The sequence below is a fragment of the Juglans microcarpa x Juglans regia genome, chromosome 7D, assembly GCF_004785595.1.
Source record: "Juglans microcarpa x Juglans regia isolate MS1-56 chromosome 7D, Jm3101_v1.0, whole genome shotgun sequence".
NCBI lineage: Eukaryota > Viridiplantae > Streptophyta > Magnoliopsida > Fagales > Juglandaceae > Juglans > Juglans microcarpa x Juglans regia.
This window is the reverse complement of record NC_054606.1, coordinates 26,578,685-26,650,773: the sequence shown is the minus strand read 5'-3', so window position 1 is coordinate 26,650,773 and position 72,089 is coordinate 26,578,685. Positions and strand designations below refer to the sequence as shown.

General features: G+C 36.1%; 3 protein-coding genes across 4 annotated transcripts; 2 read left to right on the top strand and 1 right to left on the bottom strand.

Moving 5' to 3' along the window:
* Positions 1-6,603: 6,603 nt before the first annotated feature.
* Positions 6,604-7,706, bottom strand: LOC121238485. The gene has a single exon (XM_041135367.1). The coding sequence runs from the start codon at positions 7,627-7,629 to the stop codon at positions 6,778-6,780; it is 852 nt and encodes a 283-aa protein (XP_040991301.1). The 5' UTR covers positions 7,630-7,706; the 3' UTR covers positions 6,604-6,777.
* A 9,925-nt stretch (positions 7,707-17,631) lies between these two features.
* Positions 17,632-39,086, top strand: LOC121238484. 2 transcript variants are annotated; one of them, XM_041135363.1, is made up of 9 exons: positions 17,632-17,808; positions 17,950-18,084; positions 34,614-34,716; positions 34,913-34,972; positions 36,198-36,260; positions 36,382-36,582; positions 36,673-36,784; positions 36,875-37,104; positions 38,795-39,086. In XM_041135363.1, the coding sequence occupies exons 2-9, from the start codon at positions 17,957-17,959 to the stop codon at positions 38,885-38,887; spliced, it is 990 nt and encodes a 329-aa protein (XP_040991297.1). In that variant the 5' UTR covers positions 17,632-17,808; positions 17,950-17,956; the 3' UTR covers positions 38,888-39,086. The 2 variants fall into 2 exon arrangements, with proteins under 2 accessions (XP_040991297.1, XP_040991300.1); XM_041135366.1 differs by having other exon boundaries at positions 17,635-17,808; positions 36,887-37,104.
* A 2,322-nt stretch (positions 39,087-41,408) lies between these two features.
* LOC121238486 (kinesin-like protein KIN-14T) lies at positions 41,409-53,098 on the top strand. The gene is given in 13 exon segments (XM_041135368.1): positions 41,409-41,737; positions 43,940-44,180; positions 44,291-44,374; positions 44,606-44,773; positions 44,853-44,959; positions 45,366-45,544; positions 47,589-47,750; positions 47,967-48,182; positions 48,608-48,645; positions 48,961-49,085; positions 51,056-51,575; positions 51,578-52,387; positions 52,529-53,098. Coding segments are annotated over 13 exon segments (2,769 nt in total). The 5' UTR covers positions 41,409-41,734; the 3' UTR covers positions 52,645-53,098.
* The last annotated feature ends 18,991 nt before the right edge of the window (positions 53,099-72,089 follow it).

Genomic DNA, 72,089 nt, shown 5'->3' with positions numbered 1-72,089 from the left:
AATGGAGACATTATTTTGACATGTTGCAGTCATTTTACTTAAAAATGCAAGATAAGCAAGTAATTCTGAGCACTTTTAGCTGCCTATTTCGACCTAGTGGCCGAACGAGACATTTTTCTGTGGGGGGCTAATTTTTCTAATGTGTAATGTTTATGTAAAACAAAAATAAATAACTCTTAAGTTTAATTCCATGGTAACTCATAAAATCATAACTATATATAAAAGTTATATCTTGGAAAATTATCTTTAAAGAGAGAGCTTTTACCTCGAAAATAAATTAAAATTTGCTATATACATGTAAAAATAAAATTATAAAAAACTCAACTTATCATTTGCTTTAAAAACACAAATTATCATTTTGTAATGATACTTTTATGAATTTCTTCTTAATAAAAACTAACAAGTGATTTTTCATGAACTCATATTTCATTTTAGTATGTAAGCTAGTTTATACAAGTTTCATATAAAACCTGGATATTTTGATGCCATATTATGTAATGCTACAATTGAAACCTTAAATAAGTTTTTTCTTACTTAATGAAATTTCAAGGATAAAAGTTCTCAAATATCTTTTCATACAAAATGTCAACTTTAAATAATTATTCTTGTATTTATTTCATTGGGTTCCATATTAAGAAGATTGATATTGGGATTAATTACACTTTGTTCTCTCGAACTTTCACTCAATTCACAATGTGCATTCGAAACTACTAATTGCATCAAAGTAGGCATTCAAACTTTCAAAACTTCTCAATCCCCCATTCCGTCTACCAACAATGTTGAAATTGAATGAAAATTCACTGCACGTGCTGCTCATGTGCATAACATTCATAGCAAAAATGTAATTTTCATCTAATTTATTATCATTGATCATATACAATATAAAATAATATATGTTATTAATTAATAATAAATTATAAATCATTAAATAATTTATTATTAATTGATAGCATATATTATTTTATATTTTATATGGTTAATGATAATAAATTAAATGAAAATTACTTCTTTGCAGGGAATTTATGTTAGATTTAACGTTGCTGGTAGACGGAATGGAGGATTGAAAAGTTTTGAAAGTCTGAAGGTCTACTTTGATGTAATTAGTAGTTTCAAATACATATTATGAATTGAGTGAAAGTTAGATGAAGCAAAATGTAATTAACCCTTAATATTGTATAATCAACAACTTTGGGGTCCATATTAAGAAGTTTATTATTATTATTATTATTATCATAAACTAAATTTTCGTTTTAAGCTTTTTTAGATTTTACCCATCAAGTTGAAAGAATTATTGGAGACAAAGAAATTAATATTAAAGGGAACATATCATAGTCAATACGTGATATATAAAAACTAAATAAAATTATAGGTCATATAGGAAAAAATAGGAGAGGAGTTTCTATGTATATAGATATTTTAGAAAATCTTAGAGAGCACATAAAAGATATAATTTTTTTGAAAGGAACAATTTTTATGTTCATAAAATTCTGAGAAAAAAATAAGAAAAACTTTGAATTATAAAACATTTTTGGGGGACCCTGGCGTTAACCTAGTTCCTCCAATGTTTTGACCACACCAAATAACCAAGTATGTGAATGACCAGTTTTCCTTTTTTTTTTTTTTTTTTTGTATGCTATTTTTCATTTTAATTGGGGGCTATCAACTTATCACTTTTCTCTTTATTTTCCTCTATTTTTACGTGTTTGATGGCCTACTAGGAACATGAGGTTTTACTAGTTATACCTATATACGTACGTGCAAATTCGCCATCCATGCACTATGTGGATCCATCTCTAACTAGGTGGCAACTTTTGTTGAATATTCAGATTCTAACTTATAAGAGCATTAGCATTACCTAGGCTATCCAATTAGGCAAAATTTGCCTACTATTACACTTTTTGCCTTTTGTTTATATCAATTAGAACCTAATCCCGTATTGGATTATCCATCTTAACTCTTTAGAGTAATAAAATTGTTGCGAACGTGTTTCGTATCATTGACAACCGCTTCTGGTAATATGCAATTAGAAGGTAAAAAGGGGGGTTGGATGTGTCTGGGGACAACTCTGATACCTAAGTCAGTGTATAGCCTGGAGATTATTTCAAAATGAATAGCGTTTCCTTTGACCTATATTTATGTGGGTTAGTTGCATGAGGATGGGGGCTTGCTTGATGGCGCAATTTCCTCTGATCTTCGTAGGATTGCAAATCTTTAGGATTCTCTGTCATTAATTAGTGATGGATGACATGCGGATTCAAATTCTATTTTGGCGAGTGATGGCCATTGACCCTTGATTCACGTTTGTGGGCTTTTGTCCTCTAATCTACAGGCTCCAGTGGTTGTGGGCTCGGCCCACTCTTTTCGGGGGTCTATTCGGCTCTCGAGTTATCCCGTGGCGGGAATTTCCAATTTTGGCCTTTATTCATTATTCTTTTCGGTCTCGAGTTGTTGCTTTGTCGATGCGCCTTCCCACGTTTGGGGTGGTGTGTGGCGGTTTGTTCCCCACATCCCTTTATGTAGTGCAAATCACGAGATTTGACCGTTCAGTATCTACGTTAGGGACATTTATTGTGTTCTTGTTGGGGTTGTCTAAGCGTCGCAGCCCTTATTTAAGCCCATCTTTTCATATTTTTGTATTTATTGTAGTTGTATTCCCTTTTCGAACCCTAGTTGATCTTTGCAGTCATACTCTCCACCAAATCCTAAATTTCCTTATTTTTTCAACTTGTATTCTTTGTCTACTTTTGATGGCTCCATGCAATGCTGCACATTTTGGTTCTCATGGTTCGCATTCTTCTCACCCTCAAGCTTATCCTCAAAAGGTTGGGGTGGTAGTTCTTACCATCTTAACAACTTTAAGGGCAGCTGTTGGTCTACCGTGACTTCTTAGACCGATCTCGATTTTGTGTGGCATCAAGTTTTCGAACCCACTAGTGAGGAATATCCCAACCTTCTTGCCCAGGAATTCCTCTATAGCCATGATATTCGATGCACTAGTGGGAATCTGTGTAGTTTTTGCTCACGTCTCACATGTAGGGTGGCACATATTGAACCTTGCTACTATCATGTCAAAGATTGGCACAAGATGTTCTTTTTTTTTGTCAGGCTCGGGCTAAGAATTCCTAGAGGGAGAAGCAATCTGTTAGGAGTTCCCAGTCTGGACGGTGTGGAGAATAGTTCTTGAAGATCGTGAGTTATACATGCTTTTTGTTTGAGAGGAAGGTTGTCCTCGACATATTTATTCTTAGGTCGAGCAAAATCCTAAGGCGATTTACACTGATGTTCTCCTCACTCGAGTGAACATCAATCGATATTTGGCGATGCCCACTCATTCTCATGTCGTTGGATGCCACGTTTTGAGGGGGCCACCCATTTTTCATAGGCAAAAAAGGGGGCCTTCAATCCCACCAGAGTAGAAGGGAAAGAAACCCCATCTAGATGATGACTCAATCCATGGCGAGGATGAGTCCTGCAATGAGTCAAGTTTTGGGATGCCTCCATTCCTTTTTATTGGCAGTCCTCGTCGCTTCATGGGGGCATCAGTTCGACTCTACCAATCGATCGTCAACGGTAGGCTCCACTACCTTCGAAAGACAGTAAGCCTACTCGCCAAGCTTCGCAAACCGTCGTGATCCACAAACCATGGAGCCAACCATGGAGCTAGCCATTGCACCCTCGACACCCTTTCTCCCTTGCTTACCGACGTGACTCTCTAAAGTGGTTAGACCCATGCTTGGCACCCACACTCGTGACCCTCTCGCCTTGACGAGGATACTTTTTTTGCTGACAAATGAAAGTGGGTGTGGAAGACCTATCTGTCTATTTCCAAGATCTTGCCATTGGAACCTTTTATTTTTTACTCCTCTTCTTTCTTTAGTTTTTCTTTAGTTTTCGATTAGTTAATCTGGCTTTTGTTGGTCATTTCCTAGATCTAGATTGGTATCCAGTAGATATGAAAGTTTTATCTAACAATTATGCCACCCCAAAATGTTCTTCTCTGAGATGGAGTTTTGTCCTTTAGTAGGGGTGCGAAGCCATATAGTGTTTCAATGTTTTCAGACAACGATGTTATTAATTTACTAAGTTGTGATGCGGTTCATAAAATTAGTGTATGCAGTGCTGAGGTGCCAAGTTTTGATTAGAGGGTGTTAAATCACTAAGAACGGCCCATCCATTCCAAAATGGAACTGTTAATTTTTTTCCATTGAATGCTGATGAGTGTACGAAAGTGTACTCTAAATACCTTATTATTGGACTAAAATGTTAAAATGTAAATAGAAATCATATGAATTAATGTGTATTTTTTAATTGAGTTTCTATTTACTTTGGGATACTCTGGAGTAGATTTTTATGTTTAATTTCAGAGTTTATAAAAGAACAAGTCCAAACCCAATCAAATTCAAAGGATTTTCAAGTGGGCAAAACGTTGGAACAACCTAAGAACTTTCAAAGAGTGTAGGACTCTTCAAATAAGGATAATGATGGCGTTTGAGAGTAATTCATATCAAGAGAAATAGTCAGTCCGAAATTTGCTAGAAGACAGTCTGTACATACTTTATTATTTAGATCATAACTTTTCACTCAAATATCGAATTGATACGATTCTTGATGCATTGGAAATATATCTTAAAGGGCTACTAAGTTGTCTCTAATAAGGATTTCTAAATTCAAACTCATGAATTATGTACATGGCTGCCAAGATGAGTTCTAAAATTTAGGCAATTTTGTATGCGGGAATATGAAAGATATTAGGGTTTCTTTCCTACCCTATATAAGCATATCATTAGTACGAAATTGGGGGCTGAAGGAGGAAGAGAGGAAATTAATTGTCATGGCCGCCGTTTCCTTTATTTTTCTCTTGAGATTTTTGTTGTCAATTATATTTATGGATAACTAAATTCTTAAGTAGAGCTAAGGATGAACTTACACATTAGATGATATTTTTAATTTATTTTTAATTTATGTATTTGGTTTTCAATTACTAAAACTCTTTTGTTTTATCTTTCTCAATTTATTTTTTATGTTTTCTTCTTCGAATAATCATAGAATTTATTCTGTTTATGGATTCAGTCATTCTTTTTCTATTGAATGGATTAGTTCTTTGATTATGTTTGGATCAATTATTTATCTATATTGATTTAATTCTTTACTGCAATATCACTCTCTGAGTATACTGTCGTCGTTGGATTTTCTCAATAGTGATAATAATTTACATATTTTAAAAATGGTGAATGTTTTTTCAAAGGGTTACATTTGGTTTAATTTTGCTTTATAAATCTATACCTTCCGATTGGGAATTTGGGAATTGAGTTCCCAATTGAGTTATTTAATGAATTAAAAATAATTAAAATACTAGATTTGTGCAAGGGATTTTCAACGCTTTACTATTCGTTGAATTTGAGTACTTTTTTCATTAGTCACTTTGCTTCAATTTAATTTGCATTTAAAATTAATCTTTATTTTCCATTAATCATTTAATATTTTTGTTTAGGTTTTTTGTTCCTTCTGCTATTCTTTTAATTTGTCTCTTTGTGAAATCGACACTCCAATGCTGTGCTACAACTACCGCGTTATTCTTTGGGCATAATCAAATGCTTACAATATTCTTTTCATTTTGTCTCATTTTCTTCCATGAGGCTGCATGTTGTCTTTCTGTTTCTGGTAACTGAGATATTGTTGAAGTTGAAATTTTCTGGCACAAAAAAGTAGGCTTTTTCACGTTTTGTTTAGGAGAATCCGCATTTTGTACTATCTAGAGATACAACACACTCTGCGTTCCTTTTGATATAATAAAATTAAATTAGATAAAAATAATAATAAAAAAATATGAAATTAATAATATTTTTTTTTATTATATAGAGTTGAGATAGATACCTCATAGTGTGAATAGATTTTGAGTAAAATAGACAAATGACAAAATGTAAAAAATATGATATTAGACAAAGTTGGAGTAATAGGATGGTAAATCCAATACTAATGTTTTAAGCCAATGCAGGCTTGTTTTAGCCATATTAGGCATTTAAGAGGCTGTCGTGGCATTTGCTCTAAGTAAGTTAACCATTTGGGTCCTCAAATTTCATAATAGATCAATCTTCTTTTTATCTCTCTCCATAAGTACCGTAGACACATTTTTTTGATGAATCTATTTCCAATTTTACAACAAAAGAGTTGTATAATATGACATATTACATCAAATCACATTAATTTATATATTTGCTATTGTAAGATTTCTTTGTAGATTAAGCAGCATTTTTCTTTTTTGTAATTTTCTAATCCGATCACTTTCTACTATAGACTCTACAACATTAGGCCTCGTTTGATTACACGGATGAGATGAGATGAAAGTTAAATAAAATATTGTTAGAATATATTTTTGTTTTGAGATTTAAAAATGTTGAATTATTTACTGTATTTTGTGTAAAAGTTTGAGAAAATTGTAACGATGATATGAGATGGTTTATGTAACCAAACGAGGCCAAAATGTAGCTAGCGAGAAATGTGGACTCTGACATTAAAAAAAAAGGTAAGAGTTTACATGATATATCTATTTCTCTTCGAATTATAAAAAATTATATAGACCAGAAATGTTAAGAAAGAGCAAGGTGAGAAAAGGGCTGCCATAATTGAAAATAAAAAGGTTATTACAATCTGTAAAACGAGATTATGACAATGTAACATTGCTTCCAAAGTCCAAACACTCAGTATGCAAAGCGATATCGTGATCAGCAACTCTTCCCAGGCATACTTAGATCGGAGATTTGACTTTGCTGTGAGAATCTAAAGAAAGCGCCGGATTGGCCAAACTGCTGGAACACTCGTTGGCTCCACTGCAACCGGCTTCATAACACAGTATCCAGTCCTTGAACAGGAAGCCATCCTCCCTCTCCTGATTCCATTGCAACAGTTAATATCCATAGCAAGTCTTCTCTCCACTTCATGCCTCTCTGCTCTCCTCCTGAGATTCTGCTTTTTTATGATAGAGCTTAACTTTTGTTTACCATCTTTGCTGCTTAAAGGCACTGGCATGGCCTCTAGACCCATCAACTTAGCCACCACTCCAGGTTGGCACCATACCACACTCTCTCCTGCTAGAGTTTGGGGCAACGTCCAATTTCTTTCTAACTTGGAATCAAAATCAGTTTCCGAGAATCTTCCTCTGAGTGCATGGTCGCCGGAGCTGATTGATTTTCTTCCCGCCTTTTCAATATTACCGCTCAAGTTTCTGAAAGAAGACCGATACATGGCATCCTTTCCATCGAGAGAAAAGCGAGGGTATTGATTCAATGCGTTCCTAGCAGACCTCAAGATGTCAGAGTTGTTGACACATGACATCCTACCCTGAATTCGGGTACGGTCATTAAGCTTCGCTTTTCTAGCAACCTCCTCTTCTAATTCCAACTGCAATATCATCTCCTCCAATGTTGGGCTTTGTCCCGAATTAGAATTGTACGAATTATAAGGGGAGGCAACGGGAAACGGGGTGACCATGCTGGTGGAGTCGCCATGGTTGGTTTTATTTTGCTGGTTGAGGGTAGAGGTTGAGCCATCATCATTGCAAAAAGTTCTGATGCCCTTCTTCATCTTGGCTCCCAGAGAGTTTTTGAGGAGAAAGAAGGACGGGTCCTTCATTGGTTGGTTGGGTGCATGTAGAAGGTTTGATGGGCAATGGGTAGGGATTCATACTTGGCGGTTGGACGTAATAATTTCCCCAAAAGAAGAGGCGTTGAACTAATTATAATGATTAAGACGTGAATGGAGTTAATGCATGGGAGCGGTGTGGTTTTTAATTTGATTTGCCTTATTAATAGCACTCACATGGACGAGACAGCCTTCACAAGTTTTTAACGGAACAGTGGAAAGCTCTTTAGATATATGCAGTGACTCGTGGTTTCATTAATTTTCATTTTCACTCAAGTTGGTTGAAAGATATGAAGATGAGTTTACTCTCAACTCTCTGACCTCTTCTATGCTGATGGACTGTTCATCCGGATAGGATTTCTTCCCGGCCAAGTCCGTCTAGGCTGGAACCCGATTTTTTTTTCCTGTTTAATTTAAGCATTCTTAATTTGATGGGACATGCCACATAACTAGTTTATCAGCTAGATTAATTAATGGGACAACGTTTGATAACATCGATCAAGCAAATTTGAACTTACATAAAACTTGCCTAAAAGGAAGACAATAAATATCTTTGCTTAAAGCCTGGCATGCATGTAGGTAGTGATGGGGGATCAGATGTACACCAATTGTGCATATGATGCTTTTAATAGCTATATATACTATCTAGAGATTTATACACATGATAATATTGACGATGATCATGTAAATGATCAATTAAAGGAATCCAATCAAATTAAAAATGTTTAATTAAGGACTGTCAAAATATCATAACATTCAAACAGAAAAATTGAAAAAAAATTTTAAAAACAAATCAGAACCCGGATTCATTTGGGTTTTGGCCCAAGTTTGAAACTCAGGTTCTGATCAGGGTATACCCAGGTTCCTGGGCCGAAAACCGGATGAACAGTCCTATAAATAAAACATCTCTTACTATACATGATATTCATCCTTCATGAATAGAAGTCTCACTTAAATTCTATTTTACTTATTTTTTACATGGTATCATAGACAGGTTCCTTGTGAACTCTTTGCATAATTTTTCTGACCTTTTTTTTCCCTAAGAGCCAATAGCCGCTCGGTACTTTCCAACTTTCATCGCAGTGTAAAATCAAATTTCATAATCAAGTTCACAAGGTATAGATCGTCTGAATCAAATTTCAAAATCAAGTTTACAAGATTTAGCCCTCACCACCATGGTCAGCCACATGTACTTCTCTTTCCATATTCTTAGCAATGTCTCCTACAGAAAATCCATCGCAGAGCTCAAAACCACCAGGATCCACCTTCGACGAGCCCGCATGTGCCACCTAGAATTCTGCCACGCCGTCCATGCACAGGCAAGCTTCTCCACGTGCAAGACCAATATTGCATGACACGTATCACCATACCAATGTGCCATGTAGCCCTCCACGTTTGCTGCATTAGTGCCAATGCCATGTCATCAATTGATCATTGACTGTTCAATTGACTGTTGACTTTGACCATTGACCAAGTGCTTTCTACTCAAGTTTTTGCACTGGTTTCATATTTTTAGTCCCTTTTTGCATTGGACTTCTCTCAATGGCTCAAAGTTCTTTAAATCTTGGCAATATTGTTTGTTCGTTTGATCTTATTTTGAATGGGTCAAACTACAATATGTGGGCTTAACATATGAATCCTTTCTTGGAGGACTTCGATTGTAGGGTTATGTATCTGGCAAAATTTCTCTACCTAAGCCTAAAGATGGTGAGATAGAAAATGATTTTGCTTCACGACTTGAGAATTGAGATAGTGTGCATTGTCTTGATTTTTCAACAATTCAATTCCTTCTATTTATAGTTTAGTTCCAAAGTTTGGGAATGCAAAAGTTGCTTGGGATTTTCTAGCACGTCGATATAACTGCATTCATGATGCTTCCTTGGAGTTCCAACTTGAGACTAAACTTTTCCAAATGTGTCAATAATCAGGTCAGCCTATATCTAATTATTATTCTCAAGTAAATAATTTTTGTGAACAATTATCTTCTGCAAATCCTCAACTGAAGTGCCTTCAAGACAGAGAATTATTTGCGGCATATCGTGATCATAAAAAATATATGCATTTCATGATGGCACTTCATGAGGATTTTGAGGCAACTCAGGCTTCCCTTTTGCATCACATACCTTTCTCAATTGTAAAGGCTATTGTTTTTGAGCTCATCTTTGATGAAAACCATCATTCCACTGTGAAAATGCAATCGCCAAAAATGGTTATGGCAAGTGATTCTCCAAGTGCTCCCAAGCCTTTGTTTAGTCGCTCACCTGGACAGTTGCCCTCCAAGTCAGTTTTATGCAAGTATTGCAAAAAAATTATCCATTCCATCAATGAATGTTGATAGCTACAATACCAAAAACAATTAGCTTCCACTTAATAGGTTGTCGTGGTTGCTCCATCTACATTTGAGTATATTCTTGAGACTCCATCTCACCGTCCTACTCTCACTATAGTTGATGTTGAGGCACTCACAAAGTTTTGTCTCGATCCTTACTGTGTTGTCTGTCACCTCAGGTAAGTTTTCCTGTTCATTGACTTTGCATTCTGTAACTATATGACTTCTGATGTTATCTTGTTTTTCCACAAAACTGTCATTTCTCCCAATCCTATCATTTGTGTTGCTAACGGTTCTCATGTTTTTTTCACTCACATTTCTGTCACTCGCATTGGATCTATCTCATCCTCCTACTTATTTGTTGATAATGTATACTTAGTTCCGAAACTATCCTTAAATCTTCTTCCCTTTGGTCAGCTTATTGAATTAGGCTTGAGATTAATATCTGTCAATGATGGTCTTGGGATAAGCTGTAAAGTTGAACGTCTTTTCGAGCTTACATCTCTACAAATTCCAACTTGCACATAGATTCTCTTGTTGCTTCTGCTACTTCCTCTAGCTTATGGCACTCCTAGTTGGGTCATGCCTCTTTACCAATTGTTCAACTTTTGCATCTCAAAGTCATTTAGGGTTTGTTGATTTCAAGTCTATTGATTATTTCTTATCATATTGAAAAAAAAAATTCCATTCAATAATAGTGTTTCATCTTCTTTTGCACCTTTTGATCTAATTTATTATGATATTTGGGGTCATGCTCCCATTCTTACTGAGGGAGTGTCTCGTTATTTCATTATTTTAATAGATGATTATTCTCATTATTTTTATTTGAACTTGCAAAAATTTATCAAACCTTTCACAATATGATCCAAACTCAATTTTCTTGTTCCATCAAAATATTCTGTTCAATTTTTTTGATAGGTAATAATAGAATTTATTGCAAGTAAATAGGCATAACCCAAGTACACATGATGTATACAAGTGAGTACACTTAGATACAAGCTATAGCAAAATAGAACTAAGGTAAAACACTACAAATATTCTCATCCCTTACAAGGTTCTTCACCCAAAAACTTATTGTGCCAAAGAAAAAACTCTTGAATTTTCCTATGGTTCGTTCGCATTCTTCAAAACAGCTCCCATTTCTCTCTAACTGTAAGCACCAAAACAAACACAAGGGTATCATCCTCAACATTGCTGCACTGACTTCGCATCCCACTGAACCCTGCCAGCTAGCCAAAAAGTCCACCACATGCAAAGGCATCACCCAAGCAATGCCTACCCTTGCAAAAATCTCATTCCATAGCTTCGACACCACCTCACAATAAAGAAAAAGATGGTTAACAGATTCGTCATCTTTTTTACATATTAAATACCAGTCAATTACAAATAATCCTATTTTTCTCAAATTATCCGTAGTTAATATTTTCTCAAGAGACACCAGCCAACAAAAGAATGCAATTTACTTGGCACTCTTGCTCTCCAGATACATTTCCAGGGATATACTTTATCACCATGACTATTTAACACCTTGTAGAAAGATCTTACTGAGAATCTGGAATTATAATCATGCACCCACATCAGCCTATCCTCCTTATTCTGATCGATCTTTGTATCATATAATTTTACAAGAAAATCAGCAACTTCACACACTTCCCAATCCTATAATTCTTTGGTAAATTCCACATTCCAATGCAACAAATTATTAGATAACTTATAAGAGTCAACCACTACAGTCCATTTGTTTCTAGCAATCCTAAAAAGATTAAGAAATACGAATTTAAGAGCTATATCCCCGCACCACTTATCATGCTAGAAATAAATATTTATCCCCTTTCTCACTTTGAAATTAATGTTTTTGATAAAATCTCCAAATCCCAACCGAATGGACTTCCACAAACCCACCCCATACACCCATTTTACTTCATTAGTACACCAATTCCCCCACACCCTCTCATATTTAACATCCACAATCTGTCTCCATAATGCATTACTCTCGTTGTTGTACATCCAAAGCTACTTCCCAAGAAGAGCTTTATTGAAAATTTTTAAATTCCGCACGCCCAATCCTGCACATGACATTGGGATACAAACCTTATTTCAACTCACCAATTGATATTTTCTTCTCTCCCCATTACCATCCCATAAGAAATTCCAAAAAATCCTCTCAATTCTTGTAACTACCCCCGCAGGTAAAGGAAAGAGGGAGATGAAATATGTGGGTAAATTAGACAATGAGCTTTTAATCAATGTGACTCTGCCCCCTTTTGAAAAATAAAACTTTTTCCAACCTGCTAATCTCATTTCAATTGTCTCAATCACTTCATCCCAAATAGACACTGAGTTATGAGGTTTCCCCAGAGGTAGCCCAAGATATTTCATAGGTAACAAAGTTACCTTACGTCCCAAAAGATTGGTCAGATCCAAAATATTTCTGACTGTACCCACTGGAACAATTTCAAACTTAGTTAAATTAATTCTAAGCCCAGAGGTAGCTTCAAAACCTAGCAATAAGGCTTTTAAAGCTCGAAGATGATCCTGGTTGGTATAACTGAAAATCAAAGTATCATCTGCGAAGAGTACATATGAAATAGTAATGCTGCCCCGTGAGACATCACCCACCATGAATCCCGATACAACAATTCCTTCCATAACTGCTTCAATCATACGACTCAAGGCATCCATAACTAAGGCAAATGGGAAAGGAGATAAATGGTCTCTTTGCCTCAAGCCATGAGAGCTGTTAAAACATCCAATCGGAGAACCATTCACCAAAATAGAAAATCTTGCTTTCGAAATGCAATACCTTATCCACGAGTACCACTTCTCCCCAAACCCAAATCTCCCAAGCAAGTAAAGTAGAAAATTCCAATTGACATGGTCAAAAGTCTTTTCCATATCCAATTTGACTAAAATCCTAGTTGTCCCATCCTTTTTCTACTTTCTAAAACACTCATGAGCAATTAAGATTGAATTAAGAATTTGTCTTTCCTTCACAAATGCATTTTGAGACTTCGTTATAATCTTATCCATAACCACACTAAGGCGGTTAGCTAACACCTTTGATATTTATCCTGACATGGGACCATTTTCCAACACTCTTGTACTTATAAATCTCAGCATAATGGACATGTCGAAAGAAAACACAAACACATCTTTGACACTATACTTACTCTTGTTGTCTCTGCCTTCATTCCTAAAAGATTTTGGATTGATGCTACTGTCATTGTTATATACACTATCAATTGGGTTTCCTCACAAACTATTCACAGCAAAACATATTTTGAGCTTCTCTATGGTGAAATCCTTGATTACTCTTTACTTAATGTTTTTAGCTGTGATTGTTTTGTCACTTTACCTCCACAGGAAAGCACCAAGCTTGAACCACATTCTCGGTTATGTTATTTTCTTGGTTATGACATTTTACGAAAAGGCTATTGTTGTTATGATCCCATCACTAGATGTCTTTGTGTTTCTCTTTATGTGACTTTCTTGGAACATAGAATATTTGCCAGTCTTTCTCATTTCTCTTCTTGACCTTCACAGTATTCCCTTGTTTTCACTAATATCTCCATCAATTCAATCACTAACTTCATTACAAAGATGCCCAGCTCCTTAGATAGTCTCTTTATGGCCACTCTTGATATGCCTAATGTGATTGATGATCCTCCAACTGTATCACATGTCTTAGAGTCCTCCCAAATATTAGTCAGGTAAGAGAACCTCCCACACATATGAGATTATCATAGTTGTTATATTTTTCTACTTTTTATGAACCTTGCACTTATCTTGAAACTAGTACTGACCTTATTTGGAAAAAAGCAATGTTTGATGAATTAAATACACTCACTAGAACTTGTACTTTGAACTTAGTTGATTTGCCTCTTGGAAAATCTGCGGTTGGATGCAAGTTGGTATACAAAATTAAGACTCATGCAGATGGATCAGGGGAGTGATATAAGGCTCACCTTATTGCCAAGGGTTTTGCCAAAGAATACTGTATTGACTATGAGGAAACTTTTGGACCTATTGCATGACTTACTTCTAATAAATCTTTGTTTGCAGTTGCTGCAATTCGTCAATGACAATTATTTCAGATGGATGTTAAAAATGCATTTTTGAATGGTGATTTTATTGAATAAGTATGTATGCAACCTCTACCTGGCTATGAACATCCTCCTCATAAAGTCTGCCGCCTTCATCATGCTATTTATGGTCTCAAGTAAGCTCCTCATGCATGGTTTGCCAAACTTAGTTCTGTGGTCACGTAGTAAGGTTTTGTTCCCAGCTCGTATGACTCTGTACTATATTTGTGAACCACTTATGTGGATATTATTATCACCCTTTTATATATTGATGACATGATTATCATCGGGAATGACATTTCTGGGATACTAAGGGCATGTTTGGAAAGTGAGATGAGAATTTTGGGAATACTAGTAAAATAGTTTGTGAATAGTAGTGAAATAGTTTGAGTTAAGATGTTTTATTATGTTTTAGGAAATAAGAGAGAAAACGTTGAATAAAAATGTTATAAAGTTAAAAAATTATTTGAATTTGATTTTTTAGTATTATTTTTGTTTTGAAATTTGAAAAGGTTGTATTATTTTTTTATATTTTGTTTTAAATTTTGAAAAAGTTATAATGACTAGGTAATGATTAGATGAAAAAGTTGAAAATTGAAATTGAAATCTATTTTATTTTTAAGTGATGTTTGGGAAGAAAATTATGGAAAGTTTTCAGATGATGAGATGTTCTCACCTCGTCTCACTTCTGAAACATGGGTAAGTCTTCAAATCTTTTTGAGTTAGAATTTTGAGATTAAAGACTTGGGTAGACTCAACTACTTTCTTGGACTTGAGGTTACTTCTGGTACAAATTATTATTACCTCTCTCAATCTAAATATGCTTTTAATTTGCTTTCTTGAGCCGATTTGATGGACAACAAGACTGTCAACAATCCTCTTGAGATAATGTCAAGCTTCTTGCCACCGATGGTGAGCATATTTCTGATGCTACTTTCTAATGGTAATTGGTTGGTAGTTTTATTTATCTTACCATCACAGGACCAGAGTTTTCCTACTCGACAATTTGCTAAGACAATTTATGAGTGCTCCTCGATCTATCCACTATGGTGTTGTTCTTCATATCTTGCATTACATCAAGGGAACTCTACTTGATAGACTTCCTTTTGTCTCACACTCATCTTTTAAGCTTCAGGGCTTATTCTAATGCTGACTAGGTTGGAGATCCCATTGATCGTCGATCTACCATTAATTATTACTTCTTACAAGGGACTTCTCTGATTTCTTGGTGTAGGAAAAAACAGTCTGTTGTTGCTCGCTCTAGTACATAATTTGAGTATCGTGCTCTTGTTGACACTACATCTAATCTTTTGTGATTACGTTGGCTTTTAGCAGAAATGGGTGCCCCTCAAACGACTTGATCTTCCATTTATTGTGACAATCGAAGTGCCATACAAATTAGTCATAATGACGTTTTCCATGAGCTTACCAAACACATCGAGATTGATTGTCATTTCATTAGGCATCATCTTCAGCAAGACACCTTGCTTCTTTACTCCATCTCCTCTAAAGACTAGCTTGTCGACATTTTTACAAAATCTCATTTACCCGATCGACTTTGTGATCTTGGTTCCAAACTCAAGTTGGATCCACCATCTAGAGTTTGAGAGGGATGCTTATATATATATATATATATATATATATATATATATATTTGATTAGAATACTAGTTTGATTAGGAGATCTTGTATTTGTTTATTTCCTTATTTCAATTGGCCTAGTTTTTTTCCTATAAATAGTCCATCTTAATGTACATGATTTTCATAATTCACAAATAGAAATCTCACTCAAATTCTATTTTACTTATTTTCCACACTTTCATTGCATAGAAAGGGTTAAAGGTATGGTCGTAAATAAATAAAATTAGTTGACAAGTTGTTCGGGATCGACTCAGTTAAATTTAAAGTCTACTTAATTCATTCATTAAATAAGTATTCATGAGCACAACATTATGATTAATTATTTAATATTAATACAACTCGTATAAAATTTGACTCAACTTATATGAACTTGTATAAACTGAAATAACTTCACACACACACACACATATTATTTTTTATCATATTTAACTCAATAACATTATATTTTTTGTAGTCAAAGTGAATAAAAGTAAATCATGTTTATAATATTATATATACTGTTGGAGTCCTTAATATATTCATTTATGTATGTATATATAAACTATATAAATGTATTTAATAAAATTCAAATATTATTTTTTCAAAATTGATATATTATAAACTTTAAGATATAATATAAATAATTTATATTGTGAAAATAAATTAACTTTGGAGCATATAATATAAATTGATAATAAGCTCAAGCGCAACCTATGTTTGAATAATGGGAGAGGCTAGGAACAAGATGTGGTATAAAGAGAAGGTTTACACCCTCTAATTACCAAACGACACGTCACCATTTCAAGAAAATTAAAATGAAATTGGCTATAGGTAATTCACATCACTCCCCCCATCTCTCTCTCTCTCAAGCCGAACGTTTCTGCACTCTCTCTCCCCTCAAGCGATACCCCGCTGAAGCCATTGCAACCCGAAACTTGTAGGGCACTTGGGCAGCAGTGGCAGATTGTCTAGTTGCAATACGGGTCAGAGATGCGTGGTTGTTCAGCGATTGTTCAAGACGAAGGAATTTTGAATTCGCATCTCCAATCCAGGTGCGACCATCTAAGGCAGTTGAATTGTGAGGAACCACAATTGAAAAGAATTTGGTCAATGGGTGTGTAAGGAGACAACGATTCAACGGAGACTGTGCAACATTGAAGTATTTTGCACAGCATAATCGAGACTTGGAAGCCAAGCAATTTGTCTTGCATCGTTGGTGGAAAGGTACCATTTGGCTTTTGTTGTGTGGTGTGGGCCATCATTTGGAGACTTATCTTCATTTGGAAACTACTTTTATTGGCATTCAAGTAGGGGTGAGCATTTCCTCCCAGAGTCTACCTACGAGTTTCAGGCTGTAATGGCTTCAAGGGAGACAGACTAGGGGGTGCGGCTTTAGGAGAGAGAGCATAAAATGTTCGGAGAGAGAGAGAGAGATTGGGGGATTGAGTGGATTACCTATGACAAGTTTCATTATAATTTTTTTGAGATGGTGATGTGTCCTCCGGTCATTGGAGGGTGGAAATTTCCTCTTCATCCCATTTGAAGTTATTCTCTTGAATAAAAGTTAAACAAACAAAAATTGATTACGTACCATTCGCTTTATATTTCAAAATATTTATTTATTCATGTAAATAGAATAATAAAGTAGCCCATTTAGTAAAAACAAAAAAAGTAAAATGTAGCCCAGTTCAATCCACTATTCGGACAAGTGGACTCAGAAGTCAGATCCAGTCCTTTGCTTAGAGAAGACAGTATAAAGATATACTGGCCCAAACCGTAACGTTAATTGGGCCTCCAGAGCCCCCAAAAGCTGAGGGAGAGGGAGAGGGGCGTCACTGTCGAATGTTGGGATCGGAATTTGGGGCCAAAAGCGTAATATTAAAAATACAGGGGTTAAAGAGTAATATACCCAAAAAGGAAGCAGCAGAAAAACAGACGGTGGGCCTGGATACAAAACTGCTCAGCACCAACCAAGGGTTACACATACGGCTTCCGGGCGAGGCATAGGTTGTATCCTTTCTTTCGTATGTTTGATCGAGACACAGATCGATCGAACTGCCGTTTTGAGTTAGCAAAGGCTGTATATAAAGCTGATCCTGACCCCAAACAAGAAAGCAATCTCAGCTCTGCGTCTTCTCTGGTAATTTCCGGAAGAACATAATAACTCTTTATATGTACTTTCCATAATTATTTTATTTCTTGAGATACTTTTGATTATAATTGTAATTTTCTGTATGCTAGTAATGTGTTTGGGTTTGAGATACTATATGATTCTGTGTAGGACGAAGATGAAGATCAAGGCAGCTTCTTCTATTGTGGTGGTGGCCTTGATTTCAGCTCTGCTTCCATGTGGGCGGGCCCTGCCTTCAACCACCGCGCCCGCCTTTCTCTGGTCACCTTACCTTCATCATGATTCGTATGTACTTGCACTCTTTTTTTTATTCCCCATATTTCTATTCTTTTTCTTATCGTAGCTGGACTCGTGGAAATGCTTTGCCTCCTGCTTTGACGGCCAAGGTTTTCCCTCGTTTAATGCAAGAGAGTACCAATATCTAACAAAAATAAAGAAAAAGGGCTTCTCCTTGGCCAGATTTCATGTTTTGGAGCTCGCACCCATATATTGTTACAAATCCAATGCGCCAATATATTGTTACAAATCCAATTTTTTTCTGATATTATTGCTGATTTTCTTGACTTAAATTGTGTGATTTCTTTTCTTAATTAGCCTTAGCTACAGATTCTCAGTTTTTCTTAGTAGGCGATGTTTCTAGGTTCTTTTCCTCTATAAATTACAACATAGATGCCGTAGGACTGTTTACCGAAAGTACAATTTCAGTCAATTGCCTTGAGCAATCGTGGAGGTTGACCCCCTCGGATCAGTCAATTCTCTTTGTTTCCCTTTTGATAAGAACCATAGTTTTTCATCATCTGGTATCAAAGCCTGGATTCCTGGGTTGGTTATCGGTGCAGAGCAGTAGACGATTGAGTGTGGTCCTCGGTTGTTCTATGGTGATCCGAGCGAGGTTGCTGAATGAAGTTGCAGTGCGGTGGAAATGGCAAAGATGTGCATTGTGCCAAGCAGAGGAGAACAGAGGTGGTGTGCAACCCACGGGCTGTGTATTTTGGGGAAGAAGATGAGTGTATTTGGCTATGTAGTTACAATAGTCCAGGTTTATTTTCCTATCTTATATTCCGGTTTCAGGCCATCCTTATTCTAGTTTAGGAATATCATTATCTTCGTTTGGTGTTAAAATTTGACGTGTTTGGTTATAAGGTTAAGGTCAACCTTATTCCAATTTTATTTTTATAAGTAACTGAAGATTTTATCAAAAAATGCAAATGGCGCCGAGTACACATGGAGGATACAAGAGGAACATCTAACAAGAAATGAGAAGCTAGACAAGAAAGCCATGTAAATTCAGCCCATTCAAAATCTATAAAAGCCGCTTAGAAGAGTCATGTATTTAGAAACAAAACTTTAAGCTTCTCTATCATTTGTTTGCAATGCTCAACATTTCTATCATTCATTTTCTTGCAAATACACCATATTAGACAAATAGGGGTCATCTTCCACATGGCGGCAATTTGTGGGCTGCTATATAATCTTCTTCAAGTAGCAAAAAAGGTTTACTAACCTCTAGTCATACCCCAAGTCAACCAACTTGAATGGGAAAGTCATTCCACTAGGCACTGACAATCTCGTAATGGAATTATAAGCCAGTCCATAGATTCCACACTCTTTCTGCACTTACAACACTAATTTATCACAATGATATGATGCTTCTTTAGGTTGTCCCTTCCCTAAGTAGGCTATCCATGTAAAAACAAAAGTTGTATTTAGAGGTTCTAAGTGTGCTAATATAGTCCTCCAAATGAAGAGGTTACTATCATGAGATATAATGTGACACCCCATATGATAAGGATAAGGGTAGGTGGTGTATGAGATCCCACATTGCTTGAGAAGGAGAAGTTCTTGCTCTTTATAAGATTTCAATGAGACTCCAATTGTATCATTGAGTAGTCCTTTTGGATTATAGACCATGTAGTTTGGGCTTTCCATTGGGGCGTTACAAATGGTATCAGAATCTATCCCAACGAGAAATGTGGGACTTGAGCCACGCTACCTACAATGAACAGGCCCGACGAGGACGTTGAGAATTTAAGGGGGGTAGATTGTGATATCCCATATGATACGGATATGGGTAGGTGGTGTATGAGATCTCACATTGCTTGGGAAGAAGAAGTTCTTGCTCTTTATAAGGTTCTAATAAAGTTCTAATTGTATCATTGACTAGTCCTTTTAGAGTATAGGCCATGTGGTTTGGGCCTTCCATTGGGGCGTTACATATAAGGACCTTATATAAAGAGCAAATAGTGAACTTCCCTTTCTTGTTAGGGGTCTAAAGGATCTTATATCTAAAGACGTAATCTAGTAGAGTACAAGAGATTGAATAACTCTTTGAAATCATCAAATTCCCTATTAGAGCTGCCATGAAAAGACTAACATTCCATTTAGGAAAGCAATTATAGAATTTCTATAGACCAGCCATTGAATCCTCTATGCACGCACAATACTATACACCTCTGCAAAAGTTTCATTTAAGGCTTTGCCACTGCACAATAAGCGCATGCTTGGTTTTGAGTTTGAGTGCTTGAAAAGTAAGGCCTTCCAATGAACAAGCTTGAGTGCCCATTGCAAATGGATATCTAGACAATAGAATTAAATCATGAGATTATTGGGTATTCTTCGCAAATTGGATATGGAGAAAGCTTATGATCACGTCAATTGGAATTTTTTGCATCACTTGCTTGGGAGGTGTTGTTTTGGGGAGAGATGGTGCTTTTGGATCATGTATTGTGTGTTTACTGTGCGGTTCTTAGTTTTGGTGAATGACACTCTAGTTGGCTTCTTTAATAGCTCCCGGGGCCTAAGACAATGGGATCCTTTGTCCCCATTATTATTTATTATGGTCATGGAAGTTTTTAGTAGAATGTTGTTAGTGATAGTTTGAATGGCTTTCTTTCAGATTCCTCAATGGTGGGGGCTAACAATGTTACTCTCAATATTTCCCATGTGTTACTTGTAGATGATTGATTGATATTTAGTGAAGTGGACTATAACAACATCCATTATTTGAGGGACTTCTTCTGTGTTTTGAGGCTATCTCTGGTTTGAAAGTAAACTTCGCAAGTCAAAGTTAGTTCTGATTGGTATGTCTTCAATAGAAGGCTCCTGACTAGTATATTGGGATGCAATGTATCTTCTCTATCTATGAAGTACCTTGGTATGCCCATGGGAGCTGATTTCAAAGCTAAGACCATATGGGGTGATGTGATTGAGAGGATTGAATGTCGATTGGCATGGTGGAAGAGGATGTACCTATCGAAAGGTGGTCAAATCACTCTAATCAAGAGCACTCTCTCCAATTTGTCTACCTATTTCCTTTCTCCTTTACCTTCACCGACAAGTGTGACGAAGCGTATTGAGAAACTTCAACGTGATTATTTGTGGATTGGACTAGGTGAGGAATTCAAATTCCACCTAGTCGATTGGGGGAGGGTATGATCTCCAATATTTGGTGGTGGCTTGGGGGTTTGGAACTTGAGGGTGTTCAACAGGGCACTTCTTGGGAAATGACTGTGGCGTTACCACCAAGAGAGGGATGCATTAGGGAGAGCATGATCGACTCCAAGTATGGTGTAGCTTTTTTTTTTTTTTTTTTGGGGGGGGGGGGGGGGGGGTGGGAGGGGGCGCTCTAATATGGTAAATGGGCCATATGGTGTGGGGTTGTGGAAGAGTATCAAAGGAGGATGGGGGGTCCGCTATCAACATATCGGATTCATGGTGGGTGACGGCGCCAAGATTTGATTTTGGCATGACATATGGTATGTAGACACCACCCTAAAAGACTCTTTTCTAGTAGTGCACAAGTTAGTGCATGAGTAGAAAGCTCAATGGCAGAGTTGTTGGGAGTTTCAGGAAGCTCGATGCAGTGTAATGTCATTTTCCACAGGGCAGCCCAAGATTGGGAAATTGGTGTATTCTTTGACTTCTTTAATTTATTATATTCTTCGGAAATTAGGGATGGAGGAAGTGATAAGATGTTTTGGATCCCTTCTGAAAAGGGATCCAACCACTCAATCTTCTCAATCACACAATTTCAAATAGACTTTTCCTTGAAAGAAGCTTTCAAATAAAGCCAAGAAACTTCATAGGCAAAAAGGATACCATGCACCCCAATATGCTAGCTCTACTATGCACATTAGAAAGATTTCCTATTGGAACCAACTTTGACTGGGTCAAATTCACTTTCAACCTAGAAGGAACTTTAGAGTATTGAACAAGTGGTCCTCAAAGAGTAGAGGTGAGCTAGGTTTGCCCTAGGAAATATCATGGTGTCATTTGCAAACAATAGATGCCAAAGATTACCACCCCACATAGAAGCTAGGGAGAAAACCTCTATCAACCGTAGTTGATAAAATTTTGCTTAGAGCCTCCATTACAATAACAAAAAGTAATAGGAATTGGAACTTGTTACAAATCGTAAGAGCTACTGAGGAAGCTAGCGGGAGTGCCATTCACCAGTACAGTAGAGTGCATTGAATAGATATATGTTTTAGTTAAGATCGTCATTTTGCTTGATGGAGAGGTTTAAGGGGTAATTTGCAAAATGACGATCTTAACTAAAACATATATCTATTCAATGCACTCTTCTGTACTAGTGATAATTGTTGCTGTTTGGAACATGATCCCTTTATGTCTTGTGTGGTGTATTTTGGATGAGAGGAATGGTCAATGCTTTGAAGATAAGGAATGCTCGGTGGATGAACTTAGATGTTTTTTCTTTAATACCTTATTGCATCAAATTTGCCTGACCTATCTAGTTTCTCTCTCTAATTTTTTCTCTTCGTACTTTTGAGAAAAAATGTTGTTTCTGCTTGCCGTTGGTAACTTACTGCTAATCGTGGAAATAATCAGTGGTGTTTAGTTCTTCCTTTGCTGTTCTTTTTGATTTGTTGTGCTGTGATGGGGTTGAGTAGGAATGTTATCATTGATTAAAAGTGCTTTGAGTTCAAGAAGGTTAATGAAAGATGGTGGAGAATCACGGAGAGTAGTTGTTGCATTGTGAAATACATTATCATTGATCAAGAGTCCTTGGGATGGTTGGCTGTCATGGTGAAGGAAGGTATAGCCTCTATGGGCTCCTCTGTCTTCCTTAGATTGAGAAGATGTGGGTCTTAGGTCTTGGTGGTGCAGAGACAGCGTAACTCGTATGGGAATTTTTTCTCCTTATCTGAGTTTAGTTAGGAGAAGAGGCGTGGTTTAGTAGTGATTCGGGAAGGGAGGATGGGGGTAGGGTGGAGGAATTTTGGTGGTATGTTGAAGGAATTTGCTGATACATCCTCCGTTTTGGGGGGGGAATAACAGAGGAAGTTATCCATGAATGCTTTCACCTTTGTTGCAGGGGCAAGGGCTGGGATAGGGGCACCTCGTTTCGTACAGGGAGGCCTTGTCTCAAGCGCCAAAAATTGCAGAGGATAGTAGTGGTGAAGGCGCAACACTGTAATGGAGATGGCAGATGCATGTTGGGGTTGGAAATGGAAACTCAACTGCACACTTTGGTTGAAATGGAGAAACAAGTGGGTACTTTGCAACTTAGCCTGGTTCATGTGAAACGGTGCATGGAGGAGGGGCTGAAGTGGGAGTTGGAGTTGGGCCAGGAAAAAGGCCAGGAGGAGGGGCTGTATGCTGCTGATGGGCTACATGGGTATAAGGGGAAGGGTTTGGTCTCAAGTGGGCCTCAACTAAAGGCCTATAAAGCGGTTCAGTGGGTCTGGTTCCAGGCCCATACGAGTGGTTGTATGAGGCAACAAGCCCAAGTGATTCCACATGCCCAGGCCCAACAGTTTCCATTGGGTCAGGCCCAAGTGATGTTTCCTGCTCGAAATCGCAGAGAGTTCAACGAGGTTAATCTGTCGTTGTCGATGGGCCCAACCCCGATGGTGTCTCAGAGGTTGACGTCGGTCGTAGTGGGTTTGCGGGCGAGGTCTAGCGTGTCAGAGATCGTGCCGGCAGAGTTGCGGGAATCAACCTTTAATGACACCGAGAGACCTATTTCTTCGTCGGAGTGTGCACAGAAGCCGGCTTGTGAGCAGGGGTCAACGTCGATGGTGGTAGGCTTGCCGGCGGGGTCTGAGGTGTTGGAGAGTGAACTGGCAGCTTCCAGAGAAACAGCTTCGAGCCGACGGATTTTTGAGAAACGGAGGTATAGTGCCGAGAATAACTTGCTGCTGTCGGAGTCTGCACAGAAGTAGTCGTGCGTGGTGGTCGGAGGTCCCACTGACCTTTTTGTGCCGTATGGTGGTCAGAGTGTGGGCTTTTGAGCCCAGCGAGGGTTTTGGGGTCTCCGAGAAGCTCTTTACCTCTGGAGATGGGGGTTTTCGATGGAAACAAGTTGGGAGATTGCGGTGGAGGTGATTTTGAAATTGGGATGTGTAACATCCAGACCCCAAAAGTGTAATTTTAATTTTAATTATTATTTTTATATTTATTACTATTACTAAATTAAAGATATGTTTTAAAATAGTGATTTTATTAGAATGGGTGAGTTTCTTCCACTATCTTCGCCCATAAGTCTCAGTGTTTATCTCCTAGTTGAACAAGTTTCCTAATGGAAAACCAAACTCCCAACTCCAAACTCTATCCAATCTCCTTATGATCCACGATACCCCTTCTCCTTGCCTATAAAACCCACCCCGTGACCTCCAGAAATTAAACACAAGAAACTTTACACACATAGCCACTGTATCAGCTTCTACAAACCGAGAACCCACCTCCCTCAACCAAGTCAGCACCTCGCCGGAAACTACCACAAAAGCCGCCTACAGTGAGCTTTTTCCCCACTTCGACGTACGTCGTCACAGTTTGAGCCCAACCCGTCGATTTCTCTCTCCCTCTTTATCGACAGTGACTCTTTGGCCATGTGCTTGTGCTGTCGTCGCCAACCACCTCAAGGGACTTCGGAGTACCACTCTTGGAGCCAGAAATCACCGACCAGCCCAAACCAGGTGAACCCACTTCCTTCCTGTAAGTCCTTGACAGGATCTCTCTCTCCTTGTGATTTTCAGTTCTCTGCTTGACAGGTTCCTCTCTCTAAAACTCTCTCTCTTTCTCTCTCTCTCTCGGTGTCGCACCACTATAGGAACCTCCCAATTGCAACGCCGTTGCGTCCAACCACCCAGAGCCACCGTCGCACTTAGCCCCTCTCTCGGTAAGCTATCGCATGACTCCCTCTGACATTCACGAGCTCTTTGCATTAGCCTTGTGCTTTCCAGAGGAAGCTTCTCCTTTTTAATCTAGAATGGGCCCTTGGGACTTAAGCCCATTCAACCGAGTGCCTCTTTAAAATTCTAAGTGGACTGTTTTTCCCAATTGGCCTTGGGCCTTCAGATATTTTAATACAATTATTAAGTTTTCTTTTTAAAGGATATGTTAGGGATTTTGAATAATATTAATATGTAATAATCTTTAATTGAATATGTATTAAATTATCTCAATGGTATGATTTAAGGTAATTAGAACTCTAAACGCGTTCACTAAGGAATTAGTAACATCTAGTACCCCGTATAGGTAGTGCATTACAAAGTGGGAATTAGGAAGCAGCGCTAAGAGGTAAATGATATGATCATATAAATGCATGCGTACTATGAATATTATTGTTATGTATGAAAATATGATGTGCTTTTGATGGTTAACTACGCTACGCTAAGAGGTAAGTCAATGTTAAATTCCTTTTACGATCTTTGATGAAATACGAGATTATGCTTGAATGAATGAATTTGTTGTTCGATTGATGGAATGTTACTAAAATCATATGAAGCCATGAGATGCTCATGTAGTAATTCAAGTCAAGTATGCCATGTAATGGATTAGCCATGTCCATGTAATACTTAGATTATGTATGCCATGTTCATGTAGTACTTAGATCATGTATGCCATGGAATGTCATAAAACGTTCAGAGCATGTTATGTCATGTTATGTTATGCTATGCCATGTATAAGAAAATGCCATGTTATGCTATACCATGTACAAGAATATGCCATGTTATGCTATGCCATGTACAAGAATATGCCATGTTAGAAATGTTCATGAAGCCTAATAAATTCTCATGCATTAAGAAAGATAAGAAATGTTATAGTGTCAAGGACTCAAGCGTGGTTAACCACAAGTTAAGTGAAACACGGACCCAAGCGTGTTTCACTCCATGTTATGCAAGTTTAGTGAAACAAGGACCCAAGTGTGTTTCACTCCATGTTATGCAAGTTTAGTGAAACAAGGACCCAAGCGTGTTTCACTCCATGTTATGCAAGTTTAGTGAAACACGGACCCAAGCGTGTTTCACTCCATGTTAAGACAAGATAAACAAGATATTATGCATTCACGTTACATGTTTGCCATAATTATATATGCTTCCGCTCATGTTAATGATGAATACGTATGCTATATGAATCTGTGACGATATATGTATGTAAAGTCTTTCAGAAAGTCATGTTATGTGTATGATTGTAAATCTATGAAGCTGTATGTACGTTATGAAGAGTCTTCAGAAATTAAGTCCATGCTAGGCCAAATTTTATTTTACGGTATGATGTGCTACTTCCTGAGTATTCGACTCATTTTTGTTTGTCTTTCTGTTTTCTTCTATGTTTAATTCTCACAGATGGTGATTATGATGACGCAAAGTTGGATGACGAGGAGGAGATTTAGTACAAAGAATTAGGAAGGAATAAATGATATTCACACAAGAATTAGATCTCTTTTATGTCATTCATAGGATTAGTTTATGTTCTTTTACTTTACCTTCAGTTTTCGAGACAATTGTGTTCAATTCAGTTTTAACATTTTAATGCTTTTCAATAAATGAGGTATTTCAGGATATGAATCTCTTTACTGGGCATTATGTTATGAAGGTTAGTAACATCTCTATCCTACGGGAACGGGGTGTTACAGGATGAGGCTTTCTGAAACTTTTGTGGCACCTAGTAGTGAATCTGGTGCAACTTGTGTTTCAAGTTTAGAGCCAAATTTGCAATTGGCACTGTTTGATAATAATAGTGCTGTTGGGGAGGGGGCTGTTGTAACCCCTCTGTGTACACTTCCTCCCAGTTCTAAATATGGGAGTAGTCCGTCAAATTGGGTTTTTAAGAAGGTAGAGGAGTTACAAGCTGTTATTGAGATCTCTTTTGGAGGTTATGAAGAACAATTCAAGGCCCTTCTTGTGGCATTTGAAGATAGCCATTCGAAGTCAGCCACTAAGAGGGATAGGGAATTTAAAAAGCTAACTTGTTCCATCAATTACGATGTAAAGGAAGGGAGTGGCGGAATAGATAGATCGAAAGGGAGGGGCAATCTACTGCTCAAATGAATCCTAAGATTTTATCTTGGAATGTACGGGGGCTCAATGATTGCAATAAACGCCTTCGTATCAAACAATTACTGCAGATGTGGAAGGGGGATGTGGTGTGTGTTCAAGAAACAAAGCTGCGATTCATTGATGGGAAAATTGTGCGAAGTTTATGGGGGTGCTCGTATATGGGTTGGACCTGTTTGGCCTCCTTGGGAGCCTTAGGTGGAGTGCTACTTATGTGGGATAAAAGAGTAATTGAAATGATTGAGTGTATTGGAGAGTTCTCGATTGTGACTCGATTTAAAAATGTGGTTGATGGATGGGAATGGGCTTTTGCAGGATCCTATGGTCCTAACGTGGATAAGGATAAGAGAAGGTTGTGGGAGGAGTTGGCAGGTCTATACTCCTTATGGGATGTGCCGTGGTGCATGGGGGGGTGATTTTAATACTATTCGCTTTCCTAGTGAGCGATCAAGGCACTGTCGACATTCTATGGCTATGGAAGAATTCAGCGAGTTCATCTTTGATCTGGACCTCATGGATCTCCCTCTGGTAGGGGACGAGTACAAGTGATCAAATGGGCTGGTTTGGTCGAGATTGGATAGATTCCTTGTATCTCTTTCGTGAGAAGCTAAATATCCAGAAGTAAGTCAGAAACGACTAGCTCGAGTCAATTCAGATCATTTTCCTATCATTTTGGATTGTGGGGGTATGCACAGGGACGCTGGTCTTTCAAGTTTGAAAACATGTGGCTTTCAGCGGATGAGTTTGTAGAGAGGGTGCGTGCTTGGTGGTCTTCATATCAGTTTATTGGTACTCCAAGTTATATTCTGGCAGGTAAGTTGAAGGCACTGAAACAATACTTGAAGAAGTGGAATTTGAAGGTTTTTGGTCACATTGACAATCAGAAGACTACATTGTTGGAGGAATTGCAAGATTTAGAGGATAAAGAGTTACTGGGAGATAATTCGGAGGAGGTGTTGTTGAGGAAGGGCACAGTTATGGCAAATTTGGAGAGGGTTTTGTTGTCAGAAGAGATTTCATGGCGTAAAAAATCTAGGGCTCTTTGGTTGAAAGAAGGTGATAGGTGTACGAAGTTCTTTCACAAAGTGGCTAACTCACATCAGAGTAACAATGCTATTGAATCACTTCAATCTGGTTCTCAGGTGATATCTTCTCCTCCCGAGCTAGAAAACCATATAGTACAGTATCATGAGACCCTTCTCACAGAATCGGTTCCTTGGAGGCTGAAGCTTGACGCTTTGCACTTTGAGGCAATTGACTCGCAGAGTGTAAGTGTTCTGGAGAGACATTTTGATGAAGAAGAGATTTACAAAGTCATATTGGGCATGGCTAAGGATAAAGCGCGAGGGCCGGATGGTTTTTCGATGGGTTTTTTTCAAACTTGCTGGGACATTGTGAAAGGGGACGTTATGCAGGTTTTCAGTGAATTTTACTCTTTTCAAGAGTTTGAAAAATCCCTTAATGCGACCTTTATTGCTCTCATTCCCAAGAAACATGGGGTTGTGACTATTGAAGACTTTCGGCCTACAAGTCTGGTGAGTAGCATATATAAGATTATCTCAAAGGTTCTTGCTAACCAGCTTAGGCCGGTGTTGAAACATATTATCTCCAAGTCTCAGAATGCTTTTATTCGTGGGAGACAAATTCTGGATTCAGTACTCATTACAAATGAGTGTTTGGATTATAGAATACGGGAGGGAGGTTCAGGTGTTTTGTGCAAGCTTGACATGAAGAAGGCATATGATCATGTGAATTGGGAATTTCTTCTAAACCTGCTTGAGAGATGTGGTTTGGGGATTGGTAGATTGCATGGATATGTCATTGTATTTCAATTGCCCGGTTCTCAGTTCTGGTTAATGGCAACTTGCTGGTTTTTTTGATAGTTTGCAGGGATTGCGGCATGGAGATCCTTTATGTCCTCTTCTATTTGTTATAGTTATAGAGGCTTTAAGTAGGATGGTGCAGGCTTCTGTTGGGGGAGGGTTCTTATCGGGTTTTCAGGTGGGCAATGTTGCTGGTGGCCCTATTATCATTTCACACCTTCTTTTCGCAGATTGTACGTTAGTTATTTTTGAAGCAAATAGGAGCTAGATTCAAACTCTACGTGCATTGTTACTCTGCTTTGAAGCAGGGTTAGGGTTAAAGGTGAATCTGGGCAAGTCTGAGATGGTTCCTGTGGGGGCGGTCTCTAATATTCTTAGTTTTGCAAGACTTTTGAATTGTAAGGTGTCCTCTTTCCCTATGAAATATCTGGGCCTTCCGCTGGGAGCAACCTTCAAGAATAGAGCTATATGGGATGGGGTAGTGGAGAAGATAGAGAAAAGGTTGGCTGGCTGGAAACGGATGTTTCTATCAAAAGGGGGCCGTCTCACTCTAATCAAGAGTACTCTCACTAACCTCCTCACTTATTTTTTATCTTTGTTTCCTATGCCTGTAGGGGTGATGAACAGAATGGAGAAACTCTTTAGAGCGTTCTTATGGGGAGGTATGGGGGAGGAGAAGAAATTTTATTTGGTTAGATGGAAGACTGTATGTGCCTCAGTTGTGAACGGGGGATTGAGAGTGTGTAACTTGAGAACTTTTAATAAAGAATTATTGGGAAAATAGCTTTGGAGATATCATTTGGAGAGGGGTTCATTGTGGAAGGATATTATTGACGCTAGATATGGTGTCGATTGGAGTGGTTGGTGCTCTAAAGAAGTGAGAGGAGGGGGGGGTATGGTGTGGTTTTATGGAAGTATATAAGGAAGGGATGGCCCTGTTTTGCAAATCAAATTCGCTTTGTAGTTGGCGAGGGCATTCGTATCAGATTTTGGAGGGACGTGTGGTGTGGAGACCACGCTTTGGAAAGGGCTTTTTCGGCCTTATGCCATATTGCAGTGAATAGGGAGGTTTCAGTGGCGGACGTGCGTTTATTTTCTCATGGTGCGCACCAGTGGAATATTCTTTTTAATAGGGATTTGCATGATTAAGAATTACCTATTGTTTCAGAATTTTACAGCGTACTAGATTCCATGGAGTTTCTTATGGCACAGGGAGATAGTTTGAAGTGAAGGTCTAATAACCAAAAGATATGTATAGTTAAGGCGTATTATGGCATCTTGACAACGCAACTTGATATTACGCTGTTCCCTTGGAAGATTATTTGGAGGTCTCGTGTGCCTTCTAAAGTAGCTTTTTTGTTTGGAGTGCTGCTCTAGGGAAGATATTGACCACAGACAACTTGAGAAAGAGAGATGTGTACTGTTGGATTGGTTCTACATGTGCAAGAAGAATGGAGAATCTGTGGACTATTTCTTATTACACTGTGAGGTAACAAGGGTGTTGTGGGATAAGATTTTTCTAAGGGTTGGGTTATGCCTATGAGGGTGGTGGATTTGTTGGGTTGTTGGTCAAAGATGCAAGGCTGCCATCAAGTGGCAGCAGTGTGGAAGATGATTCCGTTATGTATTATGTGGTGCACTTGGACGGAAAGGAATATGTGTTGCTTCGAAGATAAGGAACGTACATTGTCTGAGCTGAAGAATTTTTTTCTCCACACTCTAATGTGTTGGTTTTCCACTATTGTTTTACATGGGGATAGTGTTCAGGATTTTTTGTCTTTAATTTATTGTTCTTAGAATGTAATTAGGAGTTCTTATGTATATTTCCTGTGTACAAAGGCCATGCCTATTTCATTCATATATATAATATCTATCTTTAATTGATAAAAAAAAAAAAAAAACCTTATTTGAATGGGCTTCGGCTATTGTATTTAATGGAACTAGAGCCCATGATTTCCTTGTTTCTTTTTCTAGTTCTTGACTTGTAACTAGGTTCAGTTTTTGTATACTTCCTAGATACTTGGCTTTGCCTTGCTACTTGTCTCAATAAAACTTCTTATTCATAAAAAAAAAAAAAAAAACTAATTCTATCATGTGTATTTCCTAGCCCTCTATGAAATCCGAGTTTCATTAATTTCATATGATCTCATGGAATTTTTCTAACATAGCTATCATGGCATTTAAAGAGTGTGTTGCCTAAGGGATGAGGTTGATCCAAAGGTTGGGTTGGAGTACACGGCTTGGCTAAGTGGTTTGGATCTTGATCTTCTTGCTTAGGGTGTGGTGTGAGTGTTGTAGCAATGGTTATGGGGCTTAGGGTTTTTGGTTTTAGCGCAAAATATAAGAGAATTTCATGGCCTTGGAGGGGGCTGTACTTTAAGCTTATCTAATGGTAGGGAGGCTCTCACCAAGATATATTAAACCGTGTATGTTAAAATTTCAATTACTTGTATTATTTAGATATTCTTCTAGAAAAATGCTAATTGTACTTAAGAAAAATTTAGAACTTCTATGAACAATTACTTTCGGAACAATTATGTTGGAGACAAAGCCTGAATAGTCTTATTTTTGAGTCGATCGATCACCATGAAGCAAGTTGGCTAGAGAGACCATTTGAGGAGGCAGAGGTTTGCAAGGTAGTGCTAAGTATGGCAGGTGATAAAGCTCCAGATCCGGATGGGTTCACTATGGCTTTCTTTAAGGCATGTTGGGAAGTAGTTAAAGATGACATCATGAGCTTCTTCCATGAGTTTCATGAATGAGGTACTTTATAAAAAAGCCTTAATGCTACATTCATTGCTTTTATTCCAAAGAAGCCGGGACTGGTGGAGATTAAGGATTTTCGTGATTAGCTTGGTGAGTGGAATGTACAAAATTCTTTCGAAGGTTTTGGCTAATAGATTGAGTACGATATTGCAGAAGATCATTTCCAAGCCCCAGAATGCTTCATACGAGGTCAGCAAATCCTTGATTATGTCCTCATTGCAAATGAATGCTTGAAGAGTCACATCAAGTAGGATGTTCTAGGGTTATTATGCAAACTTGATATGGAGAAGGCATATGATCGAGTAAACTGGAATTTTTTGTTACACATGCTTGAGAGGTGTGGACTTTGAGGGAGATGATGCTCTTGGATCAAATTTTGTATATCCATTGTACGCTTCTCCATTTTGGTGAACAGTACTCCAAGGGACTTCTTTGGAAGCTCGAGTGGATTGAGACAAGGTGATCCTTTATTCCCACTATTTTTTGTTTTCATAATGGAAGCTTTTAGTAAAATAACTGCAGGTCTTGTGGAAGTTGGATTTCTATCTAGCTTCGTAGTATGGGATGCAAGAATCGACACAATTGTGATGACCCATTTCCTATTTGTGGATGATACTCTTGTATTCTGTGGTGCTAGTCACAATCACATTCAAGCTTTGTGGGCTGTTCTACCTTGTTTTGAATCGGCATCGGGATTGAAAATGAATCTCGCCAAGTCAGAATTAGTTCCAGTTGGAAATGTTCCAGGTATTTTGAGCTTCGCCAACATTCTGGGGTGCAAAGTCTTCACCTTGCCAAGGAAGTATCTTGGTCTTCCCTTGGTTGCCTCCTTCAAGTCACAGTCCATTTGGGACAGAGTGTTGGAAAAAATGGAGTAGAAACTAGTGATTTGGAAGAGGATTTATTTGTTCAAAGGTGGTAGAGTTACGTTGATAAAAAGTACTCTTTTCAATATACCTACCTAATTCTTATCTCCTTTTCCAATACCATGCAAGGTGGTTTATTGGTTAGAGAAGTTGCAACGAGATTTCCTTTTTTTTTTTTTTTTTGGGGGGGGGGGGGGGGGGGGTGGAATAGATGAAGACTTCAAGTTTCACTAGGTGAATTGGGCTACAGTTTGTACCCCAATATGTGAAGGCATGCTGGGAATTTGTAATTTGTTGGTTTTCAACAAGGCTTTATTGGGTAAGTGGCTATGGAGATACCATGAGGAGAGGGGACCTTTGTGGAGAGTTATCATAGAATTAAAATATGGTGGATTGTGGGAAGGATGGTGCTTGAACGAGGGGAGCGGACCTCATGGGGTGGGGCTTTGGAAACACATCCAAAGAAGCGGGACAAACATCCATCGATACACGTGTTTTGCAATTGGGGATGGTTCCATAATTAAATTCTGGACTGATTTATGGTGTGGAGATCGAGTCCTTAAGGAAGCTTATCCAACAATATACAACATCACACGAAGACAGGAGGCTTCAGTAGCAGAACTCATAGATAATCTATGGAAACGCCAACTCAATGTGTTGGATTGGTGTTATATGTGCAAGAACAGTGGGGAGTTGGTGGATCATTTATTACTGCATTGTGACGTAGCCATGAGTTTGTGGAATGATATATTTGCCAGGGCGGGGCTCCATTGGGTGATGCCACAAATGGTTGTGGATTTTTTGGCCAGCTAACAAGGCATCTGAGGTACCACTCAAATTGTAGTTATTTGGAAAATGATACCGATCTGTCTATGGTGGTGCATATGGATGGAGAGGAATGGTCGAAGTTTTGAGAATCATGAACGGACAATGGACGAGATTAGAACTTTATTTTTTCATACTCTACTCCATTGGTCGATGAACATACATTATTGATTTCCTTGTATCTGTAGACCAATGTTTTGAATACCGTACCGGTCAAGGCACTGGAACGAAATATTCCAAAATAATAGTCTATATATGAATAAATTATATATAAATACATATATATATAAATTATAAATAGCATAGTTTGAATTGTGGGTCAAAAAATAAGTTTGTAGTTTGAAAAAATGAAAAAAAAAAAAATTAAAGGCCGAAATACAAGCTGCTACAAGCTGAAATATAGGCCGGTATGGCCGGTATTTGAGCCGGTACGAAATATATATCATACCTGTACCAGCCCAGTGGCCGGTATGGCAAATACCGGCCGTATCGACCGTTACGGTACGAGATTAAAAACACTGCTGTAGACACTCATGCATAGTTGTTGCTCTTGTATATGTCCAGTGTACTTGATTTCGCCTATTTTAGTAAAATTCTTATTACTGATAAAAAAAACTTACAAAAAATTTACTTCTCCACGTGTCAGCTATTGATATACTGAAAGTTATGAAATTTGAAATTTAAAAAAGAAATGATAAAATGAGTCTTGTATGTAAAATTGTAAGTACATATAACACTACTCATTCTTCTATATTAATTGGGGATTTGACCATACTTATCTCAAAAAAAAAAAAAAAAAAAAAAAAAAGGGATTGGACCATTTAAAGGATGTACATCTGAAGCAAATCTTTATATGTAATGACCCAAAGAAGACTCGAGCCACATCTGGGCCCATACTCCAATAGGAGTAGCCAAGATTATAATTGGAGCCACTTGAAATTTGTTGTAAAAGGCAAGAACTTCTCATTTCCCAAGCAATGCGGGATCCCATTTACCACCTTCCTATACACAATCACACAAAATACAAGGTATTACATTATAAAGAAAAAGAATTTGAAATAGCATTATAATTGTTTTGTTTAGAATTTATAATTCTATTCTATTATTATAAAAGTTGAAATTTATTTGTTATCAAACTTCTTGAGACAGAAAAACCATGCCATTTTTTCATGTGTGACATCTGTTTTCTCAGTATGAATTTTAATTTTTATGTTATTCATGGTTGATCTTAGGTTCTCAAGTTATGTGGTTAAGGATGTTGTAAACTATCAGACCATCTATTCGAAGGATATAGCAAGGTCTATTCTGACTGAAGGTGGCTGGTCAAACATACTGGTAATTTAATCATTGGAGTAATACAGCGATTCATCTATTAGAGTTTATAATACTGTGCAATTCATCTGAGATTTAAAAGAGAAGTATGTTTTACAGTTTGGTGCTTTAGCTTTTTTTATAAGTAAAAGAACGGCACTCTATAATTTCTTTTATAGAGCAACCTATTACCATATCTTTTATTTTGCAATTACCTCAGTGCTCAGGGAATAAACTTCAGCACCCTGTGGATCTAGCACTTGTCTTTGTTGGTAGAGAGGTAAGGAATCTTTGAATTGCTTTAAATTCATCATATAAACTTATTATTTAGGTTCATGTTTCCATTTTGAAAGTCATTTCACTTTTGTAAACCACTCATTACTAGAATATTATACAACCAATTATTATTATAATAATAATAATTATTATTTTCATGACTCTTGTATAAAAGCTAAACACCATTTGTCTTAGAATAAATAGTCTAGAATATATTCTAGAGTCTAAATTGACATTTGTTTTTTCCTTGTATTCTCGTATTACTTGAAGAATATACTTTTGACATTATAAGACCATTTGTCTTATAGGACACAACTATAGCCCAAAAGTTGTATATAGTGAGTTTTTGCATTGCAATATGATGTTAACATCAGACTCCTATGATACTTATAAAAAAAAACATCAGACTCGTATGACTACTTTCAGACATGAGACCTTGATCACTTAACCAACTATATCACTCACACTTTAAGGCCATGTTTGGTTAATGAAATTTTTAAAATTTGTTTGAAAAGTCTTGAGATGTGTTTTTATTGGGTTTTGTGATGGCAGATAATTTGAAGAAAATTTTTTTAAAATATGTTTTGTACTGGGAGTTTTGAAAGTGGATAGGAACGGTTGAAAAGTTGTTTAAATATACTTTTTTTGGGATATTTTTGTTTTGGTTTTTGTAAAAGTTATTTTGGTTTTTGTGTTTTTGACTTTTCACTTAAATCTAAGCAAATGATTTGATGAAAAGTTGAAATGGTAATTTTTTTTGAGATTGAAAGATGTTTGGTTCGAAGTTGTAATTTTTTTTTGGTAAAATTTTGAAAATTGAACTTAACCAAACATGGCCTAATATTCCCCTAATATTCCAACAAATCTTCTTCTTCTCGTGAGTTTGCTACCATAGTGCATCAATCTACACGTCGCTTATTCTGCCTTATGACTGTAGCCTTTTCTCTTATAAATTTGAGGGGTGGCATATCAAGTCCAATACTCACCATTTGAGCACCTTTATCAGCAATGGAGCTAACTTGGTAGTGACCTCACATTGCAAGGGGAGTCACCATCGCACACAGTCACCTTAATTTGGGAGTGGGAAAAACTTAAAAGAACTTACTCCTTGTGTTTTTATGAACTATACAGTGTTAAGAGCCCATGTAATGCTTTATACTGACAACGCTTTGCTTTCTGAAAGAAGCAGTTATAGAGGTGATTTAACGACATTCCCTTGCTTGCTGCAGTTGCGATCTTCAGATATTTCAGCTGGCAAACATGTAGACTCAGCTATTGTTGACTTGCTCAAGGAAAGTAGAGTCTGCCCAAGTGCATTTAATCAGTATTTTACTAGAAATTTATAATTTCCATAAATTGCATAAATTCTCCAACTTTCTGATTTAATAGTTAACATTCCATGTGCTTGAACAGGTCTCTTTCACAAGATCTAAATTCTCTATTGCATTCCCATATATTGCTGCATCGGAGGAGGAGACAATGGAAAATTTGTTGGTTTCAGGGTTTATGGAAACTTGTGGGCATAATTTAGGAATCACTAATGTTACTTTCCTGGGGTCCTGTTCTGTAGAGGATGGGAAGTTTCAAAAACTTGCAGACCTGCACTCAATACATGTAATATCAACTTGGCAAATTATGACATTATGATATTTTGAGGTATATGAAAAAAGAAATGATGCTGTTTATAAACCATTGCATGAACAGGATTATCTGGTTTCAAGGAGTGGAAAGAGGCAGAAGGGGCAAGCAGATTTGGTTGTGTTCTGCCATGGAGGGTCTCATAGCTCAAAAGATCTTGACCAACCACAATCTGAGAGTATGTCTAGCTACAACTGTTTATATGGTTGTCAGGAATTGTTTGATCTACTTCACAAGTCAAGTTAGTTTGGCCATTTGAATTTGTCAGTCAAATCTGCAGGTGAGATTTTGTCTGAGCTGATCAATTTTGTGGAGCAGTCTGGAGCGAAATATGCAGCTCTCTATGTTTCTGATCCCTTAAGGTCACCTCATTATCCTTCTTCTCAGGAGCTGGGAAGGTTTCTTGCTGAAAATGCCTCAGGAAATCAATCAGCCAATTCTACAATCTGTGATGAAGTTTGCCAGATTAAATCATCACTTCTGGAGGGACTTCTAGTTGTAAGTTGTTGATTGTCCATTTCACATAAGAAATTTTCATTTGATGGTGCTTTTGTTTTGTTGTTGAATCTATACTTTGTGAACATCTTGACTTTCGGCCGTTCCATATGTCAGATTACCTGCCTGTTTGAGAGCGTTCCACTGCATGATGGTTTAGGCTACCTGTGCCTTTTTATTGTTTTACAGTGTCTATGTAAAAAGTACCAAGTTTTAATTAGATAAAATTACTTGAACATCACAATAGGCACAATGACCTCTAAAGTATATCATGTGTACAATGTAGACGTCATCCTCAATTTTCCATTGACTGTTCTTTGTCTGGAGTAGAGAGCACAAATTATATTTCGAGGATGAAAAATTCTATTTATCATCCTTTTTATTGTCATCCTTTCAATATCCATTGATGTGACATCAAATATGATTGGCACACAAGTGGAATATAACAAATAGTTTCCAATCATTTAAGACCACATCATGGGATGATGGGAGGATGATGGTTAAATGGATAGTGAGTAACATTACTCTTTCAAGATTCCAGCAATGTCAAAACTCATGTCTGTAACCAAAACATTTTGTAAAATGTCTTATTACTTTCGTTGTAGTTTTGTCTACTCGGTAACATATTTCTTATGAATGATTGATTAATCATGAAGTAGTACAACACCCTTAAATATGAGTTTTTGTCACAGGCAACTTGCCTAGATTATTTTTCATCGAGGCTTGAGAATGTTCACTTAATTTTTTCTAGTATTGTTAAAATAAATTGTTTACTTGACCCCAGATTGTGAGAGCAGCTGCAGGCACTGTTGGTAGTCAGTGAATGAGGGCCCTGTTAGTTGCTTCCTGCTGCTGCTGATGCAGTGTCTCCTTATCTCTTAACTCAATTAAACTTTAATTTCTACTAATTGGGGTTCTTCTGGCTCCCTATTATGGCTTGACATTTTCCGGGAAGATCACTTGTGGTGGTCCTTGCCCCTGGCCCAGTGGTTACAAAGGCTCAGGAGAGTTCCTCGTGATGGACCATGCTCTCAATTTACCATTAATATACGAGTGTCTCCTATTCGTGAAACATCCATTCATTACTATTCTCTTAAAGAAGTTTTCTTGCCTTTAACTCGCTAACTTGCATTTTTTATAACATCCATCCATTGGAAGCATTCTACTACTATCCTATCTTCATATTCAAGATTTTTACAAAACTCAATAGCTACTTAGGTTGGATAATAATCCATACCACAAAAAGGATTATCCTAAAATATTAAATACATCTTAGATATCAATAATAAAATCTGCTTCCTCGATTTTTGCTCAATTGTCTTTACCAAATATCAAGCTTATAAGAAATCTGGTAACTAAATTTAGTTAAATAGTCTTTATTCTAATTTTAGTTGTATGCATTTGTAAATCTTTTTATGCGTGCATAGATATACATCTTGTCCCAAGAGCACGAAGGCAGATGGATAATCATTGTACATATTTTCGTACGAAAGTATTTGTTGAAGGCTTAGCCAACAATTCCTCCCCCTCTCCTTGCTTTTCTCCATTTTTCTTTCTACTTTTAGGTTTTATTTCGTGATGGGTATGCAAACATTATTATGTGCATGTAGTAATTTGATTGCTTCTACCAATCTGTTTGGTTCTATATATCCTCACATAATGTTCTAACACAATTGCTTCTACGATGCTTCAGGCCATTGTTTTGCTCATAATCTTAATATCGGGTATTTGCTGTATGATGGGCATTGACACTCCAACAAGATTTGAGACACTCCAAGAGACTTGATTTGTTACTTTTGCAAGGTAATACCTATCTGATGTGGTCCGGGTCTTCTATTTGAGGTATTGGTGAAGTTGTTTGGAACACAGTTACAGCGGACAATGATGTTTTAGCGTGCAATTCACTTGCTCTAGGACAATATATTGTGTTGAAATAATGAAGAATCATGTAATTTTTGTCAAATTATAATGTTCATTTCAGTTTAGCTTTTTCGTACTTCAGTAACTGAATGCACGGCTATGTAGGCCACGTAATAGATTATTTATTTATTTTTGGATAAGGAGGTTTTACTAGTTAATTTGGAAATTAGCCGTGAGCCCGGGCGAATCCTCACCAATGGCTCAAGCGTGCTGTTCCATAGATCTTAAAAACCAAACCTTCTATCCAACAATGGCTCATGCGTGGAACACCACTTCAAGGCTTCCTTGTTTACTAGCTTTGTAAAAAATTCAAGGGATAAGTATAAAATCAGATTCTGTGGTTTGTTTCAAAATCAAATTCATTTCCTTTCCATTAAAAAAAAAAAAAAAAAAAAAATCATTTCCTGCATTTTCTAATTGAACTTTTTTACTATATAATTTTAAGAATATTCAAATTGTTTCTTTTGTCAGAAATTTGTTAGATGTTACATCAGTATCATTCATTATTGGACACATGTTCTTTAACAAGGCACATGTGCATCACTCGTTTTAAAAAATCTTAAAATTTCATAAAAATACAAAAATGAATATTCATGCAGATCAGACGAGGAATTGCAATGGATACCTGCCAATGTAACTTTTCTACACGAAGGACGGGAATGCCAAAAAAAAAAAAAAAAAAAAAAAAAAAAAAAAAAAAGAGTTTCCGAATTGTGTTTATTTTTGAATGACATTGAGGTTGTTTTTAGGTAGTAAGGTATTTTTAAGTGTTTTGTAAATAGTAATGAAAAAATAATGATAAAATATTAAATAATAATAAATTAGAGTGAAAAATAAATAATAAATAATAAATAATAATAAAATAATAAATAATACTGAATTATTTTAAAAATATTCTTCAATACGCCTAAATGTTCAATGCATATTATAAAATTTATTTTATGTGTTTATTTTATAATTGGATCAATAATTCTAGCAAAAAGAGCCAGGTTGATGTGAGAGCACAGCATTTTCAACTACTGCGATTTGGTAGCGGAAGCAGAGTGTCCTTACTCCTTGGGCCTCACGACTACGAGCGCTGCAGGTTGTTCAGACAACCCTCGTTATTTTTTGGATCGCTGCTAGGCCACCCAGAGTGACCCGGACGATTTTTACAAGTGCAAAATTTAACTTTTTATTTTATATTTTTTTAAAGTATGTTTTAAAACCTTTTACGCATTTAAAAAAAAATTCACAAACTTATTTAAAAATAATTTCTTAATAAATAAATAAATAAAATAAGTTTGGTAGTTTTTGTCGGGATGCATGCATCATTTTCTTTATTTATTATTCAAGGTTTTGAATAGATGGACGTCCCCGGAGGGGATGGTTTTGTTGACCGGTAATAATATCTACATAAAATATTTTATAACATATTTTAAAACGAAAGTATTTTTATGAAATGAAGTTACTTTTATAAATTATTTAAATATAGGTGTGTAAAGTGTTATAAAAAATAATATATATTTATCATTTTTCTTTGTTGACATGGAAGATAGACCTGGCTTAACCCTTCCAAGGGCTAATCCAGCAATTTGTGTCCGAGTGGATATAACTCCCTAAAAAAAAAAAAAAAACTATGATATAAAATAGAGCTTTGCTACTCATGATTATCCTCACACATCGCAGACCATACTATTTTTTTTAATTTTTTTTGTTTTATTCTTCTTAAATTAATTAAATTTTTCTATTCATTATCTATACATCACACACTTAATAAGAGAAAAAAAAAATGTGATGCATGGAGATAATGAATATAATTTTTCTATAAAATATACCGTTTCATCCATACTTCAATCAACCGTTTAAGTTGTTATTAATATTTGTCTACTTCAAACAATGATTTTACTCATAGTTTGCACAACTGCAAATGACAAACGAATTGAAGTTAGTTACCACACTGTCCCTTAAACATGAATATTGGATCGACACTCTTATCTCATTGATTCGACAATTTGTTAACTTCCAAAAAAAAAAAAAAAAAAGGACGAAAGAAAGAAAAAAGAAGTTTGGTGAACCTTTGCTTATTTTATTTTCAAGTTTTAACAATTCTCAGCCCGCAAGTATAGTAATACTCGTAGTACGAGATTATAAGCAAGTGCGCATTATTACTTCTAGAGGGAGTTGGATCATCATCATCATTATTATTATTTTGCTGTTGTTCGGGTCATTATCATAAGATGGAACCAAATTTTCTTTGGTCCATTGATGGTCTATGTTGGCGTAGTTTGCAAACATAGGCAGAGAAATGCTCGATAGGAGGTTGGATGCATGATTCCTGGTTGGTGAACTCTAAATATAAATCATTAATGGCAGTGGAGTTAAGGAGCTTCTATTCTACCCATAAGCCTCAAGAGATGAGTGAAAATGCTTCATGCTCCAATCTACATGGGGGCCTTGGCCTCTCGCCAATGTCCACACCACTCTCTCTCTCTCTCTCCTAGTCATGCAAAGAAACGGAAGGGGTATTGTCAAGAAGCAAGAACCCAACTATGATTTTCTTTGTAACCAATGAAAGAAACGTGGCTTAAGTTTGATGCTTTCACAGGGCCTCTAGAAATGTCCCTCGCAGCCGTCTTGACCTTATTATTGTCCAGGACGGGTTGTCGAGATATCCAAATTTAGGCTGTGGAGGAGCTTTGATGCGCTAAATCGTCGTTCTGATTCATGCCTCATGGTATGTACTCTCTCTTTGATTTCATTCACCTAGTATATCTACTTAAATTTGAAACCCCCAACAATCTTACTATTACGTTTTAATATTATTATTATTTAGAGATTTGAAAAAATTGAATTGTTTATAATATTTTGTATTAAAATTTGAAAAAATTGTAATGATGAGTTGAGACGAGTTGAAATAGGCTTAAGAACCATGGTACTGTTACTTCTCTTTTTCGATCGATTGCTTATTCTTGGTTTTAACAGAAAAATATGATTATCTTGATTTCAGTAGTTTGTCATATTTAAATGACTATCAGTGCCGTATTTAAATGATTTTCATACGAAGCAATAGAATAACTTTATATGAAGGATTTTACTCTACACATCATTCTCATAAATTAATTTTAAAATTTAAATTCTATAAATCTATGTGGATGATGTTTTGTGTGGTGTTAAAAAAAAAAAAAAAAAACTAACAAATTATGGCCAACCTTGCGCCCTCCGAGTCTCCCCGTCGGGTATATTTTTTTCTTTCTTTTCAAGGGAAGGTAAAAAAAACATCCATCAATCCGGCCTATGTGTAGGTAATAACTAGATTTTCTGCATCCCTGCCAATTTGCCAAGCGTTTGTCTTGCTCATCAATTGAAGATATTCGTTTCCGGTCGAATGGAATGTATCTCCAAATTCACTAATCCAGTTACCGCCCACTTTATAGTTTGTCATTGCTGAAATGCTAAAAAAATTCTACATGGATATGAGCTTTTTCCTTATTCGCACCGGGTGTTCAGTAACATCGTAACGAGTTTTCTCAACATTTTAAGACAATTCAAGAATCACTTCTTCCTTCATCCCCTACTACTTATATAGTTCATCACAAGCCTTAAATCTAATCGTCCGAACCTCATTTTTAACTTCATTGTCACTTCTATTTTATTTAATTAGCCTTCTTCTTTTAAGATTTCTGTAAACTCCTGTGGTCCACATCCTCCAGGCTTACCAAGTACCTCTTTGGCCACTAGTCAATAGAATCAGTACTATATCTTCTATTACTTAACATTCTCAATAGATTAGCCAAAGGCTAAATCCATCACATATTTAACTATCAGATCCCAAAATATCATCACAATGAATTTGCTAAAATTTAAATATTTGGACCTTAACTATAGTGAACATCAAAATTATTTCCAAATTTGCTAGTTACTGTAGATTATACACCAAATGTATATTTTATCATTTATTTCTCTTTCTTCTTTCTTCCATCAACTATTTCTTCGTTCTCTCTTAAAAAAACCAGAAACCCTTACCAACACTCCCGCACGCATATACCAACTGGCTTTTTTGTTATTTAATTATTTTCTTATTTTTTGGAATAACAATTAGCATTAAATGATAATTGAAAAAATATAATTTTTTAATCCATAATTTAATAAGAATATAATTACTAATTAACATATAATAGATAAAAATATGGCAAAATATGATAAAATAAAATAAAATAAAAATAAAATAAATAAATATTTTTTTAATTATTAATTACTCATTACTATATAATGAATAAATGGATAATTCAATGTGGGGATTTGATGTGAATAGCTAAAGTCAAATTCATCTTATATTATTTTATTGGTAAATAATGAAAAAATAGCTATTCCAATGTGGAGACTTACGTGAATGGAATAGCCAAAAGTCAAATTCTTCTCACATTCATCAAAAGTGTCATTTAACTTTGACTAATCCATTGAAGATGATTCATATGGCAATACCAGCCTAGGATGAGTGATTATGCTCTCTCTCCAGGAATCGCTTTAAAATCTTGACAACATGCACTATCAAACTTTAAACGATTTGGCTGACAACTGATTCATTTTTATATAAAGGGTGATCCCCTTTGTTAAACTAGTTCATTGCCAACGATAAACAATAAGCAAAGCTACCAATATAAATGTAACACATACCGCCGCTTCTCATGCATTTAATGCATGGAGCACGTCCTCACAGTCTTTCATATTGTTATAAATTTCTTTCCCTCTTTTCTCTGTTAACTTACATATTTGATCACTAATCTTTATCCAACTGTCCAAGCTGTCATTTTTATCTTTTTTGCATTATCATTGGTTAATTTATTTTTTGATTCATGTAATGTTGAGTTACAAGATAAAGAGAAAATAAAAGGTCAGAAGTGAAGAGGGAAGACTAACCTTTGATAATGCATTGCAGCCTAAGAGGACAAAGGCCATGGAGGCAAGAAAATCTGTTCAGAACCTTGCTGAAACAATTCATTCCCTACTAGGACTAAAAGCCCATTTCACCTCCAGCTGGGTCAAATCGGTTTGTGATATAATAAGACACTTGCCATCCGAAGGACCATCCAATGACTTGAAAGCAGAAAATTCTAAAACAAGTGTTTCTTTTGGCAACAAAGAAGATGATTTGGCCAGTGCAATCTCAAAAATCAATGGTAAATCCTTTGTTTTCAAGTACGAAAATGTATCCGTGGGTACAGGAAAATTTCACTCTCTCAATTTCCTCCTTACGCTAATGCCAAAACTTATCTTTTCCCATGAACAGATGAACTTGCTGCCTTAACTGCAAACATAAATCAATTAAATATTCAGAGAAGGCAGGTCCTCAATGATTTTTTGGACTTGAAAGGTTAGTCTTATTTGTCTAAAACTATTATTCTGCACATCTAAGTATGATATTTTGGCTAACTTTTTGTGAAAGAGTATTGCCTGCTTCAACCCATAAAATTTGAGTGGTCACCTAATTAGAAGGGTTCGATTCATTAGATAATAGGTCAACTTTAATTATATGTAACTTCTTTACTGAGACACACCAATATATGTTATAGTAATATATATGCTCATCATACTTGCACTGCAGGGAACATTCGTGTATTTTGTCGCATAAGACCCGTCGCGTTGGGGGAGAATTTTGGCAGTTTTAAACCTATTGTAGCTGTAGATTCAAGTTATGTTCTTCTAAGCCTTTCAGATAATAAGAGTAGATGTTACAGTTTTGACAAGGTTTTCCTACCAGGTTCATCACAAGGTGCGTGCTTGAAGTATATACGAAACAAGTACTCCATGAATTCTTTAGCAAATATAATAATTAGATTGACAAATTTCAGATGAAGTCTTTTCAGAAGTTAAACCAGTCATTAAATCAGCACTGGATGGCTACAATGCATGCATATTTGCTTATGGGCAAACAGGCACTGGGAAGACTTTCACAATGGTGAGAACCGTCGTAAGTCATTATGGGAATATTAGTGCACACGTTCGGGAATTATTACAAGATAACATAACGAACCCAAGCAAGAATGTCATGGTTTAGTCTTGCACCCAAATATAGCAGACTTGGTGCCATCCAACTTTATGGCATGCCATGATCTGGCTTATCTTTTTTACGTTAGAAGTCACAAGTTCTCACTTTTACCGTATTTTAAGAACTCTTTTGTCATTTCTAGCTCAACTAAACATTGATAGATAATATCCATATTATAACTCATTACCTACTTTACTGATGGGTAGCATACTATTGCCACTTTGTAGCTTTAAATTAATCAAAGTTATGCCTAAATCAAGTCTGACAATACATGTTCCTGGTTTTTTTTTTTTTTTTAAATAAAATAAAATCTTAGGAAGGCAGTCCAGATTTGCCAGGGGTGGTGCCACGAGCAATTGAGGCACTTTTTAGAGAAGCGGTGGATTGTAACCATGCATTTCTCTTCACTTTCAGTATGCTTGAGATTTACATGGGAAATCTAAAAGACTTGCTTATCACTCAGCCAAGAAAAGCAATGGATCCCATGCCACCACGGTGAGATGCATGTATATAATGCTTTGCAGTTGTAAAAGATGTACCATACAGCCTAGAACTCTAGATCGCTTAGCTACTGGCAGTCATTCATAAGCAACATTTGGATAATCATAGTGTTTTATTTCATATTATTTCATTATTACAATTTTTTTAAATTCTCAAACAAAATATAATAAACAATTTAATTTTTTCAATTTTCAAAACAATAATAAGATTAAAAAATAATATTTCAATAATATTTTATTTAATTTTTAACTTTTATCTCAATTCATCTCATCTTAACTCACTATCCCAATGGCACCTAAATCATCCCTTTTGACTTGCGCCTGTTAGAATCTATTACTTGTATAATTTCTAAGCATCTTCGTTATAATCTATTGAGTCACCTCATCATTTATTTTATTTTTCATTTTAATTTATTGACCTATTCCAACCCTCCACATGCTTAAAAAAAGACATTGTATTGTCCTTATCACTGCAATAAACCCACTTTATTTTTTGACATTAAGATAAAAAAGATTTGAAGACGAAAGGTTGAGCCCTGCTATACATCCGCCATTGTTTTATCTCGCATTCCACACTTTGTTTTTTTTCAACTTTATGTTAAACCCATCACTATCACCTTTAACCTCTGTCTCCTCTCAATCTCTCTCTCCGACCTCTCCCTCTCCCTCCTCAAGCTCTCCTCAGCCTCTCTCTCTCTTTAAGCTCTCCTCAGCCTCTCTCTCTCTTCAAGCTCTCTTTCTTCGACCCCTCTGATCTCCTCAAGCTTTCTCTCTCTTCGACCTCTCTCTCTCCTCAAGCTCTCTCTCTTCGACCCCTCTCTCTCTCCTCAAGCTCTCCTTGACCTCTCTTTCCGACCTCTCTCTCTTCAATCTCTCATCAAGTTTTATTTTATAACGTGTTAAAAGGAGAAGAAAATAAATAAATAAATAAAACCCCACACATCAAGTGTAGGGTGTGGGATCAGCATAAGTTGCTAATCCATAGAATTTTTTCAAAATGTTTTATGCTATTTATGATTACTAATTTAGTAGAGGTAAAAAAGACTTTTCATCTTATAGTGGTTAGCGATTTCCTATTAATTATCGCGGATTTTCTAATACTTAGCTCTTTTATCATTTAAAAAAAAAAGACTAGTCAGTTTATTGTAGCACTATTACTCATCATTATTTACTCATTTGACTTCTTCACTTCTTAACAATTTCACTTTATGTCTGGTTTCTTTTGACAAATTGTTTCATCTAATCATTATAATTTTTTTAAACTTCAAGTAAAATACAAAAAGCAATTCAACTTTTTTAAATTTGAAAACAAAATTTATATTAAAAAATTATATTATAATAATATTTTATTCAACTTTCATCTTATCTCATCTATATAACCAAACGAAATCTTAATGTTTACATATTTGCATTCAAGCAGCACAGTACACTTTTTAATTTGATGGTATTTGTCTTAAATTAAGAGGAGAATCAAGGGGCAGCATTGACCAATTTAACTTTCCATTTTTCCATTGAAAACAAAATCTCATTTTCACGAACTCTAGAGAAGAAATGCCATGTATTTTCGCTATATATACAGTATGATTCTCAAGTACTTAAAACTGAATTTGAGACTTAAAACTGAATTGGGCCTGATCTCATTGTCACCATGAATATGATGAATAGGTTAATGGGAAATAATACTCATGGGACCTCTAAGTTTCTAATTCTTAGATGTGTTTATAATGGATGATTCCACAAATCAAGCCAAGGATCACACAACAGAAAATTAGCCCCAAAATACAGCTTGTAACAGTCACCAAATCACAGAAATTAATCTCTGTAACAGTTACCATTTCTGCTGCAATAATTCTCTACTTTCCTAGAATAGATTCTCTATAGGTTGCATATAAATACTCTAGACATAACACTGTATTCGTTGGGTTGAGTTGTATAGCTGATTACTCTGAATATAATTCAAATTGCAAATTTTGCAAACACTCAAATCTCATCAGTGTTAAGGCAGTGCTTACGGACATAATTTCATACATTCTATGCAGCCTTTCAATCAAAACAGATCCAAAGGGTGGCATTGAAATAGACAATCTTGTGGCCTTCCAAGTGAGTGACTTCAACCAAGCATTGAGGCTGTATAGACTAGGATGCCAGTCCCGATCAACTGCTTCAACAAATTGTAACACGAGTTCCAGCAGATCACACAGGTAGGTTCTTTTTCAAGTATAATTGAAAGAACCTTCTTCATAATTTTTTTTTTTTTGAAGAGCCCCAAAATACTGAACTTAGTTCTGCAGGACCAAGAGCAAAGCTTGAAAACCATAAATCTGCTTCGAGTACTATCCAGTAATTTTAGAAACTGATCAGTGAGAATTAATAATATTCTGTTCTCAGTTTGTCATCTCTGTTACTTTCTTTTATAGCTTGATTCGCCTATCAATCACTTCTTTCGATGCTCCTGAGAGGCAAAGGGAGACGAACAAAGTTTGGTTTATTGACCTTGGTGGAAGTGAGCGTGTACTGAAGACGAAGGCATGGGGTAGAAGACTTGAAGAAGGAAAAGCCATCAACTTATCACTTTCTGCTCTTGGGGATGTCATCAATGCCCTTCAAAGAAAAAAGTTCCATGTACCTTATAGGTAATATAGGGCACTCAAGTCAACAAAGCTTTATTCCTTAACGAGTTGGGGTTGGTTACACATTTATTCATTCTCTAATTCTCTGTCATCTATCTCTAACTAGAGCCATAACATTCCCTGACATAAATGAGAAAAAAGGTTCTCATAGACCATTGGATAGCCATCAAAGTTAGCTCAAGCAATGTAGGTTTTGAGACAAGCCATGGAAGGAGTTTCAATTAAATTCCACTTTTTTTTTTTTTTTTTTTGTCGGCCCTTTCTTGGTCAGTAAGATTAACTGACTAACGACTTTCAGTTTCCGAAAGTATATAGTGATGTATCATCAGTTATGTTTTATAATTGTCAATGATGATTGGATATTTAGGGGGCTTCTCTAGCATTACAAAAATGAAAGCCTAATGAGAACTTTCTTTTATTTCTGACAGGAATAGCAAGCTGACACAAGTTCTTAAGGATTCCCTCGGTAATTACTTTTCCTCATTAACCTCTTCATTACCTGTCATAATTGTAATATATGTCTAGTATAATATCATATGATGAAGTTAAAGGTGAGAGAGACCAGCAGAGGGTCCCTAAGGAGCCTACTCCCTACCTTTACCTTATCCATGGTATGAGATGGGTAACTGATTCCATATATCTGGTGGGGGGATGAGAGCATGGATATTTCCTTGGGTTTGTTCCACTCTAATCAGTGCCTCTGGCATGCATGCGATTGTTCTTATTTATCACCTTGATAAAAAATTTCTCTTGCCTTAATTCAACATCTTCTTAACTCCAGGAGGGAGTTCAAAAACACTGATGCTTGTCCATGTTAGTCCCAAAGAAGAAGATCTGTGCGAGACAATATGTTCTTTAAATTTCGCTACAAGGGCTAGAAGCATTCATCTGGGGACTGAGGATTCAGCTGTAAGTAAATTAACATTGTGTTTCTTACATTTATATTCAAGTAACATTGTAATGCTTCTTGTCCAACTATAGAAACCGGCACACTACAGATTAAACTATTAAAGGGGATCCAAATTTAAATTATATGGACCTAGTCAACAGTTGCATAGTTTATATTTTGATTTCTCTAACATAGAGAAAAGGTAGTAATGAGTTTGTGTTTCATAAGTTTAATGATGGAGTTCTTCAAGTAGGAGTGTATGTGGTTAAGTGATCTAATCTAATTCCAAGTGGTAGTAGGGCACATGAGAAGAATTTTAATAAACAATTGAGGTCTTTCTCTTACCTGAAAAGAGATATTTATCTTCGTGGTGTCTTCTACCCAAAAGGAGCTTATTTTTACGATCATGAATTCCCGGTTCCATCAACTGGTATAGGAGCCATGTCCACATACAAGGAGATCCAAAATGCATTAATTGGGACTTTTGTAGGTGGCTTGAAGGACGAGATTGCAGAGGAGATCCAAATGTTTAAGCCAAAATCCTTGAAGGACACCATTGATTTACTGCGGATGTGATGATAAATTAAGCAAACAGAGTAATTGGGTGGTGCATTCTATTGATCAAACTACCACATTCAAGTGACTATCACTCATAGAATAAGGCTGTGCGTGTGAATCTGAGAGCTCCTTTTCATTCTGTTTCTATAAAGGGCTACTTGAGCTATTTGGAAAGAGAGACTCTAAAGCCTATTCTATTGGTAACTTTTCGGTCAAAAAACTTTCAGTTTCAGAGATCCTTTTCTCATGGGATGAGATGCAAAAGTGGCATGAAAAAGGACTATGTTTCAATTGTAATGAATGGTTCACGCCAGGGCATAAATGTAAAAAGCCTCATCCTCAGGTATTCCTTATCGAGGAAGTGAATGTGATTGGAGAAAAAATTATTGGAAAGGGGATGATAGCCATTCAGTTTCCATTTTTGAACCTTGAGGACAAGATTCTTTTGGAAGGGGAGGAATGATAAGAGTTCATGAACTAGGAGTATCATGTGGTCAAGTGGTCTAATCAAAGTGCATGTGGTAGTAGGGCACTATAATAAAAGGAGTCCAGCTTCCACCACCAATACGAGGAATGTTAGCTTTTTAGAAGTTTGTTTACTTTTAAAGTTGGTTTGCGTTTGTAGTTTACTTTATTGTTTTGTCGTCTCAGCTAGTCCTCTACCGCCTTGAAGTTTATTTTCAATAAAGAACCATAGCTCTAGTCATGTTAGGTGTCTATTTAATAATGTTTTACTTTGAATAATGAGTCCTATTGTGATTATTATTGAGTACGGGCTTTAAGCTCTATTCAAAGAGCCTTAAGTCATTAATAAAATATATGAGATGAATTTTAATAAACAATTGTGGTCTTTCTCTTACCCGAAAAGAGAGATCTATCTTTGTGGTCTCTTCTACCTGAAATGAGCTCATTTTAACATCGTGAGTTCCTGTTTCAAACATTTATGCTGTATGTATAAATTAACATACTAGAGCCTTTATGATTGAAAAAGCAACCTGAAAGATGTATATGAAATTCGGTAAATATAGAACAGCAAATATGATAAATAAAATGTAAGAAAAAAGCAAACACATTATAAAAAGTTCAGATCAGACCTTAATTATATCGATATTCTAGTTAATATATTGTTACTATCCCACAAATAACAGTTTCTATTTAAGATATCTGCTGTTGATACACGATTATTAAGTTAGACTAAGCATTTGGTGCATAAAAGTAGATCCAATACGGCTTTGAGTAATTATAGCTCAATGTTGATACTCAAGAAAAAGACAGTTCCAATGACTAACAAGTGTGGTGCATTACCTGGTTAGTTGGCAAAAATTGCTATTCCCATCAACTCAACTTATGCTTAATACTTCTCTCTCTTCTTATGCATTTTGATCTTTTGCAATTCGATATGACCTCTGAGGTGAAATTTCAAAAGCAGGAAAAGAGGGACCAGAGGGCAGTTACAATGATGAATCTGCAGCAAAAGATAAAAATCATTGAGGAAGAGCGTCGAAATATCAAGAGAAACATTGAGAAGTTAAATGAGAAATTAGACACACTAGCAAAGAGAGGAACAATTTCCAGTCAGGAGCTAAATGCTCCCCATTTAACTTCTGGACTGCCCCAACCTAATCTTGAAATTTTAAAGAACAAGACTAGTGATGTACCCATAGGTCAAATGTCTCTGTTGCCGAGGTTTATGAGGCCAACTATTTGCAGCCGAAGAAAATTTGGAATAGATAAACAGAATTCAGAAGATAAACAAGAATTTCATGCAAGAAGAAGGTCATTATCTCATCGCGCCGAGTCGGTGACTTTCCCTGTAAAGTGTAAGTCAGACCACAGCTCAGAGTTCGATACATGGAGAAGTAGCTGTTTATTGGCTTTTAACATGAAAGGTAGTGCTGATATCGAAACAGAGTATAGTCAAGACACATCTGAATGTGATATTGAAGGGTCGTCTTCCCAGAACAGGAAACATCACGAGGGACTTCTATTAATCAAAACGCTCACATTAGTCACAGTAAACAATATGGAAATAGACTGGAAAGTAAATATAGCTCCACAAGGTTTCTGGATGTTGAAAATTGGCTTCATTTACATAAAAAGGAACCTTTCATCATTACTAATTCTAGTGGAGGTAAAAGGGTTCTACCTACTCCCAGTCCAGAGAAGAAATGTAGGTCTTATGGGCAGAAGAAAGAAAGTAAGTTAAAGGATGAGACAAAGGATACTTGTAGCTTTAAAATAAATAAGATCGTTTACCATAAACTGTTGAATAAACAAGTTGATGTTGAGGGATTTAGAAGGTCTGTTTTAGAAGAGGTGATTAACAAACCTCAACCACTTTTTGAGGATTGTCTCAGTAAGGATTCAAGATCAGGTTCGGGTTGTCTATTGCATAAACCTGACGGTGACTTGACTATACAAACACAAGATTTGGTGCATGGTCCATCAATAAAAGATAATGAGTGTGACACTTCTTTCATGCTACGTGATTTAGATTTTAGTATTGGTAACCCAAAAGAAGAGCCTGGCATCTCATTCTCCCCCCTGGAACTAGAACCACACTGTCAACAAGTGCCTACAGGAACAGATGTGGAAGATGGTATGGGGGAAGACTTGGATACCTCATCTCAAAGCTGGATGACAGGAAGAGAACGTGGCCCACAAAAACTGAAATCACATATGGCCCTATTTATGGTTAATCCACATTCAGAGGAATTAACCGGGACGTATGTGAGATCACAAGAATATGCACAGAACAGAGGTAAGGAATTATGAACGTCTTAATTTTAATGGGTAGTTCTTATTTGCTGATCCAGTTCATTGTTTCTCAAGCAACACAAGCTACAAGCTGAATTTTGTGTAAAACAAATTCTGAAACATTTTCTGATTCTATTGTGGCCAGGAATTTGTCACCTTCTCAAACAGAAAATTCAGATTGTTTATGCCAGTGCACTTCTAGGATTGGGATTTCAGAAGTTGGGATTTGAACATGACTTCTTCTATGGTCTAATGCTTTAAAGGGTGTAGTGACTCCGTTGGCAATTTTAATGCGTTGAAGCAACAGCACTTGTGAGAGGAAGAATTTAATTAGACCAAGTTGGAATTCCATTCATTTAATGCTGGAGGTCTGGTTGGAACTCTTGTTAGACCAGCAATGTGATCCTTGTATCACATATACTATGAAGGAACTTCATTCTAATAAATAAATGCATCACTCATGCACATATGCAGGACCATGCGATGTACAAAGATATTTTCATGTGCCGTATTTAAATATGCCAATCTCTATAGCTGAAACTCTCCAACCGAAGGAACGGCAGAGTGCCAAATGTTTTGGATGTGATACAGTAAAAGATGCGTTGACCATGTAAATATGTATCTCTGTCGATGTTCTCAGCAGATAGACTTATAAAAACATTAGAGAAGTGATATTCATAAGCCTGTTTAATCATTATATTTTATCATTCTTTGATGTCGCACGCATCAAATTATTGAAGATTTTTTTTCCACTTATTGTAATGGACCCTTCTTACAAATGACTGTATTCGAGATAGTCTGACTCCAAGAAGATGAGAGAGAGACAGAGAGAGAGAGAGAGAGAATTAAGATAGAGAGAGAGAGAATAGAATTGTATATTCTTTGTTGTTATTCATCCTTTTCAGTTCTGCTTTTATACATTCCTCACATCCATACGACGTCGTATCATATTAAGATGCTTGCTGAAATTACATTGAACAACAGCGTATCACTTATTCTTTTTTTTTTTCCTCAGCAAATAGAAAGATTCATTAAGGAGGTGTAATAGTTCTTATAGAGTAATGCAACTACAATAGTAACGGCAATAATTACAAAGAAATAAAAGGTGGATCTTTTCCACTATGGAACTCTAAGATGCATTGAGGTACTCTGGTAAGGGAGATGCTGCCGAACAAATTGTTTGTTGCTGCCTACTGCTCAATGGAATGCGCGCATCGATTTTAAAATCGATGTATTTTAGTTGCTTCCCATTTGTCGAAATTCTGAAGCATGATTCTTGTGTCTTTGATTGTGGCTTCTATTGTCCAGTCCGAAGTTTTTTGAGGTTGTTGTATCACTTCAACGACCACTTGTGAATCACTTTCTAGAATGATGTTTATGTGCTGATATAGAAGGGCTTCCTGTACACCTAAATTTGCTGCCATTGCCTCTCCCAGGTTTGGGTTCCTTGATCTTGAGAACTTTGTGACTACAAAGATAACTAAACCATCTTGGATTCTGCCGACTGCTATTGTTGTACTCCCAGATTCCCTGACTACTGTGTTGAATGAAATTGAGAGGAAATTTGGTGGAGGAGGAGTCCAGAAAGGAGTATTGCCCAGTGATTTCCACACCCATGCATTGCAGTGTTCTTTGTAAGACTTTAGGACCTTTCAACAAACTGAACAATATTTATTGTGTGGGAATCATGAATGATTTGGTTTCGATAAAACCAAATATTGTCCATGACTAAGATTGCAAAGAGCTGGAATTTTTGGACGTCTCGGATCATTATAGAAAGACTGATGTTTGGATTTAGAATAAAAAGGATCCAGTTTGTGATGTCTTGATTAGCCATCCTATCTACGTTTAAGGGCCAATAGGATTGGCGCCACAGAATTCTTGAATAGGGACATCTTAAGAAAAGATGTGAAAGGTTTTCCTCTTCTATGTTGCAGACGGGGCACAGAATCTGATCCTTTGAAAGGGATAAGCAGTTTTTTAGGAGGCTTCTAGCATGCAAGATATTGTTAATCACTTTCCAAAGGAACATTTTGAGCTTGTATTGGATTTTGAGGGACCAGAGTTTCTTCTAGATGGGCGGGGGATGCTCTGAATTTTGCCCCTAATGTTGGGAAAAATGGTTGCATAAGCTAATTTGACTGAGAATTTTTTGGAAGAATGATGAACCCATTTGATGCTATCTTTCTTGTTGTGAAAATTAAAAAGAGCTAAAGGGATCTTTTCAATTTCACGCACAGAGCTCTCTGATAAGAGAGTTTGAAGCAGAAGACTATTCCATTGCCTGGGTTGCTCGAGGGTAAGCTCAACGACTTTCATGTGTGGGTCAGGGATGATGGATGGGTGAGAGGCATTAGGAATATATCTGTTCAGAGAAGGGATCCAAGGATCACACCACACTCGAGTGTCAGACCCATTATTAATCTGGAAGCAAAAACTGGCAGCTAGGAGATCACGTTATTTTAACAAACCTTTCCAAAACCTTGAATCCGCATCTCACATCAAGTCAGTTGGAAGAATTAAGGTATTTTTTTGTTAGGAAATTTTTTCAAACACTAGTATCATCACTAATGAGATGCCATCCAAGTTTACTCAAAAGAGCTTTGTTAAAATAAGTGGTTGTTCAGATCCCTAATTTTTGGCTCAGGCCACTAGCCCTCTGGTGCATCTCCTCCCAAGGGCGGCTCAATACAAATTGAAGTCTAAGGCGAGATGTAAGTGAGTCATTCGTAATTATAGTACAATAAAATATAAATTATTATATAGAATGTTTTCAAACTTTACAACAAAATGAGATTTTATTTAAAATCTTTAAATACAGTTTTTGTGAATTTATATTTACAACAACAACTTAAAATGAGGCCTCAATGTAGATTTTGTGCCTCAATTTAGCAAGATTTTAAAAAAATTATTTAAAATATAAATAATTCATTATATTACTTATCAAAAAATAAAATTCATTGTATTAAATATTAAATTTAGTATTATGGGGCCTTGCACACATTGAAAACTATAAAAATTATTTAAAATTTTATTTAATGAAATGGTTTTTATTCTTTTTTCAAAACAAACAAAAAACCTCATTTTTTATTTTTAGAGCCTTACATAAGTTGGATGGCCTAACGGCCTTACCATTGAGCCGGCCCTGTCACCTCCTCTCTCGGTAGTCTATCGCATGGCCCTCTACAGTGAATGTAGTTCACCGATTGTCATGGTTGGTTTCCTTTTTATTTGAGAAATGCTTTCCAAAAAATGTCTCGAATGGGATTTCTTTTTTTTTTTTTTTTACCGAATGATGAAAAAAATATTTTTTAATGATGTTGTGAATTTTTTATTTTTTTAAAAAATATTTATGATAATTTAAAAAGTATATGAAAAAAAAAAGAAAATAGAAGAAAAAAATTACACTATTCGGGACACTTTTTGGGTCCCGAATTCGAGACCCGTAGCAGTACTCTTTTTATTTTCTACCTTTCCATTTCTGCCCCTTTATAATTTATGTTAATACTAGCATGACCCTAACCCTTTTTAAATACGCTTTTGTCTAGCGGGCTTGTTCCAATTTCAACTTGAGTTTCAATGGACTTATATTGATTATTTCATAACTATTTTAGACTCACATGGGCTTGGGTTTTATGTTGGGCTTCGTTATAATTTTACTAAAAACTATTGTATTATGTGTTACATGGGCTTGGTTTTACTTGGACAAATATTAGTCCAGAAACTTTAAATTTACATTTTTTTTTTTCAAAGAGAGACCACCTATCCATGAGTGACCCCCTCCTAACTTTATTAAGGGTTTAACTTATATTGCCAAGTATTAATTTATGATTTGATCATAGTAATAAATTACAAAGATTTGGATTTCAAGTACGATCAAGTTTAATAATTGAAATGAATTTCCGTTATTAAGTTGATAGGTTTTGATAAAATTATTCTATTATAGTTATAATTAGCAAATGAAAAAATATGTTAAGAATATTTAAATGGAATTAGAGTTTATTAGATTTCTTGTGAAATTGAATAATTATGTTCATCATAAGAAGATTTAGCCTGCTTTACGAATTGAGATTTCACGACTTATGTTAACAGATTTGTATAAAATTTAAATACTTTACTAAATTATAAACTGAAATTAAAAATATGTTATTAGTATTTAATTAATTATATGAGATTAGTATTCAATGATTTTTGTATAATAGAATACTTATTAAAATTGTTATTCTCCATGGTATGTATTTAATTATGAAATAAAACATCATAATACAATTTCCTTGAATTTGTACTGATGTATAGTACTTTTGTTAGGTGTTAAGTTACAAAGAGAATATTCAGAATCATCATTTGGTGGTAAGTAGCTTGAACATAAATTAGGGTTAACGCTAATCAGTTAGTTTAGACACATTATTACTAAAGTCTGTTCTTTGATAGCCACTTTTTATGTACCAAGTATGTCATAAGTTGTGCGAGCATGTCATTCATCATAATTCATGATTATATGAATTCCACAACATGTTTAATTTAACATTTATAATTATGTACATATCGTGTATGTCATGCATCTCACGTTGCATAAGACACGTAAGATCACTTATGTTCAAGTGTAAGATAAGATCAAACCGGTTAATAAGATGCTCATTCATATGCATGGTCTACCATAGTATGCTAGAATACTATTAGCGATTTCCTTTGTGGCCACAAGATGTGGGGCCGATGCACAATTTTGTCATATTATTAAGTGTGTTAGCCAGTCAGATAATTGAAGACAAGTCAAGCATGCCATAAGCATACGTATGAATGATCATGATTTTAAGTTCTCAGCATTAAAGATTTTATGAAAACCCTTCTGATGAGTTTCTTATTCAGTCTTTGACTCATTTTAGTTTTATTTTATTAAAATATGAGATCTCTTGTCAGGTTATTTTTATGAAAATACGTGACATCCCTAGCCTAAGGGAATGGGGTATTACAGAGACTTTAATGCTGACCCTAGACCCATTACCCACCAAAAAACCCAATAAGAAACTCTCATCCACCGCCGCTTCAATCATTCTACTCAAAGCATCCATAACAATAACAAAAAGAAAAGGAGACAAAGTATCCCCTTGTCTCAATCCATGAGAACTGTTGAAGAAACCAACTAGAGAGCCATTCACCAAAATGGAGAATCTAGCAGTCAAAATACAATGTTTGATCCATAAACACCACTTCTCACTAAAACCATATCTCCCAAGTAAGTACAAGTGAAACTCCCAATTAACATGATCATATGCCTTTTCCATGTCCAATTTTACAAGAATATCGGAGTCACCCGATTTGATTCTACTTTCCAAATATTCATTGGCTATTAAAATCGAATCTAGAGGTTGTCTTCCCCTCACAAATGCATTCTGAGATTTCGAAATAATATGTTCCATCACCACACTCGTGTGGTTAGATAGCACCTTGAAAATGATCTTGTACACCCCAATTGATCAAACTAATAGACCAAAAATTCCTCATTTCCATTACCTCGCCTTTTTAGGAATTAGTGCGAAAAATGTAGTATTAAGACTTTTCTCAAATTTTATAAATGAATAAAATTCAAGAAAAACCTTCGTAACATCCACTTGCACAATATCCCAACAAGCTTGAAAAAAAAGCCATAGAAAAAATGTCCTAGTCCAAAGCTTTATCCCTCTCCATTCCTCTAACCACATCAAGTACTTCCTATTCTTCAAAAATTATCTCCAACCACTCCACGGTAGATTGGTCAATGTACTAAAAAACCAACCCATTCAACTTGGATCTCCAAGGGTACTCACGAAAAAGCTTTTCATAAAAATTCACAATGTGTTCCTTAATAACCAGATGATTTGAAAGATTACAATCACCTATTTGAAGAACCTCGATAGTATTATTTCTTCGATCAGCGTTCCCATTTGGTGAAAAAACTTATTACACTTGTCACATTTTTCAAGTAAAGAATCCAAAATTTCTACCTCCAAGAAACGTCCCTCAAAAGGATAATCCTCTCTAAATCAGCAACCACCCCTTTTGTCTCTCCTTATCCTCACTTAACATGTCCCCTAACAACTCCCTATCCTCCAAAAGCTACAGTTGTTCCAAGAGATGCTTCCTGTGATTTTCCACATTCCCAAAAACCTCCACATTCCACTTCTTCACATCTTGTTTTAAAGTTTTGAGTTTTCCAGCCAAAACAAAGTTTAGAGTACCAAAGCAATTGTACGAAGACCACCAACTCTTCACCCTATACACAAAGCCATCAACCTCCAGCCCATATTTTCAAATTTGAAGTACTTACACCTTCCATTAATGGCCCTATAGTCCAAAATAATGGGATAATGATTAGGACATAACCTCAGAAGTCTCTTCTTACATAAATCAGGAAAATGTGCTTATCAAAAGAAGACACTAAAAATCTATCCACCTTAGACAAAGCCCTCGCATTTGACCACATAAAATCCCTACTCCCCATAGGTAAATCATAAGATCTAACTCAAAAATGAAATCTAAAAAAATTCTATCAAAACTAGAGAAAATGTGAGATTCCCCCACTCAATCACTAGGAAACCAAGTAATGTTAAAATCTCCACCAAAACACAAAGAAAGATCCCACCAACAGCAAAGACCAGCCATTTTGTCCCACAAAATACTCCTACTACTATCCAAATTTGAGCCATAAAAACTAGCAAAATTCCATTCTAAATCATCATCCATATTCTTAAAATGACAACCCACCACATATTCTCCCATATAGTGTTCTAACAATTCCACAACCCTTCTATCCCTCATAACAATGATGCCTTCTGAAGCTCCATTTGAATCTAACACAACCCACCCCACATAATGATACCTCGACAAACTATTGACAATAGTTTGATTACAAAACTTGAACTTGGTTTCTTGAAAACAAAGCACATTACTCCTACGCATACAGAGACGTTTTCAAAAGTCATTTAGCCCTCGAACGTTCCAAGAAATAATTATTGATTTCATAGATAACAATTAGCAACCCTCTTCTTACCTTTACCTTTAGACGTGCTCCCTTCCCTACCATTATAATTGGTAGAACACGATAATGTCATCAATTCTCTCTCATTCTTTGAAGCAGATCTTGCCAAAGATGGTTGACCAGCCTCAATAGCTATAAGAATAGCTCTGAATTATTACTCAAAGCCAACACAGGAGATCCTCACACAATTCTTAATTTCATCCACCTTTCTCAACACCCAATCAGAGGAAAAATTAGTCCATTCAATACTTGGAGGAATGGAACAGATAGGATCAAGAAGAGAGACATTATCAAAATCAACCATTTCGCCAGATACTTCAAACTTAGATCCTTCCCCTCTACTGAGAACCATTTGTAGATCAGAGCTGCTAATCTAGGTACATAGAACCCAAGAAACCTCCTTCTCGGCAAACCCAGGAGCAGACACCCCCAACCCTTCACTACGATCACAATCTACACCTACCTTCCCCTACCAACTACCCTAGACCACCATAGCACTGTTGTGATGATGAAAAAGAAGGACCCAACCCCTATATTTTCTCCTTACCGAGAGATTAGTTATTCGTTGTCAGGGAAGTTGATAAAGATGTAGGAAGGAGAAGATCTCGATGCCAAACTATCCCTAGAAAATTTCCCTGATGCCAATTACCTTTCTGTGTCGACAACACAACCACCTGAGCTATCGCTAAATTGGGTTACCCTAATGCTAAATTGTGTGTATATATATATATACAATTTCATGGTACAAACCAGGATGCCCCTAGTGAGATCAATAATCTTAAATCTGAAAATGATGTTTTAAAACAGGAATTTTTATGTTTTAAAATAGATAAACAACTTGATCAGAATATTCTTTCTGATAATGAGCAAATGAATAATTCTGATTTTAGCCAAACAAAAAAGGCAGTTGATAATCAGATATGTTTGATTCATCATACTATTCCTCCTAAATGGTTTTCAAGAGTTACTATTATTGTTTGCCATGAATTTCAATTTTTTGTTGTTGTTATGATTGATTTCGGATTGGATATGAATTGTATCCAAAAAGGATTAATACCTAGTAAGTATTTTGAAAAATTTACTGAAAGATTATTCACGGCAAATGGATCTCAAATGAAGATCAACTATGAGCTAAATACTGCTCATGTTTGCCAAGATAATGGTTGTTTTAAAATTCCTTCTGTATTTGTTAGAAATATGTCTAATGAGGTTATTTTAGGAATCCCTTTTATTTCATCTTTATATCCGTTTCTTTCTGACAAAAATGGTATTACTATTAAAGCTTTTGGACAAAAAGTTAAGTTTAAATTTGTTTCAAGATTTGAAATTGACACAAATAAAAGTCTGAAATCTTTGCTTTCTGCAAAAACCAACAATTTGAGTTTTCTTCAACGGGAAATCAAATACAAAAAGATTTTAGAACAATTATCTGATACTTCAATAAAAAGATTGATGATTTTAACAAACGATTGATTTCACAGATTTGTTATGATCTTCTAACTTTTTCTTCAAATTGTAAATCAGGAGGAGTTGGGCTGGAGTACCAGTTTTTCGTTAGGCTCATTGGTTTGAGTCCTTTTGAAGAGAATCTAGCTATCTCTGGCTTTAGATCAAAATCTTGAAAACTTTTCTCAAGTAAATCAATATTTTTAATAGTTGAAGAATCACTGTCAAATGACTTATCAGTAGTTTCGACAAGAACAACTTCTTTTTCATTGCTGGTCAAAGCACTAGTAGAATATCGTTCTTTTTTAAGATCAGTAAGCATTTGATTGATTTTATCAATGGTTTTGGCCTGTGTATTTTGAAAATCAATTTTAGGCCGATCCTGCGGTAAAATAATCAAAGGGTTTTCAATAGGTTTTGCAACCTTCTTTGACTGATCTTTTGGTAAAACAAAAGGATTTTCAATATTTGTTGAAATAGGTACTGAAGCAAAAATAGGTTTTTCTGTCTTTTCTTCAACCCAATCTAACTGATGTTCAATAGTTTGAAGAGCAAGATTTATAAAATTATTTTGATAAATAATCTTTTTTGTTTCTTGCAAAATAGTGTTTTCTTTGAGATCTTTGGACTCAGTGATATGGATTTTGAAAGGAGATGCAGTCACTTTAGATCCTTTATGAGAAATAAGAACTATCTCTTAAGACAGATGGTTGGATTGGACCACAGCTTTGCCTTCTTCTTTAACATAATTAGTTTTAACAACATTCAAACTATTTTTAGGAATATAATAGTTTTCAACAAAATAATAATAAAAAAAAAGTATATGCCTTTGAAGGTCATTCATTTTTTCTTTCTATTTTCATTTAACACGTAATTTTTCAGAAGTAGAAAAAGTAGCATGATAAATTTTCCTTTTATCATGGTTTTCTTTTGAACTATTTTCATTAACAAGAACGATTAAATCAATTTCAAAAGGTCTATTTATCACATTAAGTTGACTGTGATGAATAGGTGTAATTGGTGCAGTCATATCATAAACTGTAGGAGATAAAAATGAAGTATCTTCTTATTTATCGGCTTCTTCTTTTACGGACTTATCTTTGGATGTTTCATCATCCTTGATAGAATAGTAAGCAAAAGTAACCTGAGAGGATGTAGAAATTCTTTTCAGTTTTAAATCAGGTTTAACAGGTTGAGCAGTTTTGACGGAATCTTCTAGAAATTGCTTGAGATTTTGGTCTCTTCTTAGTGGATTGTTCGAAATAAAATCAACAAAAGAAGATCTAGATCCAGCGAAAGAATTTCTTCTTATCGTGGGTACTAGGGGTTGATCAAAACTAATTTTAACCGTGTCGTCTAAGTATTGCTGGATGTAATCAAGATTGATTTCATCAGCACATGCTTTAACTGGCGAAACTTCATGTTCCAAAGTCTATTCATTGGGAAGAGAAATATCTTTCCAATAAACCATCTTAGGAACTTGAATTTTAGCATAAGGAGTAGAACTTTGAATCAATAAAGTTTTGTTTTTTGAAGATTTTAAAATAGCTTTTGGATTTAAATTAGTTTTTAAAAGTCGATAATAAATCCATTAGACAATAGCAAGAGGTTTACTGCCTTCTTCCATGTCATATCCAGAAGTTAAAATATTCAAAGTAAGAGCTTTTAAAATATGGTGATCATCTAAGTAAGAGTTAAATTAGGAAAACAATTAAAGTGAATTGGACCATTAAACAAAGAAAATTGAATCATTCCAAGAATACTTGTTTAAAAATTTTTAAATCTAGCATCTCGTATGCATAGTAAAATAGAAGCATTGATGCATTTCCTTGTTAGAGATTTGACAACAACCTGAACAGAACCAATATGCAGAAATTTGTATCCTTTTACCAGAAAATCTTGGATTGATTTTCTGTTAAATAGGCAACATTTTTCATGAGTTTTTGAAATAACATAGGTTTGTTCAACACTTTTAACATTGAACTCAGTTTTAAAAGCAGATTGAATCCAAGTAGTTTTGTAAATAAATTTAGTATCAATTTTTGGAATACTCCATCAATTGAAATCAACAGAATCATTTTCTTCCACAGAAATATCTTCTTCATTAATGATATCAGGGGGTACAGATCTGGAACTAACAAATGAATTAGATCTAAACATCCTATTCATTTTGTCACCAATCAAAATAGAACTTCACACTTCAATGCCTAGCTACTATCATCACTGATTATAACCTTATACCAACCTGCCCTAACGCTCTCTTGGCAAACGGGTCTTACCGAGGTTCTAGATTCCACCGAAATGAGAAGTAAACAAACAAAGTAAGAATTCAGTGTTTGGTTTGAAGGACAACAAGATGAATGAATGAAGAGAAATAAGACAATCTACTAGCAACCAAAATCAATTTGGCTATAATACCAAGCTAAGAGACAGAAGCAGGGTATATAGAACAGAGAGAAGAATAAACAGAGTATGCACAGTTAATAGCAGGCGGTAATACCGACCATATGCATGTATGCAGAATGTATAAAATAGATAAACTGAAAATATCAATTTGCATTGAAATATAAGCATATTAAAATAACAAGTAGAGTAACTCACAATATTATAAGAGAAAGTTACAGGAGTGGAAGAGAATGAAAGTGAATTCGTAGGAGGGAAGGAGAGGGAGAAGCTCGTGAGTTTTTTAAGCTTCCTTCCATCAACCAGAGGTCCCCCTTTTATAGATGAAGGGGTCCTTTTACAATAATTGAAATAGTAAATTAAGGTCCCTGAGTGAATAATGATTAGAACTGTTCATTCACATGAAAGTAGAATCATTATGTCTTCAAATAGTTTTCTCGGCGTGTCTTGTGGGAGCATCTGCTTTTGACATAAAAGTGGAAAATGGTCTTTGTCAAGGGACTAGTCAGTCTGTGAGACAACAGTATTCCTTTTGTCTTGTAGTGTCAGCGGTGCATCATTCATCTTCAAATAGTCTTGGAGTATTTTCAAAATCGTGTCCAAATATATTACTGTAAGGATCAGCAACTGAAGCCTCGGATGATGCTTCTGACTTATTATCTGATTCGTCAGAATTGTCTTTTTTTAGGGACTTCTTTAATAAGTAAATTAAATCATTTTTATTTAATCCTTCAATAACATTATCTTTCTTTTTGGATTTTGTGGATCTCTTGGTAGAAGAAGAGGCAGTTGTCTTTCCTTTTTGTGAAACATTTGGTGAAGCAGGGGTTTGGATTAAAGGGTATCCAGTTAAAGCAAGGGAACCATGGGTGATAGCAGGGAAATCTTCCATTTATATCAAACGGGTTGTGTTCAAATTAACCTAGTAAAATTTGATTATTAAATGGATTATGCAAGTCATATTGTGTCACCCATTATTTTTATGAGTTGTATTATGTAGGGGTGCTACCCGCATGGTGTGGGGCGGGGGGTGGGGTGGGGTTGAAACCGCACCTCGCCCTGCCCCCCGCTCAACGCAGTGATTCATTGGGAAAAAAAAAATTTGGATCTAAATTTTTTTTTAAACCCAAATTATAATATAATATAATTATAAATTTTATTCAAAAAAACATAAACTCATTAGAGTTGTATTATGGACTGTCTTGGCCTCCTAGGCCAACTTTTATATAGGAAGCCAAGACAATACAATAGTCATTCTTAAGCAATGTGGGACTTACTAGGCCAAGGTAATCCATTAACTTGAATTCAAGTTTTAACAAATTGTATATATTTATATACAATATATATTTATATAAATTATTCATATATAATACTATTATGATTTTAGAATCTGATTCGTTTAATTAAATGGGTCTTGTTTGGATTGACTCATCAGTCAAATACTCATAAATTGGCACGACATGAATATGACTCAAGAACACTAATTGCCACTCCCACCACTGAGATATTGCAGCTAATAGTGCAATAGCTGAGGTAGAACACGAGCCAGAAGAAGAATGAAAAATTCATACAACCTTATGGATTTTTTCCCTTAAGGTGAGATGTGTATGTGACATTAATAGTGAATATCTTTAATCAAATGGGAGAATCCATAAAAAATAAAAAGAATAAAAATTGTTTGACTTCTACAATTTTAATGGCTATGGACCCATAAAATCAACTATTTTCATGAGATAAGGAAAACATTTGCTACCATTTCTCCCTTTTTTTTTTTTTTTTTCCGTTTTAATTTGCAATTTTTTAGTATACATAATAAGATTGAGTTATGATATTTACAAATCTAGTGTATCACAAATCACATACTGCGAGACTCACCATATTGATTAAAAAAGAGTAACGTACTAATATTCTTTTATGTAAGCTGACGTGGCAAACTTCTATATCAACAGTGTGTATCAGAAAATAAAAGTAAAAATAGATATATTCAGTAGAACTTTACAGTCTTCCATTCTACAGATATATATTAAAATAATTCAACCAATGCAACTTGTAGTGATATACGAAGCCATGTGAAATGTGCAAGATCAGATTACTTTTTATTTTTGTTCCAAGATCTATCACAAGAAGGCAAAACTTGACAGTTGTTTACTTGTCTCAAAACAGACAGATTTTAAGCGGTACAATCGAGTTAATTCTTTCTTTTATAGCAATATCAAGAGTCCTTGATTCTGTTAATCCATCCATGTCGCTTTCATTATTTTTTCTTTAAGCTATGTTTGGATAGTGAAGTGATCTCAGATGATCTATTAATAGTAGTAAAAATGTAATAATAAAATATTGAATAGTAGTAAAAAATAGGTAAAAAGTAATGATAAAATATTGAATAGTAATAGAGTGATCTCAGATCACTACATCTTTAATCTTTCCATATAGCTTGGTGACTACTGTGTCAATTGACTTTCTCTGAGTTTTAATATTGATGAACAATCTTATTATTGAATGCTCGCAAAAAGAGCGGGTATATAAACTTATCCTTTAAAAATGTAGCATTTAATAGGAGTGGGGAGCTTGCTAAGAGCATGATCTCCAGCTTCAAAAGTGATGGAATGGAGGCTTCATGCAGAAGTTGGACTGCAAACCACTTAAAAGAGCTCCCATTCTACTCGCCGACAGGGGAAGCTTGGAAATATGATGAGAGTGCCTATTGGTTGGGAAAAGGAAACCTAAAAGAATACTAGAATGAGATGCAAAATGGGTCATGGGCTGTAAGGAATTGTGGGCTGAATGTAAAGGGCCTAGAGGTGTTGTTCTGATCAAGAGGCAGCTGAGTCATTCGTTGGTAGTGGGACCTCTTAAGGCCTTTTATCTTGTATTTACATTTCTTATAATTAGCTACTAGTTCCTTTTAGTACCTTTTCTATTGGCCCAATGGGCCTGTTTGTAAGGTAATACTTTGAGTCTGTGGTGGATGATTATATACGCACTAAGAGAGAAATGGGAGGATCATCCTGAATATTCCTAAATCTTGTCTTGTATGCACGTGGAGGAGCTCCCCTCAAAGAGGGCAATTTTCAATTTCAGATCAATTACAGTAGCCATTTCCTTTCCAAACCTACTTACTTTCCTATTTCATTACTAGTGTATTACGAGTGGTATCCAGAGCCACCAATCCCTATTCAACAATCCATGGCTGAAGGCACTCGTCTTGCACAACTACATGAAGGATTCAATTCCTGCAAGAAAACTACCAAATCTCATATGAAGAACACGGAATCCCAATTTAAGACTATTCAGGTGGAGATGCAAGCCTTGAGGAGACAAATGGAGATTGTTTGCATCAACTATCTTCAGTGGCATCAAATTTGTAGCGAAAGAACAACAAACAGTTAGATGGATCAAATGGTAATGAGGATGCAAGTAGAAATGATCAGATGATACCTCACACGGGATAGATCCATCCTAGAGCAGTGCATTTGGATTTTCCTACCTTTCACGGTGAGGATCCCCTTGGATGGTTGTACAAGGTGAATCAATTCTTTACTTTTCACAACACACTTCCACAACACCATATGATGCTAGTTTCATTTCACATGGAGAGCACGACCCTAATGTGGTTCCAAGATTTAGATGAGTCAGGGGCCTTAACTAATAGGCAAAAATTTGTGAAGGCATTGTTAATTAGATTCGACAACAGTTATGATGATCTAATGGAATAGTTAACTCTTTTAAGGCAAGTAGGGATAGTGGAGGAGTAAAAGGCTAATTTTGAAGCCTTGTCAAGTAAACTGAGAGGTTTATCTGAACAATACAAATTGAGTTGTTTCCTAAGTGGCTTACGGGATGAAATAAGACTTCTGGTTCGAATGATTAACCCCAATAACCTCATCACTGCTTATAGCCTTGCCAAAATCAAAGAAGAAAATGTAACCCTACACAAAAAATTATCCAACCAAGCACCAAACCCACACCACACAGAACCAACCTCACTAAAATTTAACCCCATCCGCCATAATCCTAAACCTCACAAAAACCATAGTAAAGTAGTAGTTTCGTTACACAAAATCAGCCAGAATCAAAAGATGGAGAGAAAGGAGAGGGGTTTGTGCTATAGCTGTGGTTTCAAATGGAATTCAGAACTTCGATGCTAAAGTCCTAAGTTGTATTTAATTGAGGAGGTGGAAGAGGAAACAGAGGATATTAGTGAGAATACTGATCAGTTTGAGGGCCAAAATGACTATTTGGGGCTGCTGAATTTAGGCAGACAACTATAAATATCCCTACATGCAATTATAGGCTCCTTAAATCCTAAAACTATTAGAGTCAAAGGAAAAATTGGGAGTCAGTGGGTGATAATACTTATCGACTCAGGAAGTACTCATAACTTTCTTGACCCTACAGTAGTCACTCGAGTTCCCTTGCCATTGGCGGAAAATGAAAAAGTAAGGGTGAAGGTAGCTAATGGTGATCAGGTTGGCAGTGAAGGAAAGGTGTTAGGGGTGAATGTGAACATTCAGGTGGGGATTTTTAGTGTGGATATGTATGTATTGGTGTTGGCAGGATGCGACATGGTACTAGGTGTGCTCTGGTTGCAGGGATTGGGCTCAATCTTATGGAATTCAAGTGAGCTCACTATGCAATTTGAACACAATCAAAATGTTGTCAAGTTAAAAGGGGTAAGTATAAATACTTGGATTGAAGAAGGGCTATCAACAAGCTCAAGAAAATGGAGAATAAGGGGGTGTTGCTGTAGTTTGTTGAAGAAACCACAGAAAAACCAACCAAAAAATCTCCAAAACCCATCCAACAATTACTCGACTAATACCCAGATATATTTACCTCCCTAAATGGGCTCCCCCTACCCAATCCCATGACCATGCTATTATCCTCTAGCCAGGAACTAAACCATTTTTATGAGACCCTATCGCTATCCCTATTTTCAGAAGGATGAAATTGAAAGGATCGTAAAAGAGCTACTAGATTCAGAAGTCATTCGACCTAGCCAAAGCCCCTATTCCTCATTGGCGTTGTTGGTGAGGAAGGCGTATGGTACTTGGAGATTATGTGCGAATTACCGAGCCCTTAACGGTGTTGCTATTAAGGATAAATACATTATTCCAGTAGTAGAGGAATTAATGGATGAACTACACGGAGCTAGGAAATTTTCTAAACTTGACTTAAGGTTGAAGTATCACCAAATCCATGTGATACTAGAGGACATTTCCAAGACTACGTTCAAGACACATGAGGAGCACTACGAGTTCTTAGTTATGCCATTTCGTTTAAATAACGCACTCTGACCTTTCAAAGCCTTATGGACCAGGTCTTTAAACCCTATCTTCAAAATTTTATACTTGTTTTCTTTGATGATATCTTAATATAGAACAAGGATGAAGAAGCACATTTAACTAGGGGTGGCAATATGTGACACGACTCGTTAGCCCAACACGAACATGATACGATAGGGTTTAGTCTTAACTAGTTCAGGTCAAAACGGGTTGACCCGTTAAAACACGATTGCTTAACGGGTCACTTACCTGTTAAGAAAATAAAATTTACCTTTCTACCATTAAGACCTAAAACTGAAAAATGAAAAAACCCTAACTCTAATAACCCACGCTGCCCCCCCTCCAGTTTTTGAATTTGGCTTTCTCGGATTTCTCCTTTCTTAAGTCTTGACACCGGCTCCCTCCAACCAGTTCTCTTCACAATGACGTCACGTCGCCGCCTCTTTTGGCCTTTTCAACCCAGCAACTCGTGTCGGCCGTCACCCATGCAGAGACTGCAGAGTCACGGACTCTTCACCCTAACTCCGTTGCCCATGCAGACCGCACAAACTCGGACTCGCGCCTCTCGCCGCCCATGCCCGTCACCCACTGTAAGTCAATCCAGTCAAGGTTTCTATTACCTTTACGTATTGTTTGGTTGTCGAGAAAGAAGAAAAAAAATGGGAAAACGATGTGTTTGGTTGCCCACTGTAATTACCATTTATTTCCTTGCATCTTCAAGTGCCTGGAAAATTCTTAGTGGGTCTGAAATCTGAATCATCTGATGATCTTTCCTTTCTTTGACTACTGGTTTTGTGCCTCTTTTCATCTTTAGTGCAGTTTCATGCGTGCTCTGTTTTTGTGCTCAACTTCTGGGTTTGTGACATTGTGTGCTCTGTTTTGTTCTTTAATCATCAAGACTAGTCTGTCATATCTTTTGTTCTTTCTCTCACCTGATGATCTTACTACCCATATGCAAAAAAGTCAATTGGATCTTTACTTGGATGAACCTAGGATAGATAGAAATGCAAAGATTGACATTCTTTCCCTTGGAATGGAAATGAATTTCATTATCATGATCTTGCTTGTATAGCTCGTGACATTTTGAGTGTTCTAGTTTCTACAGTTGCATCTAAATATACTTTTAGTGTTGGTGGGCGTATCATTGATCAATTTAAGAGTGCACTAAAATTAGATATTGTTGAAGTATTAGTCTACACTAGAGATTGGCTATATGGCGAGGAGCCAAGTAATATTATTTTTACCTCATTGAATAAATAATTGTAATTTTTCGATACAATAAATATTATTTGATACAAAACTTTATCTATATCTTTTTTTTAATAGAAAAATAATAAGAAGTTAAATTGGACGAGTTAACCGAAGATGTAATGGAGTTGGAGAACAACACGGGCAAGGAGGACGCTCCACTCATTCTTCAAGCTCTAAATTTGTTTAGATCTGTGTTTTTATTATATTTGGGATTGTAACATTAATATATTTACTATGTGTGTTTTGTTTATTATATTTGGGATGTAATTTTAATATATTATTACAATGTGTGTGGATCATATTTGTTTAGATTATAATTTTAGACTTGTAGTTAATTTTTTATTTTGTATAGATATTATTTTCATTAAATATTTATATAAAATCAATCAGGTCAAATGAGTCATGTCGTATCGTGTCTGTTCAACTCATTAATGTAAACGGGTTGAAACGGGTTGGGTCATGTCGTGTCGTGCCGTGTTAATTTATTTAATATTCATTAACGGGTCGTGTCGTGTCAACCCGTTATCTTACCGTGTCGTGTTTGTTTTAAAATTTTGACACGAAATCCTTAACAGGTCGTGTTCGTGTTGACCCTTTTAAGTGTAATGTACATACCTTGACACGACACGAACACGACCTGTTAACACAATTTGACACCCCTATATTTAACCCATTTGAGGGTTACTTTTGACATTTTAATGGAAAATCAGTTGGTTGCTAAGCTAAGCTAAGCAAATGTAGATTTGGTTATGCAAAAATATCCTACTGGGGTCACCTCATTTCTGCCAAGGAGGGAGGATAGACCCAGATAAGATAAAAGCCATGTTGGAATGGCCCAGATCTAAGTCGATTAAGTCCTTAAAGGGCTTTTTGGGCCTAACTAGATACTATAGAAGATTTATAGGGGGGATGGGGTCATAACTACCAAGCTAACAAGTCTACTGAGGAAGGACAATTTTAAGAGGGATGAGAACGCCTAGGCTGCCTTTGAGAGACTTAAACAGCAGTGACTCAACTACTAGTTTTATAGCCTTACCCAATTTCCAGTCCCCATTTGTTATTAAATGTGATGCCTCGGAATAGGCCATTGGAGTTGTATTGAATCTGTTGATGTAAGAAGGAAAGCCCCTACATTCTACAACCAAGCCTTGAAGGGAATGGCTTTGTTATTGTCAACTTACGAAAATGAATTATTGGCATTAGTGTTGACAGTACAAAAATGATGTCCCTATTTGCTAAGGCAATCTTTTATGGTCAAAACTGACCACTAAAGTCTCAAATTTCTACTTGATCAAATGGTGGAGACTATGATGCAACAAAAATGGATAGCGAAGTTGATGGGCTATGACTTTACGGTGGAATATAAAAAAGGAAGGGAGAATACAGTAATAGATGCCTTGTTAAGGTAAAAGGGGGAAGCTGACAGTGGCTATGATTTCATTGCCTAATTGGGATTGGAAAACAGAGATCATCTCTTTATGCTTCGGATGAGAAATTACAAGCCCTATGGGGAAGGCATCTAGCTGGGGACTGGCCCTCTCACTACTCAGTAAAAAATGAACTCTTATTCTACAAGAACAAAGTGTACATCCCTGATAACCATACCTTCATAAACAAATTGTTGAATCTGGTGCACAACAGCCCTATAAGGGGACATCTAGGCTTTGATAAAACTATTTACAGGCTAAAGATATTTTATTGGCCAGGGCAATAGTCTTATGCCAGTACTTTCCTTAAGGGGTGTGATACATGTCTGGTAGTAAATGTGGATAACAAACTCCCTAGTGGTCTACTACAACTCTTACCCGTACCCTCAAGGCCATGGGCAAACATTACTATGGATTTTGTTAAGGGCTTACCTCCATCAAATGGGTCAACAGTTTGTGGGTCATAGTTGATCAACTTATGAAGTATGCTCATTTTGTGACAATTTCTCATCCCTACACAGCTAAGGTGGTAGCTCAATTATTTATGAAGCATGTGTTCAAGTTACATGGGATGCTGAGTTCCATTATTTAGATAAGGATCCCCCATTTACCAGTAAATTTTGGAATGAATTATTTTCACTACAGGGGGTTTAGTTAGCCTTTAGCACCACCTACCACCCTCAAACAGATGGCCATACAAAGACGGTGAACAAATGGGTGAAAAATTACCTACGAATCTATGTGGGTGATAGGCCAAAGGAATGGTCATAATAAATTGCCCTAATTGAATGGTGCTATAATTGTAATCAACATGCATCTCCTAAAATTACCCTCTGAATCCCTCTACAGCTACAAACCAACAAGACTATTAAAATATGT

Coding starts and splice junctions, on each gene's coding strand:
- LOC121238484 (XM_041135363.1), top strand. CDS start 17,957: ATGAAGATCAAGGCAGCTTCTTCTATTGTGGTGGTGGCCTTGATTTCA. Junction 36,261..36,381: donor CTATTGTTGACTTGCTCAAG/GAAAGTAGAGTC, acceptor GTGCTTGAACAG/GTCTCTTTCACAAGATCTAA. Junction 37,105..38,794: donor TTCTGGAGGGACTTCTAGTT/GTAAGTTGTTGA, acceptor ACGATGCTTCAG/GCCATTGTTTTGCTCATAAT.
- LOC121238485 (XM_041135367.1), bottom strand. CDS start 7,629: ATGAAGGACCCGTCCTTCTTTCTCCTCAAAAACTCTCTGGGAGCCAAG.